The 68895-nt window shown below is 40.9% G+C and overlaps 8 protein-coding genes across 18 annotated transcripts in view; 6 read left to right on the forward strand and 2 right to left on the reverse strand.

Annotated features, from left to right (window-relative positions):
• Positions 1 to 3200: 3200 nt before the first annotated feature.
• Positions 3201 to 11371, forward strand: tbc1d24 (TBC1 domain family, member 24). Of its 2 annotated transcripts, none has more exons than XM_034107676.2 (7): positions 3201 to 3282; positions 5217 to 6326; positions 6890 to 7048; positions 7382 to 7445; positions 7888 to 7983; positions 10168 to 10414; positions 11199 to 11371. In XM_034107676.2, exons 2-7 carry the CDS (start codon positions 5341 to 5343, stop codon positions 11351 to 11353), a joined length of 1707 nt encoding a protein of 568 aa, XP_033963567.1. In that variant the 5' UTR covers positions 3201 to 3282; positions 5217 to 5340; the 3' UTR covers positions 11354 to 11371. The 2 variants fall into 2 exon arrangements, with proteins under 2 accessions (XP_033963567.1, XP_071062824.1); XM_071206723.1 differs by lacking the exon at positions 3201 to 3282 and adding an exon at positions 3293 to 3476.
• Positions 11372 to 18292: 6921 nt separating this feature from the next.
• Positions 18293 to 25597, forward strand: atp6v0cb (ATPase H+ transporting V0 subunit cb). Its single transcript, XM_034106868.2, has 3 exons — positions 18293 to 18566; positions 23552 to 23735; positions 24586 to 25597. Exons 1-3 carry the CDS (start codon positions 18494 to 18496, stop codon positions 24788 to 24790), a joined length of 462 nt encoding a protein of 153 aa, XP_033962759.1. The 5' UTR covers positions 18293 to 18493; the 3' UTR covers positions 24791 to 25597.
• A 661-nt stretch (positions 25598 to 26258) lies between these two features.
• nubp2 (nucleotide binding protein 2 (MinD homolog, E. coli)) lies at positions 26259 to 29060 on the reverse strand. Its single transcript, XM_034106867.1, has 7 exons — positions 28958 to 29060; positions 28421 to 28536; positions 27998 to 28196; positions 27723 to 27877; positions 27342 to 27452; positions 27048 to 27117; positions 26259 to 26551 (listed from the first exon to the last, which is right to left on the reverse strand). The coding sequence occupies exons 1-7, from the start codon at positions 28989 to 28991 to the stop codon at positions 26412 to 26414; spliced, it is 825 nt and encodes a 274-aa protein (XP_033962758.1). The 5' UTR covers positions 28992 to 29060; the 3' UTR covers positions 26259 to 26411.
• On the forward strand, positions 28545 to 35109 carry spsb3b (splA/ryanodine receptor domain and SOCS box containing 3b). 2 transcript variants are annotated; one of them, XM_034106865.2, is made up of 7 exons: positions 28545 to 28653; positions 31795 to 31930; positions 32414 to 32594; positions 33561 to 33748; positions 33883 to 33985; positions 34253 to 34378; positions 34491 to 35109. In XM_034106865.2, exons 2-7 carry the CDS (start codon positions 31802 to 31804, stop codon positions 35021 to 35023), a joined length of 1260 nt encoding a protein of 419 aa, XP_033962756.1. In that variant the 5' UTR covers positions 28545 to 28653; positions 31795 to 31801; the 3' UTR covers positions 35024 to 35109. The 2 variants fall into 2 exon arrangements, with proteins under 2 accessions (XP_033962756.1, XP_033962755.1); XM_034106864.2 differs by lacking the exon at positions 28545 to 28653 and adding an exon at positions 29300 to 29439.
• Positions 35110 to 35149: 40 nt separating this feature from the next.
• On the reverse strand, positions 35150 to 39322 carry eme2 (essential meiotic structure-specific endonuclease subunit 2). Of its 3 annotated transcripts, none has more exons than XM_034107757.2 (8): positions 38778 to 39322; positions 38011 to 38123; positions 37833 to 37922; positions 37621 to 37745; positions 37395 to 37467; positions 37142 to 37257; positions 36886 to 37066; positions 35150 to 36322 (listed from the first exon to the last, which is right to left on the reverse strand). In XM_034107757.2, exons 1-8 carry the CDS (start codon positions 39217 to 39219, stop codon positions 36167 to 36169), a joined length of 1296 nt encoding a protein of 431 aa, XP_033963648.1. In that variant the 5' UTR covers positions 39220 to 39322; the 3' UTR covers positions 35150 to 36166. The 3 variants fall into 3 exon arrangements, with proteins under 3 accessions (XP_033963648.1, XP_033963647.1, XP_033963646.1); XM_034107756.2 differs by having other exon boundaries at positions 37833 to 37919; positions 38002 to 38123; XM_034107755.2 differs by having other exon boundaries at positions 38002 to 38123.
• Positions 39323 to 40979: 1657 nt separating this feature from the next.
• On the forward strand, positions 40980 to 46094 carry mfsd1l (major facilitator superfamily domain containing 1-like). The gene is made up of 13 exons (XM_034108101.2): positions 40980 to 41572; positions 42292 to 42392; positions 42546 to 42655; positions 42747 to 42802; positions 43255 to 43398; positions 43492 to 43650; positions 43750 to 43865; positions 43969 to 44069; positions 44185 to 44296; positions 44379 to 44516; positions 44856 to 44995; positions 45084 to 45195; positions 45305 to 46094. Exons 1-13 carry the CDS (start codon positions 41551 to 41553, stop codon positions 45449 to 45451), a joined length of 1458 nt encoding a protein of 485 aa, XP_033963992.1. The 5' UTR covers positions 40980 to 41550; the 3' UTR covers positions 45452 to 46094.
• Positions 46095 to 49103: 3009 nt separating this feature from the next.
• Positions 49104 to 64426, forward strand: LOC117464969 (actin-binding LIM protein 1-like). Its single transcript, XM_034107772.2, has 21 exons — positions 49104 to 49212; positions 52504 to 52641; positions 53764 to 53947; positions 54038 to 54153; positions 55361 to 55487; positions 55641 to 55734; positions 56690 to 56777; positions 56960 to 57018; positions 57189 to 57245; positions 57802 to 57879; positions 58580 to 58750; positions 59442 to 59471; positions 59570 to 59699; positions 59861 to 59950; positions 60990 to 61037; positions 61379 to 61443; positions 61653 to 61698; positions 61810 to 61817; positions 62149 to 62223; positions 62854 to 62934; positions 63315 to 64426. The coding sequence occupies exons 1-21, from the start codon at positions 49200 to 49202 to the stop codon at positions 63426 to 63428; spliced, it is 1812 nt and encodes a 603-aa protein (XP_033963663.1). The 5' UTR covers positions 49104 to 49199; the 3' UTR covers positions 63429 to 64426.
• A 1200-nt stretch (positions 64427 to 65626) lies between these two features.
• Positions 65627 to 68895, forward strand: part of LOC117464792 (protein outspread) — a 51096-nt gene continuing 47827 nt past the window's right edge. For all 7 annotated transcript variants that reach the window (XM_034107474.1, XM_034107477.1, XM_034107479.1 and 4 more), the window contains exons 1-2: positions 65627 to 66396; positions 68834 to 68895. The exon at positions 68834 to 68895 is cut by the window's right edge and continues 16 nt beyond it. In XM_034107474.1, coding sequence (XP_033963365.1) covers positions 66277 to 66396; positions 68834 to 68895 — 182 coding nt within the window. In that variant the 5' untranslated portion in view covers positions 65627 to 66276. The remainder of the gene's footprint in view (positions 66397 to 68833) is intronic.

Genomic DNA, 68895 nt, shown 5'->3' on the forward strand with positions numbered 1-68895 from the left:
ACACAAAACCGCGTGTGTGTGTATAAACAGGTCGGTGTGCACCACCTAACCTATATGCATGTGTGCACAATTGTGTGTGTGTGTGTGTGTGTGTGTGTGTGTGTGTGTGTGTGTGTGTGTGTGTGTGTGTGTGTGTGTGTGTGTGTGTGTGTGTGTGTGTGTGTGTGTGTGTGTGTGTGTGTGTGTGTGTGTGTGTGAGATACCAGGATGGGTGGAGTTACTGGAGTGATGTCACGCAGCGTGTGTGAGCGGAAAGATTTGATGAGCATAAACCTTTGTAAGCGACCTAAAGGCTTACTGGCTTACACCCATCTGTCTATTTCTCTTTTTCACACACACACACACACACACACACACACACACACACACACACACACACACACACACACACACACACACACACACACACAATTACTTTATGATTGTTATCATAATCATGTGACATGCTTGTTATTTTCATTCCAACACACTTTATGGCCTGAAGAGTCAGTTGGCTGTTTAGAGTGGTTGATGGTAGCTATGGGGAGAGGCTCTTCAACGTAACACAATAATTAAAATGAAGAATACTGTGCAATATTGTGAGATATGTTTGTGTTACTGTAGGTTGGGAAAAAGCTTCAATCTAAATTATGCTAAATCTTTGGCTCAAGCTGATAGATTATCAAATCAAGTTTTATTCATATAGCAGATTTTTAAAACGATTTTTGGTCGAGCCAAAGTGCTGTACATACAGTAAAAATACTTTACAATAAGGACACTTTACAACAAATACAACAGCACAGTTTGTACAGAATATCAGTATGAGAAAATGACACCCTCTGTCCTTAGACCCTCACATCGTACAAGGAAAAACTTCCAGAGAAAAACCCACAGTTTAAAGGGGAACATGGGAGAAACCTCAGGGAGAGCAACAGAGGAGGGATCCCTCTCCCAGGACGGACAGACGTGCAATAGATGCCGTGTATAAATCGAACAGATAATACATTTTACAGCATATAGACCGAATGTTAGGAAATGCATGTGTCTGTAATAATCAGGGAAGTAGTATGGTGAGAGTCTGGCAGGACCGCAGAGGCAGGTTCAGCCACCACTCGAAGTCCAGGACTCAATCCAGTACTCAGGATAGAGGATCCAGGACACAGGACCACAGCAACAGAATCAGCCTCGACTCATGATCCCGGCGTAGATATAGACACAAAAAAAACAGAAATTTGGGGGAGGCTGGGTTTATCGGAACGTGAGAGTACACAGGTACAGACAGACAGAAGGAAGAAGCAAGGCGTCCCCCGACAGTCCGAGCCTATAGCAGCTAAACTAATGTGTCTACGACGTACATGCATTCCCTTAGGATAGGTTGAGGGATAAGGGGTTGCAAGTACGAATTAAGGGACAGAGGTGGAGAGAAGAAGTAAGGGACAGAGGTGGATAGGCACAACGTATCTACGTGCATGCGCTCCCTTAGGATAGGTTGAGGGGAAAGGGTAGTAGGTAAGAAGAAGGGAACAGAGGTGGAGAGGCACAACGTATCTACGTACATGCACTCCCTTAGGATAGGTTGAGGGAAAAGGGTAGTAGGTAAGAAGAAGGGAACAGAGGTGGAGAGGCACAATGTATCTATGCACTCCCTTAGGATAGGTTGAGGGAAAAGGGTAGCAAGTAAGAAGTAAGAAACAGAGGTGGAGAGGCACACGCAGGGAACAAGGTCCCCACTGGAACCTTAATTGGAATTGGTGAGAGGTAAGGAGGTACGCTGTGGCTACGGTCATAACACTCCCCGGCCAGAATAGGCCTCTCTGTTACCCTCTAATAGAACCTCGAGAGGTCAGAGAGGGGAAAGGTTTTGGATAAAGAGAAAATAGAATGAATAGATTAGAAGAGTAGAGAGTATGAGAAGTAGAGAGAGAATAGATTTAGAAGAATGAGAAGTAGTAATAACCTTAGTTTTAAATATAAGATCCAAGCTTTTAGGATTTAAGTGAAAGAGCAAGAACCAACATGTAGGTGAAGAGGCACAGCGTGTCTACGTCAATGCACTCTTATTAGATATATAAGCTTTATCAAAAGAAGGTTTTAAGTGTAATCTTAAAAACGGATAGGCTGTCTGCCGCCCGAACACAAACTAGAAGCTGATTCCACAAAAGTGGAGCTTGATAAGAAAAGGCTAGAAGGCCAGAGAGAAGAAGTGAGTTTTAAGTGTTGATTTAAAAACCCCTAGGGTCTGGGCCGACCTCACATGGAGGGGCAGAGTGTTCCAGAGCCTAGGGCCAGCTGCTGCAAATGCTCGGTGCCCTCGGCACGATCACATGTCTCTCACACACTAGCATATAAAACACAACATTTGTATCACTTTTGCAGTAGGCCTACTAACGAGAATATGAAAAACATCAGCCGTGTTTAAGAGGCACTGGACTAGGCCGATAAACATTTTACCCTGACTTGTTGTGGAAGGCAACAGTGGCTCTACAATTTAATCACCGGTAATAAGTGTCATGTGTTGGGCGGTTGTGTTTTGACGGTTGCTTTGAGTGCGAGACAAAGGATGCGTTTGTTGGCCTTGCTAGGGTACTTCCTGTCCTCTCCCAGTGAGACAGAGCATGCAAGTAAACAAGAAAAATCAGTTACTGGGATCTGCCATGCAACCTCATTCTCACAGCACTGTAAGATAACTCCTCGAGATAAACAATAAAAGGACCAGACTGTAAAATGTGACGTTATCATACTCTTGGTGGTTTGATTATCTTGTGGCATTCCTATAATAGCCTACTCACTAAAAGCATAGTACTGTAAAATGTGTTATAATTCTTCTACTTACGGGGCTAACTAAAGACCCACCTTTTTTATTTGGCTTTGAATTTATTTGTATTTGTTCTTGTTTTATTCAGTCCTGTGTTTGACTTCTGTTGATATGAAGTGTTTGATTGACACACATTTTAGTGTTGCTCTGATTATAACCTGGGAGGTGTGTTAGTATTGTCCTTTATCATTCTTTAGTGTTGGGGTTTTGAATGATGTTACCTTTTGTGTATGGAAAATTGAACATAATAGTGTTATACTGTGTATTAGACTATACTCTAGTTGTTTATCTTCATTGAAAATCTTAAAATTATAAAACTGTTTTCTTTGAGAAGTTTTTATGAATTAACCAGAGCAGTGGCTGCTATATTTACCCAGCCCACCTGAGCCCCTCTGCAGCAGGACTGTCACCGAGGAGGGAGGCACTGCGCATGCGTGAGGCAACTTAATATGACTACTGCTTCACGTCTCAAGACATCTCACTTCCAGGTAAGGATAAGGACAGTTTACTTGTTGTCAGTGATTTATCATTTATTTACCAGTCGTCGGTCATTTTTGGTTGAAGTTTTATGTATTCCTGTCGCCGGTTCTGTGTTCCAATGCATCGCTTTTCCACAAATTGAAGCTGAAACCTCCCCACATCAACACACTCCAAGACAGCCTGCGGACCAAATTCATTTGTGGTTGGTGACATTCATGCTAGCTGGTGCAGCATCGTTAGCAGACATGTTGTAATGGGCTGTTTGTTATGTCGGTCGATATTTGCATGGCTTCGTGTTGTGTTTTCTGGCTGCTAGTTTGTCTGGTGAAGGTTAGCTGCTTACATGCACTGACAGGAGCAGCTTGCTAACGCTAGCAATGCTAACCACCGGCAAGTGTGAATGAAAAAGGGTGTATCAGATTTGCTCGGGCGGTAATATTAAATGACCCGTATGCACAGGCTGCTATCACGTATGGTGGCTAGCTAAGACTAATGGGTTATTTGACTGAATATACGAAACTTTGCGTGTATTTGCAGCTGTCAATGCAGTGTGTGGAGACAACTGTACACACTGACACTGTAGTGTTACCCACAGCTCAGGGGTAAGGTCTCAGAATATGTAACGTTAGCCATTTATGTGCTAATGTCTTTGAATCTGAACCAAATGAATGAAGACATTGATGGGAAGTCCTTATTCAATGCAAAATGCAAAGATATATGGTAGTTGCCTACTCCATGACATCTTTCATCTATTGCACAGACATCAGTGTGTGTGGATCTTTCTGCTTATGCATTGTGCAAAGGAAGTATGTTTTATTTGTATTTGTCATTCTATGGGTAAGTGACACCTGTTTCAATTATCAGCACTATCATTTTAAGGCTAGCCAAACGATCCTAAAAGAACCGAAGCTTGTTGGTTTGTCATCTACGTAACCTGATGTTAAGTTACTGTAGCTTGAATGCTGCCATGCCTCCCTTTTTGTATGCATAATGGTTTGAGTGTACTTTGCTATTGTTCTTTTAAGGTTACGGTATTCACTTTATTGTCAGAGAAGCCTTTTGCCATTTCAGTTTAAGTTGTTGAGTCTGGTTCAAGTCTGCCTCAGACAAAAATAGATCTTGTGTCAAAGGTAAATTGGCAACATTTAGGTAACACACCCTCACATGATTTTACAACAGCGGTTCTCAGTATACTGCGCTTCAGTGTGTGATCTTTGGACATGAATGTTCATGTTTCTTGTGTGCGTTGCAGGAAAAGATCAGATTATTATATGAGAGTCGATTTAAATTGCACTGACAGTAAACATGTGTAAAAATTCCCAAAGTTTTGATTTCCCCCACCACGATAATTCACAATTACATTTGCTTTAATATCATGCTATGCCTCGCCAATTAAATCTGTCTACGAGCATAACCTCACATCTCGAGCTCTTTGATTGTGTCACATCTTATCCCTAAGATAGTCGTGTTCTGCATTCCGATCAAGCTACGGGGTTTACTTCATTTGTTTTTCGCTTCAGATGGAATGCATGATGTACATGCTTTTTTCCATTGAAGATCTTACCCAGAGCATACATCTGATTTGTTTGTATGTTGTTTTACAGTACAGTTTTTTTTTCTGTGGCCATTTCCCCTTGTAATTGCAACTTGTGGCAAATAACCTCTTAGCAAACTAATATTCATTAGCATCTCTCCTTAGTCTACAGTATACTCTCCTCAACGAATTGATATCACAGACTCGGATGTGGTTAGATATGTAGGAACTCTAGGCTTGAGGGAATTCCCCTGAAACTGGGTTTCAAAGGTATCTAACAAGTTTAGTCTTCACTTCTCATCATGCTTTGGTGCCTCTGACAGAATAACTTGTTTTGCATTTATTAATCATAAAACATTTTGCACGGGATGCCCATTAATCTATTGTTCCCTTCTTTGTCTCTTCCAGTAACCATCATGGGCAGTTGAGAAAAACAGGCCAGTTATCTGCTGTTTGGAGGCCAGAAGGTTAGCAATACTCTGAGCGTCCATCCTCTCTTCACACTCAGGCCGTCCAGCAAGTTTCCAGCACCATGGCTGAGGAAGAATATGGCAGCTTTGTGGACTGGAACCAGATGGGAGATCTGGCCAAGAGCAGCGGGCCCACCAAGGTGGACTGTAAAGACCTGAAGGAGTTCAAAAAGATGGCTCGGCTGGGTTACTGGGCCAAAAACCACAAACTACGGGCTCAAGTCTACGAGCAGCTCATCAAAACGATCCCCTGTCGTACAGTTACCCCAGATGCAGAAGTATATCGAGACATTATGGGAAATGCAGGCACTAAGAAGCCCTCCTCCAACATCCCACTTCCAGAGTTTGTGGATGGAAATGCTCTGCCTCTGTACTGCCTGAAAGCGGAGGCAGTAACCTCAGCACATCAGATTATAAACTGCGTGGCTGGACAGTTTCCAGATATCTCCCACTGCCCGTCTCTACCTGCCATCACTTCCATGCTCCTGCACTTCAGCAAAGATGAAGCTCAGTGTTTTGAGCTCGTCAGCCGCATATTAGCCTGCAACGAGCCCGGCAAACGGCTGCTTGACCAGACTTTCCTGGCCTTTGAGTCCAGCTGCATGACTTTTGGTGACCTGGCCATCAAGTACTGCCCTGCCAGCCACAAACTGATCGTGGCCACAGCCCAGGACGCACTGGAAGTCTACACAGACTGGCAGCGCTGGGTACTGTTTGACCTACCTTTCAGCCACATGGTCAGGGTCCTGGATGTCTACCTAGTGGAGGGCTACAAAGTTCTCTTCCGTATGGCTATAGCACTGCTCAAGTTCTACCGCAAACATAAAGCAGAGGCCCAGGGAGGAGAGGGCAGCCAGCCGCAGGATTCAGGGAAAGTCAGGGCGGACATTCAAGCTTTCATCAAGGGCATCGCCTCAACCGTCACCCCCGAAAAGTTGCTCGAGAAGGCCTTCTCCATCCGCATGTTGAGCCGTAAGGAGATCACCCTGCTGCAGCTCACCAATGAGAAGTCCCTGCAGCAGAAAGGAATCACTGTCAAACAGAAGCGGTATAGTGAATAATCAGGTCATAATCTATCACAGGGATATGTTTTAGTCATTGAGGACAAATGATATAACATTTTTCTTATCAAATGTTCAAAAACTGGCAAGAAGGACGGTCCCGTTAGTTTTCTTCTCTGGCATGCTTTGGTGAATGGTTTCAGTTGCTCCTCCCTTGTCTCACTTTATGTTCTTGTTCCCTTTGTCTTTGGTTTCTGCATTTCTTTACATCCCATCCACCATCTTCTATTTAATCTGCGCTTCACTCCTGTGTTTCCTTCATTGGCTTTTTCACAGTCCTAGGTGGGTTCTCTTCTTTATGCTCCTCTCAAAATCCATCTTTAAATTGTTCAAATAATGCTTATTTACTCTTTAAATAGATGTGTTGTTACAATGGCACCTAAGTTGTCATACACTATGATTAGTAAATACCCCAAAACTCTCAAATAAATCCATATTTACCTTGAATACATCATAATCTGCTTTGACTGACTTTTCTATGAAAGGTTTATGCATCAATACTGTGCAAATAGTTACATTTTCTTTGTGTCTGTTTTCTGGGCGTCTCCAGGCGGAACGTGCAGCTGGCTCTGAACCCCGACACCTTCTCCTCGGAGATCGTCAGCGCCAAGGAGATGCGGGACATCTGGTCGTGGATCCCCGAGCGCTTTGCCCTGTGCCAACCACAGCTGCTCTTCACCACCTCTAACCACGGGTGCAGCCTGAACAGGTACATGGTCCAGGGCTCAACACATCATCAAGCTTTTGACTTCAGATCTAAATGTCCCGCCCTGTTTAGCATTTAGTCTTTGAAATGATGGCGGAAAGTCTAAAAGGGGGATTAAATGTGAACACAGAAGCCAAAAAAGATATGACTCAAAGCAAGAGATACAAAAAAGGTGCAGAGATTTCTGAACAGAACACAATGTCTCTGCAGTAACCAGCAGACCTGCCATTTACTTTAACAGCTACTTTCTTATCTGTACATTCACATATAGTTAAGTAAATACAGTATACCAACCTAAAGGTTCATCCTTAATTAAACTTGCACACTTTCCTCCAGGTTCTACCAGCATTGTGAAGGCTACGAACCCACTCTGCTCCTCATCCGGACCACAGATGGCGATGTAAGGAACACACATACACACACATACACACACACACACACACACACACACACACACACACACACACAGATGTGCATTATAATGATCAAATGGGTACATTTGTAGACATCATGATAACATATTATTATTAGATTTATGTTACCAAAATCCACACTAGCAAAACTTGATATTTCTGTAATTACCTAAACAACAATTAATTTAACTTAATAAAAAGGTCCACATGAGCTTCCTGCATTTTACAATAGAATTCAGTTGTAGTATTTTTCTTTTAATTGGTATCATAGGTCATGACTACATATGTGTCTTATGATTGGATTACAGTCCTACGAACACATGCCAGCAATACAGTATCAGTTTGTAGAAAACAATATTCCACTATTGTGAATTTTGAAGACCAAGAAATGAACCCCAATGTTTCATTCAATTTCTGTTTTTGCCTCAGGTCTGTGGAGCCTTCCTGTCCACAGACTGGCAGGAGCGGAAGAGAGGAGGCAACAAATTGAGCTTCTTTGGGACAGGGGAGTGCTTTGTCTTCAGGGTGAGTTTACTTATAGTATATGTACGTTTGGCTTTCCTTTCAGAAAATGCGTCTTTATTTTAGTATTTAGGTTATCTGAAGAAGCTTTTCTAGTGATCAATTAAGGGGAGCTTTTTCATTTTGAGCAATACCACACTATAGCCACCAGAGGGAACCATCCACTCTGTTTTCACTTGATTTCATTGTCACTTGGCTCGTCAGGCTCCCATTTGGAAAAGCCTGCTTAGGTCACAATTCATTACAGTGGCATTGCCATGTCTGCAGAAACAATCACACACGACCCCCCCCCCCCCGCCCTGCTTTGAGTTATAATAACACCTGGCTACAAATAGCAGAACAGACCGGCTCTCTAACGCCTGCTGTATGAATTATTTACTGGTTATCCGTGTTGATGCACAGCTGTGGACTGTCGAGGCTAGAAAACACCGCCGTCTTGCACACTAATAGTTCAGATCGGAAACTCCTGTAACCGGATACAGTAGTAACTGGTCTGGCTCTCACCTGACACCAGAAGGAAGAAGGGACAATTAGCGACGACCAAATGTCTGTCTGATGATTTTATTTTTTTATTTAAAGGTGGGGTAGGTAAGTTTCAGAAACCGGCTCGAGTGCACTAAAATTTGAAAGTACACAGCCGAAAAGAATCCGCCCCTTCCTTCAGACTTCCTTACAGAGCACCTCCTCCAACACACATGAACGCGCACATGACGTCAGCAGACTGGTGAAAGTGGCCGCCTGTTGCTGGCGAGTCATTGAAGTACTGCTGCAATGCACGCCCAATGACGGCACGCCCATTGACGGCACGCCCAATGAGGGCACGAGATACATTTGTGCGTGCACGAGATGGAAGGCTGACAGACAGGGTGGCAATCCGTTTAGCCGGCCCGGCTAAACGGATTGGTTGTACCTTTTACAGTATTACGGCTTCCACAGATGACATTTTTGCATGGATTTTTTGTCAAAGCACTTCAGATATTCATTGCTATCGGATGTTAAGAGCATTCCATGGAATATAACAAAAAGTGTATCTTGAGCCGGTTTCTGAAACTTACCTACCCCACCTTTAATGCTCAACTCAAACAAGGTGTCTCATTGAGATTGTCAAAGGTGTGTACAGAGATAAATATACAGTTTAAGTTTGCTAGACACACATATCATACATATTTGACACTGGCTTCACATGAAGAAAATAAATTACAAGTGGAATTGCAAATACTTGTGGATATTCTTGAAATGAGGTTTTGTTTAAGCTAATTTGATCGTGGGGAGCATATCATTTGAAACCAGTTCTCCTAGGATCAGTTTAAACATGCAGCACAGCTAAAGTTACAATATCCTGTGACTTGATAGTGTAATTATTTATAGACCAGAGAGCAAAGGTTACAAGGCAGCTACTGTAGAAAAAACATGCAATGCAACTCCCATTTGTTACGTTCCCTCTAGGGGTACGAAGGGAAGTAACAAAGCACAGAAATGACCAGGCACGAGAAAGAAGTGCGGAAACTGATCTTCTGAAGCCAAAAAGGGACGTTTAATTACCAATGATGGACACGCAGAAAACGGGCTCACCAGCCAACTTGCAAAGCAAATTAAGATACAAATGTATCAGGTCCCACACAGAGACATAGACACCATGCAGCAGCCAGAGAAGAAGGGGAGAGCGACTGCAGCTTTTCTCAGGTCCTTTATGGAGGCCCTGATTGGTGATTGGGAGCACCTGGAGGAGAAGCTGCACCTGGAGGGAGAGGCTGCACCTGGAGACAATATAGAGGGAGAGAGAGAAAGACACACACACACACACACCCCCAAACACCAGCACCCACTACGGCACGTAACACCCCCCTCCATAAAACCAAACAAGTGTTTGGCCACAGTTACCAAAACACACATTACATAGTTCACAAGCCTACTATTGAATGTGTGTTTTGGTAACTGTGGCCAAACACTTGTTTGGTTTTATATGTTGGTTGAACGTGTGTAGTTAAGGAAGGAATTAAAGGCATACATGAAGTATCCCTTTCTTTAAGCATTATTATTTTAAAGCTTTCTTTTGTCACCTTTTGCACGTGTGTTGCTGTAAAGAAGGATACATGTATTTCAATGTTAATAAATGCAGTACTACACCAATGAAATGTGTGATGCTCAGGTGAGTAATCAATGATGAATGTCTATCTCTCTTGCTAGATGAAGCCAGAGATGGAGCACTTTGAGTGGGTGGTGATTCGCCACCCTGAGTTGGCGTCCTCCAGCAACACTCAGAGCCAGGAAGAGCCGGCCTCCTCTGAGGGTCAGAACTCTGAGTACAACGGCTTACAGCAGCCAGAGAAACCTGCTGGAGACCTGTCGCCCTTCCTCTCCGCCCGCCACTTCAACCTGACCTCCAAGAACACTTCCATGTTCATGGCCGGCAACTTTGACTCCATCATAGTGGGTGAGTGGAAAATACTGTATGGTATTGGTGTGTATTTAGTCATTCTGGTCCCCTTTTCAAACGTTGCAACATTCAATATTATTAAAAATATATGTATGTTTTGTAATATACAGGTTATATATAGTAGTACAATGTCCACATTTCATTACTTACTTACTTGAACTCCTTGTGTTTATATAATAGGTTTATTACATTCTATTTGAATTTTTATTGGACTTTTTGCTTTAATTGTATACTTTATGTTAATATAAATATCATTATTTTACAAATTTTGTTGAACATTTTGACTTTTAATTATTTTTCTTTTTTTTCAATCTTTTGTATTATTCTAAAATAAAGCAACTATCACAAAACCCAATTTCAAGTTTTCGGATTGTGATTTGTGGTGTGGTGTTTTTTCTCTCCTTGCGGTAGCTGGCCAAAGTTATATGTTTTTCAGCTACCCGATTATTTATTTTTTTCCTTTCTTAAAATGTGGAATCGTATCAAATGTGGTATTTTATTGTCAACCATTCATCATAATGAACACTGCATTTTGATGACAATTTGGCCGTTTCTCAATGTCGAGTATACTGTACCTGCTGCAGAGCCACTATTTCAAGTATACTACTTCATTGAGTCATCGTCATACGGCGCCACTCGATGACGTAGTATACATGAAATAGTGGCTCTGCAGCAGGTATACTCGAGAAACGGCCTTTGTGTGTTTCTGAGTGTTTCTTCAAGTTACATAGACACTTTGGACTTCCAGCTAATAAAACGTTGTGCTCTTGTCTCTGATCAGGCGGGGGGGACGGCAACGCTCTGTACATCGACTCTGAGCTCAACCACGGTCGCGCTGGCCGCTGCGCTACCTTTGACAACCCCCCGCTGTGTGCCGAGAGCTTCCAGGTTGCACTGCTCGAAACGTGGGGCTTCCAGGATGCCATGGCCTCATAGTGCTGTACACACACACACACACACACACACACACACACACACACACACACACACACACACACACACACACACACACACACACACACACACACACACACACACACACACACACACACACACACACACACACACACACACACACACACACACACACACACACACACACACACACACACACGCACGCATGCATATAGATTAGATCCATACAGACACATTCATGTAGACATAATTTAACATTTAAACATTTAGATATAAAATGTCCAGCAAAGTGTTTCGAGGTGGGAAACACAGGTATGCAAACAGATCTACATCCGTCCTGCAAATGCATAATATATGATTAACAATTTTGTATTTATTAATGAAGTTAATCCAGATTTGAAAACAAATGTGAACTTTGTATTTGATTTCTGTTTATTTTTGTATTTACAGATTTTTTTTTTGTATGGTGTGCTCATTATGTTAAAGTGTCTGGTTATACAGTATGAAGGAAGTCAGGATCAAATCTAGATAAGGAAGTTAGTTTTATCCCGTCGGGTGTGGTTCGTTCATGTTCATGAGCTTAACATTACATTTTCTTAATGTAAAGTCAGTGTTTTATGATCTGTGGTTCATTTCAATCTGCCAAATTGTCTGTTTGGCTATCTAAAGTCCTTAAAAAAAAAAAATGTACCAGGCCATTAGATATTAGAAATAATGTGTGAAGTCAAGAGTTGAGTTGGTGAGATGTCTTTAAATGTCAAAAGCAAAGATTTAAATATAGTGTGAGTGGAGTGAGGTCAGCTAAGTTTGAATTAAGTCCTGACGCATTTCCCCCCATTTTACTTTGCTGTAAATATTTGGGAGATCTGCTAATGTGGTAAATGTTTGTGAATCAATGGTTTATTTGAGTGTTTCCATTTTGTACCATATGTCAAAGCTTTCATTTGAGTGAGTGGCAGTTTCTCCTTTGTGTTGTATATGAATATTTGTGTGAATAAGAGAAGATACTCAAGGTGTGTTTTGGTTTACAAGTAACGGAGATCATGCAGTTTGCTAATCAATCTCTAAGTCTTACCCTGCTTCTTCCGTCCTTTCCCTGGTGAAGATAGTAACACAAGAAGTCCAAATGTGTGCCGTGTTGGCAAAGTGTTGTTGGGGTAATTATAAACGCTGTTTTATGTATATGTTCAAACATGTGCTTCAGTGAAATATCAATTGAGTGAATACAAATGTATCTTGTGAAAATACATGAAACATGATTTCAGTACAGTAAGCGACTTGTTCTTTGTTTTGCTGCGTTGTCTTTTTTCCAAATCTATCACATCTCTGTCTCTGCAAAGAGAGGGGGACATTTCTTCAGACTGTCGCAGAAGTGTGTCAGATGCCTTAAGGTCAGCTGACCATAAATCTAAACACACACACACACACACACACACTAATCCTGTTCTAGTATGCCTGTTTATACACATTACTGTTAAATAATTACACAAATAGAAGTCAAAATACTTGCCGTACAATATTTATTGTTTATTTGATGTTTTACTCACATTTTTAATACCAAAGCAAACTGTTACCGATTTTAAAACTTTTTCTTTTTTTTAATGAAACGTATAGCTGCAATATTAAAGTGGTTGGGAAAACATCCTAGTTCAAACTCAATACCTCATTTGACAAAATGGAGAGAAATGACACTGTTGCAAAGGACATTGTAGATGTATAGTTCTGGTTCTAAACCACAAACTGTATGACTCCTAAATCACTCATACACACGTTTTGATGTTTCTATTTTTTCTTTGTCTGCTTTTGTGGAAGCTGACGGTGAACTGCATGACTGGAAAACATTTAGCATAGATGAGTCAGATATACCTACAAATATATCTTTAAAAGCCTTCTCCTTTTGTACTCGGCTATATTTGGAAATGCAGTTCAATTAAGTCCTTGTTAGAATGTAATCACATTACATTACATTGCATTTAGCTGACGCTTTTATCCAAAGCGACTTACAATAAGTACATTCGACCAGGAAGACACAACCTTGAAGAAAACGGAATCATATAAGTACATCAGGTTTCATAGAGCCAAGCATTTCAAGTGCTACTCAACTGGCTATAGATAAGCCAGTCCTTTATTAGTATATAAGTGCTTTGTTAATAGTTCTATCGCTCGAGGTGGAGTCGAAAGAGATGAGTTTTCAGTCTGCGCCGGAAGGTGTGTAAGCTATCTGCTGTCCTGATGTCAATGGGGAACTCATTCCACCATTTTGGAGCCAGGATAGCAAACCCACGTGTTTTTGCTGATGGGAACTTGGGTCCCCCTCGCAGCGAGGGTGCAGCGAGTCGTTTGGCTGATGCAGAGCGTAGAGCACGCGCTGGGGTGTACAGTTTAACCATGTCCTGGATATAGGAAGGGCCAGATCCATTCGCAGCATGGTACGCAAGTACCAGTGTCTTGAAGTGAATTCTAGCAGTTACCGGAAGCCAGTGAAGGGAGCGGAGGAGCGGCGTGGTGTGGGAGAATTTAGGAAGGTTGAAGACCAGACGAGCTGCTGCATTCTGGATGAGCTGCAGAGGTCGGATGGCACATGCAGGTAGACCAGCCAGGAGGGAGTTGCAGTAGTCTAGCCGTGAGGTGACGAGAGCCTGGATCAGAACCTGCGTCGCTTTCTGTGTCAGCTGGGGACGTATCTTCCTGATGTTGTAAAGCGTGTATCTGCAGCAGCGGGTTGTAGCAGCGATGTTTGCAGTGAAGGACAGGTTGTTATCCAGGATCACACCCAGATTCCTTGCAGTCGGGGAAACAACAGAGGTGCCGATGTTGATAGTCAAGAGTGGAACAATCTTTTCCCGGAAGGAAAAGCAGTTCAGTCTTGTCAAGGTTGAGCTTGAGGTGATGAGCAGACATCCACTGAGAGATGTCAGCTAAACAAGCAGAGATGCGTGCGACGACCTGGGTCTCTGAGCGGGGAAAGGACAGAATTAATTGGGTGTCGTCAGCGTAGCAGTGGTATGAAAAACCATGCGGGCTAATGACAGATCCGAGCGAGTTTGTGTACAGGGAGAAGAGGAGCGGACCAAGAACAGAGCCCTGAGGGACCCCTGTAGTTAATTGACAAGGGTCAGACTCGGACCCTCTCCAAGTTACCCTGTAGGTGCGGTCTTTGAGGTATGAGGTGAGGAGGGAAAGTGCAGAGCCTGAAACTCCAAGTTCTTGGAGAGTGTGAAGGAGGATCTGATGGTTCACCGTGTCGAATGCAGCAGACAGGTCCAAAAGGATGATGACAGAGGAGAGGGAGGCTGCTTTGGCAGTGTGCAGTTCCTCAGTGACAGCAAGGAGGGCAGTTTCTGTGGAGTGACCTGCCTTGAAACCAGACTGGTGCGGATCCAGAAGGTTGTTCTGATGGAGATAGCAGGAGAGTTGTTTAAAGACAGCGCGTTCAATTGTTTTGGACAGGAACGGGAGGAGAGAGACAGGCCTGTAGTTTATAACATCAGACGGGTTGAGAGTGGGTTTCTTTAGGAGAGGGTTTACTCTTGCCTCCTTGAGACTGTTTGGAAAGTGACCAGAAGTTAGAGAAGTGTTGATGAAATGGGTGAGAAACGGTAGAATATCAGGAGCGATAGTCTGAAGGAGGTTTGAAGGGATAGGGTCCAGAGGACAGGTGGTAGGGCGGGCAGAGGTAATGAGGGTAAGAACCTCACTTGGAGAGAGAGGGGAAAAGGAGGTCAGTGTGTGGGTGGAAGGAGGGTCTGGTGACCCAGTGGTGAGTAAAGGTGAGTCAGAAAAAGAAGAGCGAATATCATCAACCTTTTTTTCAAAGTGGTTAACAAAGTCGCTTGACAGAAGGGAGGAGGGGGAAGGGGCTTTGGGAGGGTCCAAGAAGGTGGAGAAGATGAAAAATAGTTTTTTGGGATTGGAATAGGAAGATTGGATCTTATCTTGAAAGAAAGTGCTTTTTGCCTGAGAGATCGAAGCAGAGAAAGAGGAGAGGAGAGCCTGATAGGTTAGGAGGTCGTCGCGGTGTTTGGATTTCCACCGTTTCCGCTCTGCTGCCCGAAGGACGGTTCTATTAGCACGCAGTGCGTCATTTAGCCAGGGAGCCGGGGAGAGGGAACGGAGGTTACGGCGGACAGGTGCAGGATGAGAAGAGATTAGTTTGTTTGGAAAGGGGTAGAGAGAATGAAATGAAGAAGTGATCGGATGTGTGGAGCGGGTTTACAGAGAGGTTAGAAGTAGTGCAGTGAGAAAGCAAAGGCGGTTAACAGAGATGTTAGTTCGTCTATCTTCCCTGTCTGGAGGTTGAAGTCTCCGAGAAGTACAGCGGGGGGACCAGTTTCAGGGATGTGTGAGAGGAGATGATCTAATTCCTCCAAGAAGTCCCCCAAGGCGCCTGGTGGACGGTAGAGAACAACAATGGTTAATTGTATAGGATGGGTTACTGTGACAGCATGGAATTCAAAGGTGGAAGGAGTGACGTTAATCCCAAAAGAACTGCCTTAAATGCATTGTTACTATAGACCGTACACATTTAACAACCATATTGTTACATAGTGCCATTTCACTTAACACTTCAGTATGGGAGCATCCCATTTCAATATTGTACATGAAAGCTCGTTTAAAATAAATGCTCAATTCATTTGCAGTGGGTGTGGCACAGCCCTAATGCATCTGCAGAACTGTAGTATTTTTAGTGTTGGTGTAATTCCTTCTTTACAGTAAGTGGCATTGACTCTGTCTTGCCAGAGCCGTTCATTCAGGATTCACACTCAGCTTATCGCACATGCACTTCTATTTTTAGCGGCTCCTTTGGGTGTTGGTCTGGCGCATCTCTTGAAAAACATGCTTTCCAGCTTGAAGGAGTAAGATGCTTAAGTATTTAACCGTACACTGAGATGGGTCTCTCCTCGACCGGCCCCCGCCTCTCAGATGACAAGGGGCTGTGGACGGCAGGGGGGATTAAGAGGTAGTCTAAGGCGGTCCCAGCTAAAGTTGTTTTGATTTACAGACAGAATGTTGTAATGTCGTATTGATAGGGAGGGTGGACTCTGGTGTGTTATTGATTACATGTCACAAGCTGCCTAATATAATAGGCTGTACACCTCTCGTTTGAATAATTACCATTATATTTTAAGTATTATGTAATTTAGGAATACAGATATTTGTCTTTATTGCAGGATTAATACTTATTCCGCAGCATTAGTGTTTTGAAAACACACGGATTGGATTGAGGTTCTATCCCAGTGAAAATGAAAGACAGTTGTGATTTTGGTCACATGCTGAAAACAGGAAATAGGCCAGATGTGAGAATTGCTTAGCTCAGATACTTTCTTTATTTAGATCCTTGGCGAGCACAAGACTCTGTAGAATTATATCCTGGTCTGATCATGTATTAAAGAACAAAAGCCACATATTGATTAAGGTTCTATATCCAGAATCACAGTATAGTGTTGATTAAAATGGTGTTGAATGCTTTATGGTGCATCTTGAATGATATCTTGACTGAATCATGGCCTTGTGAGAATGTCTCACCCTGTTTCCCTTCCTCAAAACAGCATCTCAAAGACCATCCATCAGAATATTCTGTGTTCTTATCACTCTTTTACAACCTATTGATCAGTGCTCCAAGGACAGGAGCACTCACCTAATCTGTATGTCCATCCAACCAAAACAAACAGGAAACAACAGACTGTAAATACATGGGTTATCATATTGCTGCATGTTGTCAAATGAGAGGGTTGCAAATGTCTGCTAAGCATGAATCCCTCAGGCAGGATCATAATCCAACCTCAACAACAGAAAAGCATACATCCTCTTACATCTAAAAGAGTCTGTCCTGGATCAATGATAGCTCAGTCAGTCGAGAAAGAGAGAGTAAAAACCATCTCAATCATTGTGAATTTTTTGTCATTCATCATCCGTGCATCAAAATGATCTTTTCTCATTGCATAACGCCACCTTGCAGATGGTAGCCAAAGTAAGACGTTGTCCGAGTCAAGTATTTGAAAGGAAAGAAGCCTGTGTAGAAATTGCATCACGAGTGAAGGAGCTTTACAGTGATAAAGGGGGAGGGGTCCTTCTCTGGTGCTGACTAGACAAGGCAATGCAGAGGGAGCAGAATGGAGGGATGGATGGAGGAAGAGAAGGAGGAGGATGCATGGGGACGGCACAAGCTCTCTGTGACTCACACATACACACATTTCATATCTCCCATGATGTCCCCCCCCATCCTCTTTCTGGATCCCTGATCCTGCTCTTGCTGGGAGCTACATAGTGAAATGGGAATTCTCGTTTCCCTCCCCCCACCACAAACCTTACACACTGAGCCTCAAATTCTCTCACTCTCACATTGCTGAATATCACAGCTGACTGTAAACCACCCTCAGTTGTATGGTAGAGTCCTGGTGCAAAATGCAGAAAATATGTTTTAACATAATGCAATATTAGGAATTTCAGTTCTTGGAGATGTCACTGTAATCAACTGTGACTCTTGGTGCATGACATTTATTTTACATATAATCTGATTTCTAATATATAAAAGGCATGTACTATAAATTATGTATTTTCTTTGTTTTCCCCCTGATTGATATGATAAATCAAGCATCATTTTTTTCATTAGCCTAACAGTCTCTCCACACCCTCTTGATTTCCCCCATTATTTCATCCTCCTGCTCCTGAAGGGTGAATGCGTAGATATCAAAGGGGAAGCCTGCAGCGGAACAAACCAAAGTGATGCCCGATAGGGGTGACCTTCATAACAAAAGAAAAAGAAACAAAAATATAAAACGCTTTCTTTGTACAAAATAGATCAATTGAAGGTTTAAACCCTTATTTCTTATTTCCTAAAGGCGTTGTGTGACATCATGAACGCAAATAAACGTGTTTGTTTTTGTTGTCCCCCCCCCCACACCCAGTCGATGATAGGTTTTATCCGTACGGCCAAGTCAGGTGATACTTTCCGCCTCGCCATTTTGTGCTGCTGCGCCGGGTATTTATCAGAAGAGTCGTGACTATCTCGTTTACACACTGCTAGTTAGGCTCTCCTGGTACTGTAGTCTGTGTCTCATTTCAAGACTGTGGCCTTCGTTTGGTTCTGCGCATTTTTGAGTCGACATTAATAATAGATTTTGTACATTTAGTTTATTTTTATATACTTAGTGAGTAAGAATGGCGAGCGAAAGTCCCGAATACGCTCCGTTCTTCGCAGTGATGGGAGCCTCTGCGGCTATGGTGTTCAGCGGTAATTATCCTTACATTTTACACTTAAACCTGGTTGTTTGTTACACAATATGCTAACCCATTGTTGCTTTTTGCATCTTACCCAGCTCTGAATTGTCTTCCATGGTGCGTGTCTTGGACGCTTCTTGTTAAAGCCACCCGCTAGCCTTGCTAACGTCGCGATGCTAATCTTGAGCTGTCATTTATTTTAGCCTTAGATAACAGCTAGCTGGGAAAAGCCATTGACTTTGTTTTTTTCTTAACCTGCCAATGTTTTGTTATTGTTAGTTGGTTAATGCTATTATCGCTGCTAGGTTTTCTTCTGCAACAACAGACGGCTAGTTGGCAAGCTAGCTGATGACGAATACATGTTAGCTTTGATGTTAGCATACATCGGTTTTGTACGTTTTAGATTTTTGAACTGATTCAGACAGGACAACATGGTGAATAATACTGAACAAACATGTTAACCATTCGTATTAAAGCCGTGCCTATTCGTTAACAGTCATAATGTATTGAATGTGTTTAAAGGTGAGGTTAAATCCCACCTTTTTGCCACATGCCACACTACTGCATGCAAGGTTTAAGGGTGTTAAAAGCAATAGGGTTTTAGTTTTATAAAATATGATTTAATACAATAAAGTAATATTCGTTAAGCAATAGAGTAACATATTCGGAGTGACGTCGATCTGCGTAAACTGTTCGTCATTCAGTTACAATTTGTCAATTCTGTTGTGTCGCATCTAATTTAGTGCAAATTATTTTAATCTGAAAAACTGCTCTATTGTACAACTCAAATAGCGATTAGAAACATGAATCAGCTGGTTAACTTCCCTATTGCTCACAGGAATGACACAAGGTCACATGATAATCACATGATGATACTTCTGACTTGGAATTGCCATCTGAACATGTGAAAACTTACTAGAAAGTCAAAAGTTAATCATTGAGAATTCAACTTGTTAAAGAAAATAGGACACATTTAAATATAAAAAAGGACGTTTTGACTTTAAATTGTATCGGTGTGTTTGGATAGGAAGTGTTTAGTGACACAAAGTGAACTTTGAATCCGTCTTGTTTTATTGTTGCTCATACCTTTTTTTACATCTTCTGCTTTTTATTTGTTTCTCTTTTAATATAACTCTATAGCTACATAATATGCCAATGGTAAACTGTACCACAGCAGATGCCCTCACGTGACTGGTGGTATTGGTGAAGCGCCAATGGGAAATCAACAATCTGCTAATTGATCATGTTGCAGAGGGCTTGACCTGCTGTAGCTCCAGGCCTTTTGGCAACACTCATTTATGGTGGTAATAGTTTATAGGTTTTCATTAGGGAACATCACCAGAGAATGGCTTCGGTGTAAGGAAATTAGACAATATATATATATACTTTTTCTGCTGGAGTGAAATATTGGATAGTGTTCCCACCTCTTTTTGTGTCATCACAGATTTATTCATCGATATGCCTATTCAATAATCAGTGAAAGCAAAGTTTTTTACAAAAAAAAGCTGATTTAGTAACTGGTGTTTGTAGTGTTAACGTTGGTAGGGAATCACAATTTAATTCTTACCAGCTCTAAAACGAAATGATAACCAGCTCCATGCCAAACCAGCCCTGTCATAACTCAAGTTTAACGTGTAGTGATGGGCAAGGGCAGCCTGGCATTTTTTGCCCCCTGAGGCTGGCTAGCTAGCAGTAGTACTAGTCTGTGGTGGTGAAGGAGTGACAGCTGGGGAATTAGCTAGTAGTGAGGGGATCATTCTGGGACAAAGAAGGATGTAGGCAGGACGGGGACACGCGATCAGTCCGACTTCCCCATTAAGGATCTTAGTGTCTTATGGAGTCATTGATAGAAAATCATAGCGCTGTGATGTTAGTCACTTTAGCGAACACTAGGTGAAGGCCAATGGCTGCAATTAACATCCTAATTTGTCAGTAAGAGATTGATAATGAGGACTAATGTAAGTAAGAAATTCTGTGGATGTCCAAAATCTCACACTTTTTTAAAATGCATGCGATTCATCCTAATTAAATGGAACTGGTTATAATTTGCTGTGACATTTTGGTGTCAGGTGATCAATTCAGTAGCCTAGTGATGGCTTCCTGCTGTCTTTAGGGCTGATGCCTCACTCAGAACAGGTGACAATCACAAGGTGCTGTCATCCATGACAGTACCACCGCTCCCATTATAGCTTTGCTGCAGTTATTCTGTTTCCCCCCACCTCTTTCAGTATTATCTTAGCTTATAGTCCACATGTTTCACTTTCCTCTGACAACAGTTTAAGATGCATGTTTGTTAAAAAATCTTAAAACGGTGTGTTTTACATTTTCAGTGAAAACCTTTTTTCAATTTCCTGTGCAGTTCTTTGTTGGCCAAGTGACACATAATTTGTCGCAGAGTAGGTCTCTGTTATGATTTCAGTTACTTGACCTTTTATATTACATATCCCTATCTCCGTTGAACATTCGCTCTTCAATAGAAGTTATAATTGTATAATTATATATGCTGTAGACATCCCTCAGCCTCTGATGCAATAGATTGGTCGGCAAGTCTAATCATTTCTGCTTGCCTCGTATATTTTTTACACTGTGCTACAGCAAGCACGCAGTTTTCTTAGAAAGTATTTTCCAATATGACCTTCCTGATTTTGCTATGCGTAGTATCTCCCCATTCACTCGCTGTTCAGAGCAGAGCGCTCTGCTGTCTTTTGCGTGGGCACATTGCATGCAAGATCATCCCTAGCTGTGAGGCACCTCCTGCTCTGACATCACAAGACGTCACGAGGCATCCCATACGTGCAATATTCTGCAGGGAGGGAAAAAGCTCTCCACCTAAGCTGAAGGGATTAGGATTAAAACCCAGTGGTTGTGCCTCCACGTCGATGCCGAAGCTGCTTCTGCCACCCAGCAAACCTTTAATCATCGGGACAGAATGGCAGTGTTTGAGGTCTCTACCAACCCTCACCTGTCACACCTCAGTGACGCCAAGCTGACAGAGAAAGAGTGGGGTCGGGGGATAACGTTACAGACGGTAACTGTTACGCTGGTAGTTGATGGTTGAATAACTAAGAGAATCAGCTGTTCAGATGATGGTTTAGGTGTTTTTCGAACATTGTTCTATAGATCTTTTGATATGGCTTATTTAGAAAATGGGATCTTCTATCTTGGTCAACTTTTACATTTGAAATGTGGAGCTTGGCTTGTGTCCTTTGTTTGATGTGATGTGCTATATCATTTGTGATGGCGTTAGTTAGAAAACCTAGTCCACCAGCAAGAGACTTTGGCCAGAAATCCAAATATTTCTTGTGTTTCTCAGACTGTTTGCAACAACAGTGTCCAGTTATAATCAGACAAATCTATATAGACGGCCATGAGTTATTTAACCTTGTATCGACGGCATCATTCTGGTGATGTGTCGAGTCGAGGCAGTGGCCGGCTGCCATGTGCTCATTTGAAGATTGTCAAGCGTCATCTTCCCGTCTGCCTTTCTAAATCCATTTGCCAGAAAGCCTCGCAGCTAGTCTCCGAGTTAACCGAACTATCTCCATGCTTGCTCTACACCGACTTAAGAAAATAAGTTAACAGAGAGCCGGGCACATTACAAGGCTGTCCAAGATTATATCTCCAGAGCCTTTTCACATGTAATCATCATCAGTGTGTTGGCGATGGAAATGGAAAAACCATTACTTTGCCAGGTCCATTATAACAAGGTTGGCACAATAATAAAGCATGTTTGCTTACTTCATGATATAGCATTGCACATTGATGTTTTACCAAGTCACATCATATTTACTGGCAGCCATTTTGACATCTGTTTGCTAATTGCATTCAGTCAACAACTGGCTTTTACATGTTTTGTTGAATCAAGAGAACTCACAGAGGGCAAACGGCATCAATAAAGATTACAAACATGTTTCGCAATAATTACATGGAAATATGTCGAACATAGCTGGTCAGTGCTGTTTATCTTGCTTCTGCTGTGTATGAGGACATGATACGTGTGTGTGTGTGTGTGTGTGTGTGTGTGTCTCTCCTGTGTGACGTGGGAAATCTTGTCCAACCAGCCTGTCTCTGATCCCTGACACTGCCCTGCTCCGACAGGCGTTGTTAGATTCACATTCATTGTCCGTCCATCCTGGCCTTCTGTTGCTTTATTTCTAAGATTTGTTTTTCTAATCCTTATTGAGGCTCTCAGGGTAGAGACTGATGCATGCTGAACAGATTGAAGGCAAATCTGTGATATATGCAAATTCAATTGACTCACTTATCTCACCTGGAAGCTTTTTCATTCTTCTTTGTTTGTATTGGGTGCTTGCGGTTCTATATATTTCTCATTTGATTTGAAAGATTATTGATTTTCTCTTTCCCGCCCCTCCTGCAGTCAGAGCCAGCTGTGACGTAAATGCTTCCTCCTCAGTCACAGGCTGACGTAGATAATTTGCTGATGGAGCTTTTTGTTCTCCCCCCTCCCCGACACAATACAGTGATGTTTGCCAGAGTGTGGACTGGAGACGCCACACAGCAGATGTCAGTGTGTCTCCTGCTGGTTTCCTCTCCTGTACTGATGCTCTCTCTCTGGGGATGCGGCGTCCTGCTTCTCTTATAATGGCAGCAATTCCCTCAGCCTTTTCATTCAGAGAGTGATTTACAACTCTGCAGCAGTCTGTCAGGGTCCATTCCGAAATTACAAGAGCTGAAGCACGAGGAGATGAGACGAAAAGCAGATTTTCAGTTGCATATCTCTGCGACAGCGTTTGGTTATTTCCCGTTTTAAAACAATTGTGAAAATTCCCCTCATGGAGCCATGTTGGATTTTTAAGGGGAACAGAAACTAAAAGATTTTCATAATGCTTATCCATTTCTGATTTCACTTCTGTTTTAATATTCACCTGTTCCTCTGGTTGCTGTCATCCGTACACTAACCTTTAGTCTCTTGCTTTGGAGTGTGTGCGCCATCTTGTTTGTTTAGCTAAAATCATTTCCCCCTCTGTTCCCGTCCAGCCCTGGGAGCAGCCTATGGAACAGCCAAGAGTGGGACAGGCATCGCCGCCATGTCCGTGATGAGGCCGGAGCTCATCATGAAGTCCATCATCCCAGTGGTCATGGCGGGTATCATAGCCATCTACGGCCTGGTAGTGGCGGTGCTGATTGCCAACAACATCTCAGAGAAGGTCACCCTCTACAAGTGAGTGCAGCTGAACAGTCATACTTTGTGTCGTCTACATTTCTCCATTATTTGGGAGATGTCAAAAATACATTTGTTTTTAAGGCAAAATATACTAGGAAGGTCTCATTAAGTCTGTTATAAGGCAATACTGATGTGGCTCTGCTTCTTGTCATAAACAGTCAAATATAACACTGATCCTAACATTTTATTATAGCTCTACATATTCATTCATATTTGATGCATAAAAGCCAAATTGTTGCACCAATAACATTCTTACACAGCCGGGTAGTAAACAAGTGACTACAATTGAAACGGTTCCTCCCAATGCAGCCTTACAACTCTTCACCATGGGGTTATTTAATATAGATTTGATGATATATTTTCATTGAAATCCATAAGCGTGCTATATTTTTGACATTTATCCTTTTCATGATATGGAAAGTAAAATATGGCATGATTTTAAAAAGACAATAACTCCAGCTTAATCCTTTAAATTGTATTTATTTTATAAATATATGAGCAAATCTACAATGAGTTGTCTGTGCTCTCATTTTCATATTTTGGAGAAAGATTGATGTATTTACATTCTTCACAGGCTTTTTTGTTTTGTTTGATCATTTAAAAACTTGCAAGGTCGGAACAGTAAAACAAGAAAAGCCTGTTGGATTCGATTATTTCAGCAGCAGACTCATTCTTTTCTACCTAACGCAAACCTTTAACACCTTATCAACTAAACGGTGTTTTCTGTACTGCCTTTTGCTCCAAGAATGCATATCAGGCACGGAGTCAAAACGTCTTCAATCGCTCCAAGTGTTATCTCAGATCACCAACGCCCCTCATGCTGACAGACTCTTTTCTGTGTGTTCAGGAGTTTCCTCCACCTGGGCGCGGGGCTGAGCGTGGGCCTCAGTGGGCTGGCAGCAGGCTTCGCAATCGGCATCGTGGGCGACGCGGGCGTGAGGGGAACAGCTCAGCAGCCGAGGCTCTTCGTGGGCATGATCCTCATCTTGATTTTCGCAGAGGTCTTGGGTCTCTACGGTCTCATCGTCGCCCTGATCCTCTCCACGAAATAAACAACCCAAACATCTCCACTATAAAGATCTGTCCTTTATGTTGCTGCTGGAGAATAAGTGTAAAACGGGGGGAAAAATTGTAAAAAAGTCTGCCGCTCGAGATGAAAGAAGTGAAGGCGGGGAAAAAATGAATTAAAATGGCTCCATGAATATGGTCTTATCTCAACAATGTGTACAGTTGTCCCAATTTGATAGTCAACTTGTAAATGCGCAATGTAGTGATTCGTCTGTCGTGTGTGAGTGTGTGTGTGTTTCAAAATTGTATGATGAAGATTCCTTTTTTCCCTCCACTTATTTCAGGCCTTGAGGCAAGCCGAGGCAGCTTGTCTGTCTCAAAGAGCTGACCACAGGCCGCACAGCGTCTCCTCCCCACACACCTGGGAGTTGACACAATCTCTGCATTAATCTTGAGGATCTATTTGTAAAGAGAAATGTATATGGACTTACGATTTTTTTTTTTTTCAACTGATTTTATTTATAAGAAATTGTTCATTGAACTGTTTAATGCAGCAAAAGTCTTTAATTCCCCAGGATATATTATACATATATACAGACATATATATATATATATCTACATAGATTTAATGCACTGTGGGTTAATTGTGATAAGTGGTTGGAATTCCTTCTGGATGTATGGATGTAACTCATGGTTTAATAATTAAGATTGCCTTTACTATGTTGCTGTTGGGGTTTTCTGTGTATCTGTATTCTAATCATTACTCAAACGTCAGTGTTTTCCTGTAGTACTGCTGTTTGCATTAAAGGTGTGTGTGCCCCGTGATGGGTCTCACAATGTGTAATTTCCAACGGTCATCTCCATCTTATTCACCTCCCTCATCTGTGGCTGTAACTCCATCTCTTCCACATTCCAGCCATTAAGATCCTGCATGGGTTTCAGTGTTTTGTTGCTGTTGGATATGAAGCGGAAGAGCAGGCTAGTTTCAGAAGATTTAATCCAGATCAAAAATAAAAGAAACTACTTCCTGTTTTATAAAAAAGACTCTAGTTTAAATGACACAAAGACTTGGTGTTTGTAGCATGCGGCAGAACCCTGTGAGATGAGTGTTCAAAGTTTGGCCTAGTTTCACTCGGAGCTGGTCCGATTTGATCTGGGGTTTGTTTTCTGAAGGTGGAACTGCTGCTGACGCATTAACTAAGAGCCAATCTACAATCCTGTATTACCACTGATATTGAAGTTATCCTGATGTCAATCGAATTAAAGAAGATTCCAACTTAGATGTGACTGGCTTCAAACGCATAATGGATGTATATTTTACAGTGACACTTAGACGGGAAGCATGACTTGCACTTTTAGTAGTATCATTATGTTCATGTCTTCCTGTTACACTTGTAAATGTGGTTAACACAACAGCTGTGACTTGACACTGACTCACACAAAGCCTGCTCTGTACATTTGGCAGATACTGACATTAGGTATAAAAGGTTTAAGAAAAGAGTTAAAAGCAGATAATCAGCAAATAGTTTAATATTGTTAAACTGTACAGGACAAAAATGCAACATGGAAATCATCTGAACAATCACTAACATTTATGTATTACAATGTACATTTTACAGAGCCTCTGTTCAAACGTAAACCATTTTGAGCAAACGTAATCTTGGTTCAAGATGTTTGGAGGCTGCTGAGCAGAGTCTGAGCGATGCTGCTGATGGCGCTGAAGGTGGCACTGTCGGGAAACGACTGCATGAAGTCTTTGCCCTCCTCTAGGCTGGTGCTGAGCAGAGGATCCAAGGGCACAGAGCCTGAAATGGGCAAAACATGATGTTGATAACTGATTAACCACACGACGTTATGCCTTAAAAGTATCACTCCCAAGGGATTCAGTAATTCATGATAAATAGTGAGTCAAGTGGATGTTAAGGGATATTCACTAATCAAATACTTCCCTGTGTAAAGCAGCACAGACACAGCTGGCTTGCCACAGGGTGATCTGAATTAGCTGCATCATAACTCAAGACATTGATCTGCATACAAGGCCGATAATCCCTTTAGGGCAACCATTAAATGATCTATTAATTTGACCCAGACCTATTGATGAGTATGCATCAAGCCCTCACTGAGGTATTTTTAAACCTGCTGTGAAAATCTGAGATCCCGATCGACCATTTTCGCAGACATGACAGTGATGTAAAATGCTTTCGAAATCATGAATGGAGGGTGAGGGGGATGTCACAGTGTGGTGCGACACCCTGTGGCTGGAAGCTAGCATTACATTTGATTCAACCCCACTGGACTCACCGAGGAATATTGACCCGGTCAGTTTGGCTAACTCTTCACCTCCACCTTTTGAGAATATGTTGCTGCACTCCTGAAAAGAGAGAATATTTGTTACAAATGACAGAAAAAACGAAATGATTCAAGTATGTCTTGGGAGATCTAAATTGAGTACATATTTAAAACAGGTAATACAGCAATTTATTCCAGAGGTTTTTTCTGTCCTTCATTGTCTGACTTTGATGCACATTGCTGTAACTACAACTTCATTAGGAATTATTGATATTTCATTTCTGAACCGTACAAAGGTTTACTTACTGAGCAGTGTGGACAAACAAACCCGCTCATGTTCTCAATGATGCCCAGGATCCGTACCCCTGTTTTCTTACAGAAGGTGATCTCTCTCCTCACATCTCCTGTAGAAACTGCCTGTAACCAACACATAACAGGAAGAACAATCATCACTGGATATCATAGGGTCTTGTTTATAGTTCAATACATCTTGAACAAAGCAGCTCAACTGGCTCACATAGACAAGTGAGCCACAGTGCCCTTCACGCTACTCTTTAAATTGACTTTTAAACAGACATGTAAAACCATATAAATGTATGTTGTTGCACAGTTACATTTGACAGTGAATTTGCCAGTTTTAGTTGGTCTTCTAACTCCTATTATGGACTGTAAGATCTCTGCAGATACCTGAGGTGTGGTGACCAAAACAGCTCCATCCAATCTGTGTTTTTTAAGGTTGTCCACCACCGCCAAATGCTCGTCAGACGTGCCTGGCGGGGTGTCGATGAGCAGCACATCCAGCTCTCCCCACGCTACATCCGACACAAACTGGCCAATCAAAGCTGTGAGACGGGGCATTCAGAGAAGGAGAGGATATTGGTAGAGGAAGGTGTTAGAACCGTGTTTAAACCATGCCCCACACGTTTTTTCTTGAGACACAGAAGAATAGGAGAATAGTTTACCTGTTTTCTTGGGCCCCCTCCACACCACTGCTTCGTCTGGGTCCTCCAGCAGGAAGCCGATGGACATGAGGGCGAGGCTCTTCTCTGCATCAGTGTAGACCGGCACCCATCCTGAGTCACACTGGTGCACGTCAGTCCGTCCCACATTCAGCATGCGCGGGATACTGGGGCCACAGAGGTCAATATCCAGGATGCCAACCTGATGAACACAGAGTAATATTAGTAAGTCCATTTACTTATGCTTAGTTTTCCCTAAAACGATGTATTGCGCACAGGTATAAACTGATTATTATCACATTGCAATTAAATAATGGGGAGTAACATACTGACTGTTTATTATGTGTTCTTGCATGCATTACAACCACGTGTGCAGTGTTAAATGACACTCTGCTGCACAAACACTCAGCAGGTCTTTGAACTCACCTTGTTGCCAGCATGCCTGAGAGCCAGGGCTAACTCTGTGGTGATGGTGCTCTTTCCCACTCCTCCTTTCCCCGACAGCACCAACACAACATGCCGGACCTGGGACATGCCCCCGTCTCACGTCATGAACGCAGCAGATACATGTAAAGTTAGTACTAAAGTTATGTCGCAGACTCGCAGTTATGAAAGGGAGCACGTTTCATCACCTGAGTTCAGAAGTGCAACGTAACAAGGTGAGAGTTCGATATGCATAACATTAGAAACTATATAATAACTTTTTGTATTACGTTTAGCTTCTCCGAGGATATAGAAGTATTTCGGTAAGCTCTTATTTAGCAGCTGAAAGAGCTGAATCTTTCAAACGTAAGCCTATTTCTAATTAGCTCCCGCTAGCCGGTTAGCTAAGCTATAAATGCGTAACTAATATACAACAGTCGGCAGTTTCTAACAGCTGCCATCAATAAAGAACAATGATACGACCTAAATATAGGAATGTAACCTTCTGATGAACTTTGTTGACGGGTAACTTTGACTTACCATTATTTTGTTCCATGTTTTGGATTTGATGCATGTACCGAATTCAACTACTTCCGTATAACCCCGTGCCACCTAGCCAATCACACAGCCCCGGTTACAGATAAGTCCCGCCCCTTTTCCAACACCACCAATGGGCTGTTGCAGCATGGAGCATTTACTCACACTGCAAGAGCTCTCAATATATGGAATAACGAGTTTTAGTGTTTCTGTCAGCAGAATGTTTAGATGTCGTGATAAAGTGAGAACTATTTGCACTGGATGCGAATATACAGTTAGATAAGAACATGTAAATTAACTCCTCCCTCTTATCCAATAAGTACACGATGAGGGCGTGGAGAAGTAATGTTTACTTTTGGCTTGCTGCGAAGTGGGACAGAGTGTAAACTGCACCTGTCACACTGTAGCATACTGAAGCATACTGAGAAACACACTGGCATTCACATGAGCCACTGCAATACGGTGAATAGGACGACTACTGTAAGGTAAGAATGCTAAAATGTATTCAGGCTGTATTGTGGTTTACTTTGTTTAGTATCTGAGTTCAGATGAAGATACATAACAGCAACACATCAGATGTAGTGGTACAGAATACAACAACAGTTTGTGCATTGATTTAAACATCCAGCAGATGCTATTATCTTGACTTGCAGTGAGAATCTCAATCTGAGATACTCTTGGTGCACTGATTTGGAGTGGATTGCTGTGTCTGAACAGGAAGTATTGGCAGGACATGGACAGTGGTGTGGTTTTCAGTCAATCTGAAACATGCAAACTTGTCCCTGTCCTCAGTCAAACACTTGCCCTGAAAGCTACTGCGGGTTGTCTTCTCTGGAATGTCATTACATGTGCATAAGTAGGGTAAAGCCCAATTAAAGTGAGACTAGCTCCAGACTAACTAATCTAAATTAATGGCAGTTATCTCCTGCACCTGCTTCCAAAGCAGTCACCAGCTGCTGTGTTCAGTGGTGGCATGAACCGCAACATGCTATCAGGTTTGGCTACTGCGTTTAGTTAAAAAAAACAAAAACACTCTTGGTGTAAATGTTATCATGGTATAGAAAAAAATACTTTTTAATACAATAAAAACGAGCACCTATAAAAGAGGATACATTAAAATGTGGGTAATGTAAACAAGGATACTACTCAGAAAAACCACAACACTGCAATTGAGGCAATTACATTTATGATTACTGGGTATAAAAACATTTCGTTTTTTTTTTTTTACAAACATATCAGTCATTGTTGTTTGGGGTTCAATACATCTGGAAACATGAACCGGTAAAGTTATAAGTTATGACTCAAAAAGCCATGTGCCATACCTATCTTCGTGAATACACACTGGAGAGAGGCAGAATAATGTTTTTGTCATTGGAATTGAATCAGTTTTCGATGTTAGTTCTGTCGCACGCTGGATCAAATTTTGGGTTTCCTCAAAAGTGGAGGTTATGCTGCATTTTAATTTGTCTTCTTCTATCCGTAAATATAAGTCAGTTCCAAATGTAATGCTATTAGCTTTGCATCTACACTTCTCTAATATGGTTAATTGAAGTGCTGCATCATTTTGTAAAAGTGCTGCATCATTTTGTAAAAGTGGCAATACTACTGTAGCATCCGTGAAAACACAAGGATATTACAATCTGTGATCACTGATTTATGACTGGTACACATTGTAGTCCCAATGTTCAGGTGACCTATCTGCAGAGAAAGGGAGCTGTGTGCTGCTACAGTGGCAAACCAGAGGGCTTGGTTTAAATGTTAAACAAGTGCGTGGAAACACTTCTTGCGGCCAACTGCGGCATATGGGCTGGATAGAAATAGGTGAGCTGTAGCGCACCAGTCAGTACGGGACCAGACTGGTTTCCTTTTCTAAATATTATGCAGACACCGACTGTAAGGAGAGTAAAGGTTAAACTGCTGAACTGAGGGAATCTGAGAGAGGACGTTTGATCTTTCAAATGTAGGTGTCCCACTAGTTTGTGAAACATTGTAAGAAAGATTATTGAAATATAAGAGAAAAACACATTCCACCAATTTATGAGTAATACCACAGCAGCTTAAACATGTAAAAGAATTGAACTAATGTTTTCATCTCTTTGGTCCCTTATGTTGCGGTCAAACTCATATTCAGCATATTCAAAGATGAATTATCTAATATAATAGATGGCTATCAAAATTAATCATCAAATATTTGAATAATTGATCAAAGGGTTTGACAGATATATTTTTTTAAAGAAAAGCAAACATTTTCTGATTCCTGCTTTTTAACGTGAATTTGTTCTGGTTTCTTTAAGACAGTCAACTTTATATGTATGAGTTGTGGACAAATCAAGACATCTGAGGATGTCGTCTTACGCTTTGAGAAACACCGATTAACACATCTTTACCATATTCTGAATTTGTATGTACCAAAAAACGTAGTGTTTAGTAGAGGAAATCATTAACACACTAGTCAACAACAACAATTATTCTTGGTTGAAGATTTCATCTATAAGCTGTTATTCCACGAATGCGCTATTCAGTCCGAAATAGGGAGTCATGTCTGTCTTTGTTCTTCAAACACAGCCTGTACTCTACATGTGTCAAGACAATGTTTGAACTCAAAAAACAAATACACCCCTGTTTGCTATCCTGGCTCCAAAATGGTGGAACGAGCTCCCAATTGATATCAGGACATCAGAGAGTCTGCATTCATGGTTGAATGCACTTATTGTAAGTTGCTTTGGATACAAGTGTCAGCTAAAAGAAGTGTAATGTATTTGGAAAGGAACCAGGAGTTCAGCACGGTCCATAGCTTACTGTACACATGGCAGCTGATTGAGGAGTTGTTCGATCCACAGAGCTGCCATGCTGAGAAGAGGCAGGAGCGGACGGGCTCGCCATTCAGCCTGGAGTGAAACACGGAAAGACACGGATGCCATGGCAGTGATCCAGACGTCAGACAGAGGGGGGTTGGAAGGCCAGGTGACCACACAGGTGAGACATTAGGGAATATAGAGTGTAACAAAAAGAAAGTGGATCAAAGTGTGGGCTGAAAAGATTGCATTTTTAAAGGTGTTGGAGATCAAATCTATGTATATTACTGAATAGAGAGAGACGCTTTCCAGGGGATATTAAATATATAGTTTGGTGTGACTTTATGACCGATACCATTTCAGCCTGAGGGCCAGTAGTTTTCCACTTGGACTGTCCCCTCTCTGAAAGGGCTGTGTGTAAGACAGTCAGCTCTTCAAAGGCAAGGAAAGCAAGTTTAGTATTTTTGGAAGGGGGTCTCGTTTTACTTACAGGCACACATGACTTGTGTAACCAATAGGAACAGCTTTTAGGGAAAATACTTTTCAGTCTTTCAAACATGCTTCTCATTTCGCTCTTCATAGAGATCTAATTCCTTCTCCCGCTACCAAGCCCTGGACCATGGCCATGTGTTCAGACTTACAAGATGCCGTTTGTCTCAATCAGATCAGCAACATGGAGCTTGAAGTGGATTACCTGGAGAGTGCTCAGGCCATGTCTGAGGTGGTGGCCTTGCCCGGTACTGAACCGGTGACCGGGGAGTCTTTCTGCCAGTGTGACCGACAGGAAGAGCTCAGCCTGGGCCTCAGCGTCAGCGCTGACTGCCTCTGTGGGGAGGAGGATCAGGGTGAGCAAAGCACAGTACTAAACTGATGAACAAAGCAGAGTATACTGTTTATGAGAGTAGTGATGAATCTGGGCAGATATGGCTTTTCTCACTAAGTATAACATACAAATACTATTATTCGCTTTTTGTGATTATTTCACTAGATGTTCCTACTTCACAGCTGACTGGAAAGTCAAAAAAAGACAGAACACTAGTGGAATATAAAGAAACGGTTATAAATGACTTTAACTATTTAACTATTTGATACCAATGCATGATAGACGATATGAATGTAATACAATCCATTTGAATCCATGATAATAGTTTTAGCAGTAAATTGCTGTGGAATAAACTACTAAATAAATAGAAACATTTAGTATAAAATAGAATACAATTTTAAAACAAAATAGGTATTAAAGGTGGGGTAGGTAAGTTTGAGAAACCGGCTCGAGATACACTTTTTGTTATATTCCATGGAATGCTCTTAACATCCCGATAGCAATGAATATCTGAAGTGCTTTGACAAAAAATCCATAACAAAAATTCATCTGTGGAAGCCGTGGTGCTGTAAAAAGCACGACCAATCATTTTAGCCGGCCCGGCTAAAATAACTGGATGGCCTACCTGCCTGTCAGCCTTCCATCTGTGCACAAACTGATCTCGTGCCCTCATTGGTCATGTGCGCGTTCCTGTGTGTTGGAGGAGGGGCTCTGTAAGGAAGTGGCAGATTTTTTCCGGGGGGTGTATTTTCAAATTCTCGCAATCTCAAGCTGGTTTCTCCAAAATTACCTACCCCGCCTTTAAATAAAAGCACAATGAAATAGAATTTTTTGTTAAACTTTTAAAAAGTATTGAATAAAACAACAATGAAATAGAATACAATTTTACAACTTAAATGAAATAAGTGAATAAATTATGTAAGAAAAAAGTTCAAATCTTAATCATCCAGCTAATATATATTATATATATACATGTTTTTGTTCCCAGGTTTTGACTGGGAGTGGGACGAGCGCTTCAACTCATCCGGAGCCTTCCTCAGCTGTGACAACAGGAAGGTGAGCTTTCACACAGACTACAGCTGCGGCACAGCGGCTATCCGCGGCACCAAGGAGCTCGCAGAGGGACAACACTTCTGGGAAGTGAAGATGACCTCTCCCATCTATGGAACTGATATGGTGGGTAGCAAACATTTTACAAATTCTGGAAGTCATATGATAAGTGGCCTGGAGATGCTCTCTTCACATCTTCTAGTGAAGAGATGGAACTAGTCAACCTGTTTGATTCGGTTTTGATCATTTTGTCTGTGTAGATGGTGGGCATTGGGACTTCAGAGGTGAACCTGGAGAAGTTCAAATTCAGCTTTGGCAGCCTGCTGGGAAATGATGAAGATAGCTGGGGGCTCTCCTACACAGGTGAGAGGGTTAATACAGGAAAGCTCTGTGCTTTCACTTGAGTATTTTTAAGTGTTCCAGATTGGACCCTTGTTGTTACCGGTTGTTACATACGAGTTGTGACATTTGAGTAGTGAGCATTTCCACCAAAGAGACGTTCCCACTTTGAACTTCCCCTAGGATTTAAGTCAATGCTTTTAAAATAATGGTATTATAAGCAATTCTGAGAACTTGTTACACCACAGAGAATACAAATTAAATACTATTTACTATCACAATTGTTTGAAGGTTTCCTCCAGCACAAAGGGGACAAAGTGAGGTTCTCCTCTCGGTTTGGCCAGGGCTCCATCATAGGAGTGCACCTCGACACCTGGCATGGCACCCTGACTTTCTACAAGAACCGGCACTGCATAGGTGAGAGTTTCTCTCTAATTCAATCAGTGAGCGCCATAATACCCAGGAACATTTCAATGTAGCTATGACTGCCTTGTTTTTCACCCTGATATGTTCTTCTTCTCTTTTACAGGTGTTGCTTCCACAAGGCTGCAGAACAAGAAGTTCTACCCCATGGTTTGCTCCACGGCAGCTAAAAGCAGTATGAAGGTGATCCGTGCCTGCTACACCCCCACCTCCCTGCAGTACCTTTGCTGCACCCGGCTCCGCCAAATATTGCCCAACTGCCCGGACGTCCTCGGTGCTGTGGATCTGCCCCCCGGCCTCCACTCCCAGCTCCACCTGCAGCTCGGCTGGGTCTTCACGCTCAGCAGCAGCCCCGAAGCCTCGGAGCAGAACGAGGACTTGTTTGATGATTTCCAAGAAGAAATTAGTCTGCCTTCCAGCCCCATCCCGAGCCCAGTCTCCACCCTGAGTGCCTGCCCCTCCCCCAGCCCCTGCACCAGCCACTTCCTCGACACGGTCCCCTACCAGTGCTCCTGTCCAACATCACCTCAAACTCAGCCATGCACTTGCCACTGCCCTCCCACTCCTCCCAGCAGCGAATACGACAGCTGCTGCTCTGAACCTGAGGATTACCAAAGCAAAAGATGCCGCTGGACATGACCCCGGTGTTTGGCGAACAGCTATTCTACGACTGCCATCGACATCTCCTGTTGGAAATTATAAGTGCAACCTCATCTTTGAGCCAATATTTGTACTTTTTGAGGGGATTTGTACGTCTCTTTATTAAGAGTATGTGACATTCAACACCAATTCAGCTACTGAATCAACAACTTTGTGAATGTGAGAAGTGGAGATTTGATAGTGACATATGGGTCATTCAATTGCATTTTAGCCAATGTTTTAATAATAATACCTGGATTAATAATAAGTATATTCTGAATAATAATCATTAATAATACACATTTATAATAATAATAATCTTAAATTACTTTATGGAAGGTCCAATGTTTTACCATCTGACTAGGAATAATGTGAAAGTGTACACTTGTTGTTCCCTGGGGAATACTCCGGGGAAACGGCTTTTTGATACTGTGGAAATGACTTTTTGTAAATGTGTTTTGTATCAGCATTTTGATTGAATATCAACGGTGGATGTGTTTTTTGCTTTACAAGAGAATTTGCTTTTCTATTTACAGTTTGTTTATTAACTTTCTTACTCACGACTGTGGCTGCGAGGGAGTGCGGTCGTCTTTCAACCAGAAGGTTGTGGGTTCGATCCCAGCCCATACAGTCACATGTCGATGTATCCTTGGGCAAGATACTTAACCCTCAGTTGCTCCCGATGGCATGGCCATGTTAGTTCCTAGAGTAACATACACTGCTCTGTATGGATGGGTGAACGACATGTTGTATGTAAAGTGCTTTGAGGGGTCTTAAAGACTGGATAAAGCGCTATATAAGTACAGTCCATTACTCAAGAAATTATTTAAAATTATAACAAATGAAGTTTGGTTGCCACAATTTTTTATAAGCCATTTCACACAAACAAAACATATCATGTAGTATAATGTCCCTTTGACATTACATCTTGCATGTAAATAGAATAATATTTACACATGATTTTCTTCCATATTTTACGAAACATAATACTGCTTAAATCTGTTGAAGTATAAATAATAAGGGGCACATGATATCTAAGGCATATCTTTAGCTTGTAAACATCAACATGAACACATTAGCAGCCAAGTGGTGACAACGTGAAATCAGAGCCGGATTTAATCCTCGCTAACGTTTTCAAGTAGATCAGTCCAGGACCAGCTGGGGGTTCTGGGCTGTGAGGCAACGGTAAACTCTGGCCGATATCTCTGGGCCGATACGTCTCTCTTTACCTCCGCTCTTCACCAAGAGACCAGCCAGCAGACTCTTTCTGTCCTCCTCTGAATCCAAGCTCTGGTACGCCTAAAAAACAACAGAGAATGTACATGTTTGTATTTGTAATTTCCTGAACTCAATTTTAGTATAAAATATATACGCAACTTGTGGGGTATAATCTAAGTCTCATTTATCCAGTCATCCTCTCAGCACATTTAGCTAAAATCCTTGCTATTTAAAATACTTGGGCCACACGGAGTAAGACTGTACGTTTTAAATGCTATGTGTTTGGAACAAAGTGAGCAAATAACTGGATACATGAGTCTTGGATTAGGCTGTACAACTTTTGTGAGAGGTTTGCAAACGGAGGTTTTGATATAGTTTTGCTGTCGTTAACAGCAGACCGTATTTACTTCAAATCATCAAGATTTGTCTCTGTTTTTGAATTCTTTGTTGATAATTACACTTACAAATAATGGTTTTGTGGATGAAGTATTGGTTTAAAGTCTATGATCTTATTGCATTCATTAACTTAAATCGGTTCAAAACCTACCAGTGAATGCTAAAAGTATATTGTCAAAGCAATAGAACGCTGGCAGCAGTGTCCTCTATGCACTGAGCTCTACAGCACCACCCTGAGGCCGCTGTACCTGCAGCAGCAGCTGAGGAGACGGGTAGGCAGCGATCACAGTGGAGGCCATGGTGGGGCTGACTCTGTTCAGCTGCTGGACCTGCCTGCTCCACACCTGGATCAGCCCCGAGCCGTCCCTCTCCACCCGGACCCCGCTGGCCCAGGAACCGTCCACACAGAAGGGCAGCTCCGTCAGCAGTCTGGAAAGACATGGAAAGACATCAGGGGAATGTTCCTTCTCTTTTATTATGGAAATGACTCGAGTGTCTGCCTACTTGAAAGGGCGTTTTGATAAGGCCTTAGTGACGGCACACACATGGTTGGTGACTTCCTGCCAGCCATCAAGGAAGACCAGAGAGATATTCTTGCAGAGTTGCAGGTACACGAGAACCTGGAGAAAAATAACAGCAGTATTGAGTGTGCAGTGTGCAAATCAGTTATATGTACATTTTTGCTGTTTTTTACCTTCTAAACTATACAAAAAGAACATGCAAGATTGACTTATCATCAGATTTAAAGTAAATTGACCTCCTCCACGTCCAAGTTCTCCATCCCCAGTTTGGATTGTAGAGTATCATCCAGTAAAGGGACTGCATCAGCCCTATTGGTAAGCAAACCAACAATTAAAGTCACAATGTGGGCATGAAAGCCAACACAGAATAGTGTATTATCTCATCAGAGAGTAATACAATTAGCATATAAGAAAGTCAATGATTGTGTCTGTCTATAAGAGGTCCTATTGACGTACACTTACCTGTAATCCTGCTGAGGGTCTGTCACTAAGAGGGTGACCACCTTTTTGGCGTCCCTGTTGAGACACTCCAAAATTGGAGAGAGGAAAGACCCCGCCTCTGTCTGCTCCTCGTTACTGTCAAGCATCTGCCGTGACAACAAAAATAATATAGAGGAGGGTCAGCATGTATGTTGCCATCAAAGTTAAATATTTCAACTTCAAAGGTTGCTCACTTTCTTCACAGAGACCACCGTGTCCATGAAGTCTGTCAGACCCAGCACCAGAACCACTTGCTCCTCCTCCAGTAAGCTGTCTTCTCCCTGCTATAGACAGAGCAGTAATGATCACACTGCAGAAAGCAGAGATTGTAAGAATATTTAAGTACAGAGAGAGGGGGGTAACCTGAGGTACATCTCTCGTCCAGGTGATGCTGTGTGGGAGCTGATGGCTCTCAATGCTGAACCTCCAATCAAAGGTAGCCAGGGTGTCCAGCAAGATGTCTGAGCCACCGTCTTGCAGAAGAGCTGGAATAAAGCACACACACGGTTATAGGTATATCAGCATTTTAGCCTGTTCTCTTTGTGAAAATAATAACATGGTCCAATGCTTGGTTCTTGTTGGCTTCCACCTTAATGCTTGTAGGTTGTAAATACATATTATTATTATTATTATTATTATTATTATATTAATTAGCCAGTACTAGATTACTAAGAGTACCCACAGGCCACAGATCACAGAAGTAGATGATAAAGAGCTAAACTGAGAACAACAAAATGCACAATATTTGATAATGGAACTTATTAAAAGAAAACAAATAAAGAAATGGCACTAAATGAAGCCTAAATAAAGCACATTTTTCCTTAATACATTTATTTTTAAATTAAAGACAGACTGCACTTTTATATTTATTGAAACAAACAAACATTTCAGCATAATAAAATACCTTTATATTGCAATATGTATGTGGTATTTGGACTGACTTTCAGAAAAAAAGTTTAGTAATAATTGTAATCATAATATCATTATTTGTTTATATAAGTATTGCTATAGGCCTATATGTATTTTGAAGCATCAATTATAAAAAAGTTATCAAACTGTCTTCACTGTCTTCACAGCAGTCCCAATATAATCGACGGAAAAAATGAATTCCCACAGCACCTGAAGGCAGCACGGTGTACCTGGATCTATGCGCACTGTCAGACTCTTGAGGCAGTTTTCGGGCCGGAGACTCTTCAGGTTCTCGGCCGTCTCTCTCCTCCTCTGCTGCTCCTGCTTCCTCTCCTCCTTCTCCTGGGTCCTGGCTGTCCTCACCCTCTCCCTCTCCTCCCTCCTCTCCCTGGCTGCCTCTCTGTCCGCCTCCACCTCCTCTTTGTTGCGGCGTTTTCTTGCAGGACTCGGGGTTGCATGTTGTCGTGGAGGAGACAAAGCTGAAGTCTGACGGGGCTCTGTTTGTATGGGTGAAGATTGGACGGTGTTGCATTTGTTGTATGGAGCCTCATCTTCTTCGCTCACTGTTATTGTTTGACTTCTCTCATCGAGGTGTGAATCATGTTTTTTCTCAGCGTCGCTGTCCTCGGAGTCAGATACTTCCCATGTTTTAGCTCTGCGCAACACAGACATTTCGCATGTTTAAAACATAATCAAAAATTTCCTAAACTCCTTGAACGCATTATTTAACCCCTTTCAGCGAGTCTAAACTCGACGGTGTGCGCTGAGGGACAAAAGAGAGAAAACGCGCTTCGTATATTCGAGTTTTTATGAATAAATAATTGGGGAAAGTGTTTTGTCTTTGGTCGAAAACAACGAAAGACAGGAGAGGCACTAGCTGTCTATGGTTGATACATTTAACGTTATTCGTTTGATTGGATTCAATCTCAGAACCCAAAGATAAAACACTGAGTGAATGATCGGGATGACAGTTGTATAGCACAGTTGGCTATTATTTGGCTAAAATATGTATTTAATATATATAACCTGAATATATAATGGATGCAGTTGTTGTTTTATAATATATATATATATATATATACACAAATCACAAGCAAATTCAGACTACAGTTGTAGCCAATAGTAGTTCATTTGATGCTTGAGGTTTATAATTTGTATTCCATTAAGGTTGATGATTGGAACAATTGGACATTTTAATTAGGGAGGTCGAAAGAGGGATTTTGTTTTACAAAGAAAAATACTGAATTGATGTTATTTGTGCATCCAAAATAATTTGATAAAGTACATAGAAATCAGAAATTGTGTTCAAGAAAGTGAAACATTACAATCAGGAAAAACATTTTTTGGACAATTCACTCAATATCGAATTAAAAGTGGGAGAGCTGTGCAGTCTGACTAGTAATGTTTGTGGGCAAAAACGTGCAACATTTACAAAGGGATATGCAAAGTTCACAGTACTTTAGGAGGGAGCATTGTATGTTAAAGAGGGGGCTGGCTCTGATAGGGAAACACCCTAATGTGTGGAGGAGATTTATCTCATCCTGTGCAAGAATGACATAGGCCCTTTCTCATTTCATCAAATCCCCCTCCTCGACTCCTCGACTCCTCGGTCCTCCGGTAGTGACCCGGAAATGAATTTCAGCGCGCCATGTTGAAGGACATCTCATTTCTCTAAATGCACTTCGAGGACCGAGGATCGAGCGTCGAGGAGGCTCTCTGGAGGAGCTATAACCGAGGATACACTGATGGGTCCTCCACAGTCCTCCACGGCTGCTTCGTGGATGCATTTCCGGCAACAGAGATGTTTCAAAGAGTCGTGACGCACGGCCGGACTTATCTCAGCCAATGACAGCTCTGCATGCATCCCCTGGATATTATTTTATTAACTGCTTTCATCGCGACGCGATGTTTACAGTGAGAACAGCTGTGAGGTCAGTGCAGAAAGCAGAGCAGTGTGTATAATATATATCACTCAGTAGAACAGGCCTACTCTTTTTGCTTTAGTTTAGTAGATATCTACAAACAAAGAGAATTTTTCTAAAACCATGTAGTGCTTCACAATTAAATACACCACGGCTGTAGCCTGTTTTAGGAGCTGTATATGCGTGTGTGTGGTGTAAGTGTGTGTGGTACAGTGTGTGCGTCGATGCAGCAGACAGACAGACAGGTGTCAGTTGGTTTGGTGTCCTCTGCTTACTTTTAATACTTTTAAATACAACTTTTGGCCCGTAATTTATTTTCCACATTGTAGCGACCAGAGAGGGGGGGGGGGGTATATCCAGTCTCTGATAGTGTTACGTTATTATGAGAGTGCTCTGCTTGATTCTGAAATTGTATATATTTATATAAATATATACATATATGTGTGTGTGTGTCCGCATCTGTAGCCATTATTGTCTCATTACACCGCACTGTGAATGAATCAAAGTAAATATATAAGTCGTCATGAACACATCTGTCCATCAGACAGAGGGCTGCTGCCTCCTGTCATCATTAATGGACGTCTCTTTAAAATGACCACTCAGAGGAGAGGAGTTCTCATTTCTCTAACCGCCTGCTGCTTCCCCTCCTCTCTCCTCGGTTCCCCTCCTCGGCTCCTCCGCTCGCATCTCCTGTGGGTGGGACTAAGTATCGAGGATAGGAGTCGAGGAGGGGAGTCGAGGAGGGGAGTTCGAGAAATGAGAAAGGGCCATATTCTCTTCAGAGGAGGTTGAGCAGAGCCCTGGAAGTAACTGGAGAAATTGTTTTTACTCTTTGAACATTACAAAACCTGGAAAACTGGACTACAAATAAGAAAACTGACCTAATATCTGCAAAGTTGTGGACTACATTTTGGACTTTAGGAGAACTAACAGTAACGTTAGAGGTCGCCATTACAGCGTCTAGTCTGCTGAATTCCACGAAGAAGAGTTTTAAAGCTTGCTGACCAGCTGCTCATGTAAACAAGACTGAAGAATGTGATTTGGAAGTTTTATTTTATAACCTTTTCCCTTTTTGCTCACCATGGCGCAGCCGGCGGAGAAAGGTACGTCTACTCTGTCTATAGTTTTACTTTCCAAAGAATAGCCACATTCAGCATAACCCAGTGACCAGACTTCTGTCGTAACCCTCCCTAATGAAAATCTGGGCCACTGGAACAACAACTCAGCACTTTCTGCTAAAACTCATGTGATTCAACTGCCAAAACCGTAAGGTCAGCAATCACGTTGTGCTTCCTCATGGGCATACTACAGACAATTTGAAGCTAATTCAAGCTAATGCTGCAGTTGTTTTACACAGTTTGTTTTCTCAGTGAAGTAAACACCAAATCCCCATTGGGCTGAGTTAAAGGAAATGTACAATACCAGATTTTTCCTAAAGCCCCCTTCCACTAAATACACTTCTTATTGTTGCTTCACTTGAATGTGTGTCCTTCACTATACATAATTAATATATTCTTAAGCTACCTGGGGGATTCCCCTTTTTCTGTGCGAAATACGTGAACTAGTTATTATTCGAAGCAGAATACTTTTTAAATATGTCTGGAGGGTAGCTTTAATCATTTTCAAAAGCACTGTTTTCAAAAAACACAATTAATAAGAGATGTATTGAAGCTTGGTTGAAATATATTTTGTATATTAATTTCAGGTGGGATTAAAAAAAGAAGAAGTAGTAAACTAGGATGTTGCATTTGCGTTCATTGCAATTGAAGTTTGACTCTTACGTTAAAATAAACAATAATACATTATTGTTATTTCTTTACAGCGTATTACCGCTTTTTGGTGCTGTTTTTCAACTGTCTGCTGACATTTGGCTCCTACTTCTGCTTCGACATCCCCAGTGTTTTACAGGATCAGTTCCAGGGGGTAAGCAATAGGTCTAAAAGATATAATCAGTATTAAAGGATGATTTCCCCAAATTAACTCAACAGGATCATTGTAGTACTAATGACGAAGTCTGTCCTTCGTTTGTGGCTAGTATGATTATAACTAAATCACTGGCTTCCACTCATCTGACAGAACCTGACATGTTCCAATGCGACGGTGATCAACGGCACAGTGGACTGTGTGGAGGGACTGGGGATGAACCCTCAGCAGTACAATCTTCTTTACGCCATCTACGCTTGGACGTAAGTTCACGTGCACATTGACCCTACTGTATTACACTGCTGAGTGGCTTATCAGAAAACTACAATGGATTATTTTGTCTCCTATCAACAGGAATGCAGTCGTTGTGATCATGGCCGGCTTCCTGATTGACAAACTAGGAAACCGCTGTAAGTCAACTGTAGGAGCCATTGTATGGGTGTTGTTGGTGTGTCAGTTTACTTTATTTATATTTATACTGCAATATTATTTTGGACACTTGGTGGCGGGGGTTAGCTGCACTGGGTGTATAAAAAGGGTCATAGGTGACGAGGACACAGGAGGAAAGAGCATACCGATTCCACCAGCCCGGCAGATGCTCACCACAACCATTCAACTGTATAATTAAACCTCAACGCTAAATAAACATCATTATAAACTGCACCAAAGGACCGGAAATCCTTTTGTGTCTGCGTCTGGATCACTCTCCAGCCCTCCTGTGAAGTAATGGCAAAAGGATATAGGACATTGGAACATTACAATTGCCATTACATCAACAAATATCTGCTAAATCTATAACTGATAATGATATACCTTTATGGTAACACACGGTGAATTCATTCCCTTTTCGTCCTCTCTGCAGTTGGAGTATTTCTGTTCTCCTTCCTGTGTGTTTTGGGCTCTTCACTGTTTGCATTGGGTTCCCACTTCAAGGGAACCCCCTATCTGCTGCCACTGATGCTCACAGGCCGACTGCTGTTTGGATCAGGAAATGGATCTCTGACCAGTAAAGCCAATTTCCTAAAGTCACAATCATACTCTCTCTGGATTTCAACTCAGAGGACTGTTCCTATTAAACTGCTCTTCTTGTCTTCATCAGTTGTTCAGAACCGCATCACAGCGTTCTGGTTCAGAGGGAAGGAGCTGGCCCTGGCGTTCGGTCTGACGCTGGCTTTCTCTCGCCTCGGCTCAGTCCTGAACTTCTTCCTCACACAGAAGTTTGAGGAACAATATGGCATGCAGTGGACACTCTGGGGTGGTATGTACTAAGAAAACAAGGGGATAGAAACACCATGTTTATGACCTGAGTGAATAATAACACGGTGCTTAAGTAAGAGTATTTTCTCATGCTTTCTAGGTACACTCCTGTGTGTGCTGAGCTTTGTTTCCGCCATCCTTGTCAGCGCCCTGGATAAGATAGGAATGAAGCAGCTGGGACTTGATGGCGCCATCCAAGAGGAGTCCCGCAAAGTGGTACGAACAATATATTTTAACAAAAAAACGTGCTTTCCACACCAAGTACACATTTTGAATGTTCATTAACTCCTAAGTAATGTGTGTTTCTGTGTATGTGTAGAGGATTCAGGATGTGAAGCTCCTGTCTCTAAGATATTGGCTGCTGGTTCTCACCATCATGTTCTTCTATAACGGCATCTTCCCGTTCATTGCAGATGCCAGGTAGAGATGTCAACACAAACACACACACACGCATGTTTCTCAGATTTAATATGGGTTTTGAATGCCAGTATGCTGTAAACTAATTTAACAAACAGCTGTTTTTCTACCTGTCCAGTAAATTCATTCAGGATAAGTACGATGGCTACAGTCAGAAGGAGGCAGCTTATATCGCCGGCGCTGTTTATGACAGCGCACTGGTCCTCTCAGCCAGCGTGGGCATCCTCATAGTAAGTATCTGTAACCTTAGCCTGGTACAAGTCTGTCATAAAAAGCAACATAAAACAAGAGGCTCTTGTGTTTTTCTTCCAGGATTGTGTGGGTCTGCGGGGCATTTTTGCTCTGGCCTGTGCCATCTTCACGCTGCCTGTGTTCGGACTGCTGGCCTTCACCTTTGTCCCTCCTCTGGTCTCCACCATATGGCTCGGAGTCACCTACTCATTCGCTGCTGTGAGTTTACCTCAAAAGAAATTATTGCAAATTATAGTGGCGGCCAGTTTATGTTAGTAATTGATTGTCTTCTCAAAGCTTAATCTTCTCAAAGCAGAGATTTTTATGTGAAAAACATTTTGTTTCTCAGGTTTTGTTTAATTTTTGAGCACGCATGACCATATCAAATCCCGAAAAAAAAAAAAATGTATCGGGAGCCACTGGTTTAAACAATGGACTTTCCTCAACTTAAGGACAAAACAGAAAAGAACAAAACAGTAATAAGAAAGGACTAAGCTAACAACAAAACCTAGAAATAAATCCAACAAAAATTAAATGACAATCTGTGCTGTTTTCCAGGCCAGCATGTGGCCGTCGATCCCCCTCGTGGTGCCTCAGGCGACTCTGGGAACAGCCATGGGTCTGGCCACCTCCGTACAGATGGTCGGGATCGGTGTATCCAATCTGGTCGTTGGGCATATTTTGGGCTCCAAGTCGAGGTAGGAATTACTTGAGATCAGGAACATATTGGTAGACCACTTCATTGTCCTTTCTGCATTTTAACTTGGCTGCTCTTTTCCTTTCCAGTGAAACTAAAATACCTCTGTGGCGCTGGCAGAGGATGATGATCTTCATGTTGGCCAACACCATCGGCTGCATCGTCACCTCAGTGGTGCTCAACGTTGTCGACCGCAGACAGGTCAGACACACAGCCTGTTCATCGGTCTCTATTTGTACTGTGTGTGTATATTGTCAGCCATCTTCACCACAGGATACAATGTGCTCAGTGAATATTTGTTTACCTGCAGGGCGGGACCCTGAACAAGACAACCAAGAAGTCGCAGCAGGCGGAGGAGGAGTCGGACAGAGAGCCCCTCACCCAGGGAGAGGAGGAGCAAGGAGAGGAGGAGGAAGAGGGAAGCGAGGCGGTTAGATCTCCTTCTATCCACTCTTAAATTTGAACATTTCTCTTTTTTATATGCGTTTTTAAAATGTACCACTTTTAATATTGGTTTTATTGCACAATCATATTTCTTCTCCACACTGTGTCGTGTAACAGTGGATGACAAACAAATGAAACCTTGTTTTTACAGTATTATTTACAACCAAATAGTATCAATACATTTTATTAAATGTTAACTAGCTATTGCGGATTTTTCAGTTATACAGTCAAACAATAGCTATCAACTGTAAAACCATAAGTGAAAATGTCAACGTTACCGAGATCACTAAATAATTTTTATTTCAATTTACCATGCATGTCAATATGTAACTTTTAGTTTTTTTATGACTTTCTGATGGGAAATTGAAATATGTGTACCTACCTCCTCTCTGTAATTGTATAGTTATAGATTTTACCTTGTCCTTAAAAGAAGGGAGTTTGATTTATTACACTACCAAAACAGCAAAAGGGCTGTTCAATTTTTTTAAAAGCCAAATGGGGTTCACAGAGAGTGCCTCCCTGCTCCTGCTGCTGATGTGCTTCTGCTGGTGACTCTCTGCGCGTGGCTACCCCTGGGCATCCTGAGGTATGCGCGGGGTCGGTGAAATCTGTGTTACATGTCTAATAACAAATTAAATTAAAAAAAGTGTAATTGGCTTGGTACCATGTGCAGCTTCCCTAAGGCTTTTTAAGGAGTTCCAGCTAATTGTTTTGCTTTCTGGAAACAACTTAAGTTTTTTGGTTCACTTTCATAGCTTTGTTTTTATTTTAAAAGTTAAAAAAAAAAAAATGGTAATACCTGTTTAGCCCTAAAAGACAGACAGAGTTAGAACATCATGGGGCTCTTCCCTTTTAGCTCTTATCTTGCAATATCGTCTTGACCAGCATTGTAACTTCACATTACGGTCAGTAGGTGGAGCTGTTTTCATATATCTGTTTGTTATGGAAAGACTAAAGCTCATGGAGTAGCAAAGTTAACCGAATTGATAATATTTGGTTTATCAGTAACCTTTTTGTGAGCCAGGTTGGTTATTTGGGGGAGAGCTAGTCAAGTTACCAATGCTTCACATCACATCCCTCATCCTGTCAACAACTGCAAGAATGTAGGCTGTTTTAAAATAGCTAAAGGCAAATATCCAAAAGTTAATATCATTTTAAACGTACAGTACACTAATTGTCCTTTATTTTGTATGTCTATTCGGATTCATTGCTGTATCATTTATGGTGATGTTAATCGCTACTTTAGTCATTTTAACACTAGCATTTATCCGGTAGCCTGTATAGCTATAGTTAGGGTATTCGAGTATATTTACACAAAGAGGCTTCGGTTAGAGCTTGTGCGCCTGAGTTTTATTATTCAAATTTGATTAAATGCAGATTAGACTGCCTAAACTGATCCAGACTGCCCTGTCTGCTCTTCAATCATGTTGTGCTCTGCAAATACTTCAGTACTCTAAAGTTCAACGTTCAGGGTTCATAATAATAATAATGTGTTACATTTTTTATTAGAGCGCTTTTACAGGTGCTCAAATCGCTTTACAAGTACACATTACACATATTAGACATGTAAGAGTCATTGCTGCGGACATTACCCACAACGGCCTGACGCAGTGGCGGCCGAGGCGGGATTCGAACCGGAGTTCACCAACGCCCCTTGATCTGATGACCAACGCTCTAAAACCGCCAGCAAATTCATCACCTCCTGTCCTGACCCTGTTCCAGGTTCAACGTGGTAAGCGTCCTAAAGACTGCACTCCAGTAGATTACCGAGGAGGAAAACAAAACAATGGAATGCTTGCAGACGCAGGGTAATGAAATGTACCTGAAAATTAATATTTGTGTCCAGCTGGTCCTTGTATTCAGTCATAATTCGACCAAGGATCAGACAGAACACTCCGATTTATAAAGAAATAATAAAGGTTTACATAACTGAATGATCTGACACAGTTTATAATCTTTTTAGAATTGTGCCCCAATTACCAGATTATTAGAAGGATGCATCTGAAAGGTCACCGGAATTTTATTTATCTGTCCTTGAGCTCACATCCCGTGTTTACCACGGAGATAAACTCTAAAAATACACCTCACTTAATCTGCTTAGTGTGTGGCAGGCCTGCGTCTTTGCCTGCCTGATGGATAACTTACACACACACACACACACGCTGAGTCAGTCTCAGAGTCTTAGAGAGCCTGACTTTAAACAAGGGGCTTTAGCATCCTGAGACCTGCTTTATGGTTTCTCACCTGGTGTCACTCTGCAGTCTGATCTGTTCGGACGACAGCCTCGACGACAGCAGCATGTCGTTGTCGGGCATCCTCAACCTCCGCAGCCTGGGCCGGATCTGCGGATCCAGCAATGATATGGTAGTTCTGGACAGGGTCAAGAGGAAGAACTCCGTCAGGCGCATGTCAATCATTGAAGATGGTGAACTTGCAGAGGTCCTTTACCTTATTCCTAAACAGTCCATGATGGAGCAGCTGCCCTTCATCAACCCCGACGACTACATCCTGTGTGAGAAATTGTTTAGTTCTGCAGATATGGCAGGTATTGAATTGTGTACTTCCCTATGTAGTAAAGTTGATAAGTTGTTGTTTTATTGACTTGTCATTACAGTATATCATTTGGCCATTGTTTGTTATGGATCATTGATTTACATCAGAAAAGGCTAAATGATGATTAGATTGAACATCTTCTGTCTTTTCTTATTACTTAAATGCATTTATGTTGTTAACAGAAGTCAAGTTATTATGAACCCTAATGTTGCTCACAGGTTGTATTATTTTTGCTGCTAACAGGCTTATACAGTATACCATCATTCGTCCTTTGATATGATATTATATTGAAGGTTTTTGGTCTACAAAATTGACATGTGAGTTTCACATGTTAACATGTTTTTTCAGCCCTTTGACATTGTCTGCTCCGTGTACATAAACAAACATTCATTTTGTTTGCGTCCAAAACACCATCTGCCTCTGTTAAATTAAAAGTACAGAATGTATTTTTGAAACAACATTTGATCTTTTTCATATAACTAGCATTTTTAGTTGCATGTATCGTCAATATTGTACCTAATTTGGTTGATGAAATCACTACGTAGATTAAAGAAGCCTGTGTGGAAAGAAGGCAACTCAAATATTCACAAAATAATGTCTACGAATATCATCAGCTTGTATTGTAATCACAGAATCACATTTTCTGCAGTGAGCATTTTTCAAACATTCGGCTGCTTTAAAAAAAAAAAAACGTTCCTTTGTTTGTATTCTTCTCTGGTGCTGTAGCCAGGAGAAAATAAGCTAATAGTGTGAATGCACACAGAGAATGAAAAAGAGATTTAGACTAGAGCCTGGATTTGAAATGTTTCTGATACAAAAAAGAAAAAAAATGCAAACATTTCACTCCAAGTTGGACATTGTACAGCCCTGTAATTTATCAAATAGGAACATTTTAACTGCAGACTTCAATCTCTTTTTTTTTGTTCTACGTGGAAGGTAACAGAACACTTGAAGTTATTTTAAAGAATTGATAATGTTTCCAGGATTGAATGACTAGCACGCACGCACGCACGCACGCACACACACACACACACACACACACACACACACACACAGACACACACACACACACACACACACACACACACACACACACAGTCCTGCCCTCTGTGTTTTGGACCACCCCCTTCACCAGCAGTCCTGTTAGTTCCTCTCCTCACTCTGATCCGCTGCAGTGAGCTCCCACTGACGAGCAGAAACCAACTGTCATGAAAGAGAAAGGTAGACATTTGTATGTGTGTGTGTGTGTTTGTGGATGTGTGTGTGTTGAAGAAGGTGAAAAAAGGGAGTGTGACAGCTTGGGTTTTCTGTTTGTCTTGTCCTACTTGTCACTGGTTTAAAACTTGTCATTAAGCATTTTGGTCATATCAAACAGTCTTGCAGCTAAGTAATTACATTTGTCTCCAAGAAAGTTAACAATGTCAATGGGACACATTACTTTGCTAACTTAATTACTTCACAAATGTGATTGTTTTGAGTTGACTATTGTGATCTTGCTTGAGGTGGCATTTAATTGTGTTAAAGGTCAAAACGAAAATTGCTTATGACTTTTCTTGGATGGTTTTTGTTATCAATGTTTTAACCAATCCTGATGTTTGGCTGTGTAAAAGCTTTAATACTGTTGTTGCCAAGTGGGGAAAAGTGCAAGCATAGCTATCGTAGAGCATCATGGTGGGTTACCCAGCATGCGATTTTTAGAATGACCTCTGAATTGAGCCTTGTTTTCCTTTTGATTTCCATATTATTTCATTAATCATTAAGTGACCACAGTACTTTTTCTCAATGCTATTACTCAAAGACATTTTGTTTGCAATACAAAAGTATGTGTATAACCTACAGTGTACTGTATTAGGCTTAGCTAGTATTTTTGGTACTTTGTACTTTACGTAGAATGAGAATGAGGTATATTTAAACATCTAAAAAGATTCTGAAAATAGAAACTCCCTACCTCCTTGCACACCGATGTAGATTTTCATCGCTGGAGATAGTGGATTGAGTGATTAGCCGTCGTTCTCAGGTTTCTCTCCATTTGCTGTCTTTCTAAATCTACCATTTGCTAATACTTGACACCATATCAGCTTCACATTCTGGAAGAGATCAAGAAAGAGCGGACGTCATTTTGGACTCCTAAAATATTTCTAAATGAAGAAAGAGTAAAAACTAAAAGCAGACAAAGGATATACTTTATATATAGGATAATACCCCACAGATACTGTATATCATTCTGTTACATAAGCGCAATACAATGTGTTCTACTGGCAGAAAAACAACTACATTTCTAATCAGTAGGAGTATTTCCTGTTGTTGTGTAGGCATCACAGCTCTGTCATTAACAAATATCTGAGGTGTAATCGCACAAAGGCTGGTTTGGATGAATTTTCAGTCATTGTTAGGGTGCCATGGCCAAAAGAACGGGTCGCATTCCCAATGGGATTATGCCAAGTTTGCAGATAGGTCCTCTACTTTTTAGTTTAATGAAAAGACACAGTATGTTTTGTATCCTTTGTTGACTTCATATATCACAAGTCTTCTTTGAAGCTGAAGGTCAAGTTGTTTACATATTTATTCATTTATTATTTATTAGATTTAACAGGAGATTATAGCAATTTACAGTGGGCTTTTATTAATTATGGGAAGCATGGTCTCTTAATCTAGTTTGTTACTTCATTCTTGTTACCATAGGGACAAATCTCTCTGTCATGGGGCCACATACCGATGGTGCTTGACTCAATTGTCTTCATATTGAGTTGGGAACAAATTCTAGCTGTAGGCTGTGTAAGGACATATTTCTGGTGTAGTCGAAAGAATGTCAGAGTTAGTGCAGATTAACTAAAAAATAAACTTGTTATGATTTATGTGGAAAAACTATATATGTAAAAAGAGAAGACGAAGCTCATGTGTCTGTTTATGTAGCTGGGTGTCCACACAGCGCTCTCACCGTGCCACATTCTTTCCCCTCTCTCCTCTGCTAATCACATTCAATACCTCTCAAGTGGAGCTGTGATTAGATTGTACAGGCATTCACTGCTTCTGCCGCCTTATAGACATGAAAAAGACAAAAGCAGAAGGAATGAGATTCTTGCAAAAGTAAGAGACTACGTTTGGCACACAAGCTCCTCATAAAGCTAATGTTGTTGGGAGAAGTAATGGCTTTTAACTGAACTCCTGTCTATATTTTAAAGCACTCTAGTTTAGTACTCTGTGTAGCTCTGGGCCAAAGCAAACCTATGGTGGCCCTGAAGTGCAAGACACCACAGCATTTCACAAAACTCAACAGCATTTCACAAGACGCCACAGCATTTCACAAAACTCAACAGCATTTCACAAGACGCCACAGCATTTCACAAAACTCAACAGCATTTCACAAAACTCAACAGCATTTCACAAAACGCCACAGCATTTCACAAAACGCCGCAGCATTTCACAAAACGCTACAGCGTTTCAGAAAACGCTACAGCATTTCAGAAAACGCTGCAGCATTTCACAAAACGCTACAGCATATCACAAAACGCTACAGCGTTTCAGAAAACACTACAGCATTTCAGAAAACGCTACAGCATTTCACAAAACGCTGCAGCATTTCACAAAACGCTACAGCATATCACAAAACGCTACAGCGTTTCAGAAAACACCACAGCATTTCACAAAACTCAACAGCATTTCACAAAACGCTGCAGCATTTCACAAAACGCTCCAGCATTTCACAAAACTCAACAGCATTTCACAAAACGCCACATAATTTCACAAAACGCCACATAATTTCACAAAACGCCACATAATTTCACAAAACGCCACATAATTTCACAAAACGCAACAGCATTTCAGAAAACACCACAGCATTTCACAAAACGCTATAGCATTTCAGAAAACACCACGGCATTTCACAAAACGCAACAGCATTTCACAAAACGCCACAGAATTTCACAAAACGCCGCAGCATTTCACAAAACGCTACAGCATTTCAGGAAACACTATAGCATTTCAGAAAACACCACGGCAAAACCAATGACATTCCCTTTAGCTTATACGCTAGACTTTTTGTCAATTCCAATAATAAATGTTATCATGCTAACACACTAAGTTTACAGTATTCATTTTTAACACAGTGAACATTTTTCTGCTCAACAGCAGAATGTTGGTATTGACATTGCGAGCATGCTAACATGCTGATGCTAATATTAAGTGTTAGCTCAAGTAAGATACTTGCCAATATAGGCCTACATTAGCCTAAAAGCGCTGCTAGCATGCCTGTCGATTCTTGCAGCCTGTTTTTTTCCCTACATTTTAAAACCACTCTGCTAAATGACAAGAACATTTCACTTTCTTTGTATTACAAAACAATAAACTTGACTGTATACTTTCGGTTTTAAAGGAGGATGACATAAATTAGTACTTTAAAAACAATAGGCTATTTTGCATTTTCAGGGACTGTAAAATGAGATGTTAAGCTTTCTGATAGGTAACAATGATAATGCATTTCTCATGTTTCATGAATTCCACCCTCTTTTTTAGGGCTAGCTGCTCAGGATGACCCGGGCTCTCTGGGGGGGAAGCGGATCATCCCGTGCTTCAGGTGTGGGGATTCATGCAAGGGACAGGTGCTGCGAGTCCAGAACAACCACTTCCACATAAACTGCTTTACCTGCAAGGGTGAGTAGCCTACCATCAATAAGTGCACTATTTGACGTCCTGCAATCACAGATTAGGAATATAGTAATTTGAGCCTTTAGCATTAAAACCTTTTATTTTCAGAAGGTTAGTTTTCAATTGAGTTGAATTTGCATGTAATTTTTTAGACAGCTTATTCGTGCCATCAAATTCAATTTCATGAGAACCTCCTGGGTTGTCAGACTCAGATTCATTAAAGTTACTTTGTTTTGTGGAAAACATATTTTCTCATCAGGCTATTGTCCCCATTAATTAAACCTGACAAGCTTCTCGTGTTGTTGCCCTTTCATCCCATGTGACGGTGTTTAGAGCACAGAGGAAACAAAGAGACTTTTAGAACAGAGAGTCCTGCAGTAGTGTACAGTGAGAAGACCTGGGCACCGGTCTAGGGCTCAGTGGGCTTCATCATGTGTATTCATGTGTGTATTATGCAGATACAAAATTGTATTTAAAAATAAAACGAAAAACAAAACATGTAAGTTGTAAATGCATAGCTACAGGACAGGAATAGAGCTGTGCAGTAATGCCCTTGGCATTCCTAAGGTGGCAGGTTCAGAGGCACAGTTTCGTATATGGGTTGCGTGGTATCAAATGTCTCCAAACAAAGCACGGAGGAAACACTGCCTCACTGTCAATAACATGCCAAACACATGAACACTTTAAAAACTCTGGCAGAATCATTATATAAATAAACATTGATTGATTGATTAGGTCGGACAGCCTAAATTACATCTTTCATGGATTACATAGTTGCTGTGTACTTACAACTATGAAAACGTGCATTTAATTTAATACAATTCCCAAAGCTCTTCTTTTTTTAAGAATTAAACACAACAAAATTAAACAGTCAAAAGTCAACCTGAGCAAACCAATACATATAGGAAAACAAATCATGAAGGAGTTCTGTCTTTTATAAAAGACAAACAAGTTCAAACATATGTGGTTTAGTCTTATCTAGCAGTATTAGCTGACCAAGTAGTCTGTCGGAGAGGGACAATGCATTTTTCACATTAATCCATTGATCCAAAGATAATTAAAAGAAAAATGAAAGTAGCTTTAATGTTTTCTGTTGTCACCTGTCTCTCCCTGTATGTCTGTGTGCAGTGTGTGGCTGTGACCTGGCCCAGAGTGGCTTCTTCGTGAAGAACAGTGACTACTACTGCCCGCTGGACTTCCAGAGGATTCACGGCACGCTCTGCAACAACTGTGGGGAGTTTGTGGAGGGACAGGTGGTCACAGTATTGGGGAAGACCTATCACCCAGCCTGCTTTGTGTGCACCGGTTGCAAGTAATTAAGAAAAAGGAATCATGGGAGTTTGGATGCAGAACAATTATTTTTCTTGTGGGGTAAACACTTGTCTCTTTCTCTGTTTCCTAGACAGCTATTTCCTGCTGGGGACTGCGTCACCTTCAGTGGAAAGGACTGCCTCTGTCAGCGCTGTATGCGACCCGTGTCTCCAGTTCTTAGTGCTAAAGACGTCAGCTCTTCAAATAGTAAGTGAACTTTTGAACTATTGATTCTCTGAGCATTAATTGCATGTGATCCAGTGTTGACATCAAACATATTGATTAACGAAGCTTTAAAACAGACCCGAGACTCTGATCCCATGTGGACATAATCAGACAGAGGATTATGTATTTAACAATGGTCCGCCGTGGCCATAACATTGAGTTTACATTACCTTAAAAATCCCCACAATCCCCCTGGGATCCTGCAAGGTGAATGACTCACTTGACTTTATCTAGCTGACAACTATATAGGGCAGAGATCAATAGGATTCAGACTCTTAATACCTCTGGATTAAGTAGCTCTCTCTTAAATACTTTAAATAAAGGGGTTTATTAAAACAAATCTAAAGGAAACAACATAGACACTCAAATTGTATTCATGTATATCCAGAAATCATATCAAAGAACTGAGTTGTTTCATAATGTTCCCCCAGATCAAGTAGACTCAGTCCATTAAGTTCAATGTGTACATTTAATTCAATTTAAACAAAACGCATGAGCCTATTTAGGTGTCAAGCGTTAAAAGGATAGTTGGGATTTTTTAAAGTGGGATTATATGAGACTCTTATTCCCAGTAAGTGTATTACCTAAGGAAGCTCAGGAATGTACTGCGGTGGATGGAGGCATCAGAAAACATATGCTAGCGACCTAAAAAGATCTATATCAATAAGAGGGTCTGCTGTAATTAATTATACTTACATTCACACTGCTTTACCTTGCTTTCAGACACATTTTTGACAGGTGACTGAAGCTGTCATCTATGGTCTTTTCAAAGCTATAGTAGACTACTTATATGCCATAGGGATAATGGGAGTTGCTAGTCTGCTGATGCCTCGATCGGTTAGTTTGTTTTTCTTATTGTGTGACTTTGGTGATTCTGAACCATCCTATATAACACCAAAAGAACACCGGAACAACAGCAACCCCTGTACAATGACTGGTTCCTGCCATGGAGTCTGGTTGCTTTGAAGGGATCCTAGATTACAGTTACCTGGGGCATGCTAACCACCATCTAGGAAATACCCTCATAAATCACAATCGGTTTTATTACCAAGTAGGTTTACACATACGAGGAATTTGCTTTGGTAACATTTAATAAATACCCTCCTCTATGGTATTGCCCCAACTATGTATAATCATTCGTCATCCATCCCTTGGACTCTTACTGGATATGTCCTGTATGTGTTTTCAGACTGCTCTGGCTGTGGCAGATCCATCAAGAACGGCCAGGCTCTGTTAGCGCTGGGGGGGCAGTGGCACCTCGGCTGCTTCAAGTGTAAAGCCTGCAGGAAGGTGCTGAGCGGAGAATATATCAGCAAGTAAATACAAATCTGTCATTTAAAAATATTTTCTCAATGAAGTTTATTTTTTCTAACAAAATATGGTTGGAATTAGAAAATATGTTAGCAAAATGTATAATTTAGACACATTAAAGAATATATGATTTTAATGTCAAGCGTCTTTTCTTTCAGAGATGGCGTTGCCTATTGTGTGAGGGACTACCAGATTCAGTTTGGGGTACAATGTGACGCGTGTCAGAGGTTTATCACAGGAAAAGTCCTAGAGGTGAGACAGCTTTATTGTTTCAGTTTTTCTCCTGGTTGCATGATTAACATAACATTGGCATTTTTTGCAAAACACTGACTTTTTTTTACTTATTCTTATTTTTATTATGACATCTTATCTTGAGTGTATTTGTTTGTTGGCCCCTTCTACTCAATACATGTTTTATCCAACCTATTTTGCTTATAAATTGTTTCTGAACTGTTCAATGTGGAACAAATATATCAGAAAAATTATTAGAAAACTATTTGTATATCTTCATCTTGATTTGAGAAGATATTTTAAAGTACATTCAGAAGATTAAGAATTAGGGTGTTGTATGTTAATTGTTGGTCTATGTCAGGGGTGTCAAACTCAAGGCCCGGGGGCCACATTCGGCCCGCGACTTCATTTTATGTGGCCCCACAAGAGCTTGCAAAGAATATAATATGTTTATTATACGGTTACATGCTACAGAAGCACGTTTCCCATAAACTACATGTCCCACAATGCATCTCAAATATGACTTTTTTCTCAGAATTTGCCTTTTTTTCTTCAAAATATGCATTTTTTCATAGAATTCATTTTTCTCAGAATTAGATTTTTATTTCAAAATGTCACTTCTATTTCTTTTTTCTCCAGAATTTGGCTTTTCTTTTTAAATCATTTTGGGACATACGCACTGAAAAGACTTGCAATTATTTGCCCTAGACTTCTGCTTTCAGACGTAGTCAATCATGAAGTTATTACCCTATCCGATGATAATCCAATGCAGAGGCAATGATGTAATATAATACATTATTTTATATATATGATATATTTTATATATGTATTTTTATATAGTCTTAAAGTTACAACCGGCCCTTTGAGTGCAACCATAATGCTGATGTGGCCCGCGATGAAATTGAGTTTGACACCCCTGGTCTATGTGATAATGTCTAAGTCTGAAGCTTTTGCCTTCCTCATCATCAACCTACAGGCAGGGGAGAAACATTATCACCCCAGCTGTGCAAGATGCAGTCGATGTGACAAAATGTTCAGAGAAGGCGAAGAAATGTTTCTGCACGGTCAGTGTGAGAAATACCTGATGTGGGTGTGCATGTTTTTATTGTGAGAATGGGGATTTAAGCCTGTGATGGATACATATATTAAAAAAGGTTGTCTAATGCAGTCTTGATTTTCAGTGTCTAACTGTGAATTTATTTTGAAATACTGTATTTGTTTTGCCTTTATGTCCCTGCCTTCACAGGATCAACTGTTTGGCATCCACACTGCAGAAGCAACAGCAGAACAGATGACAGTTACATGGTAAAACCACCTTAACTTAACACGTCTACAGTGAAACATGTTATATAACTCATATCAAAAATATCTCCGAATACTGGATAATACCCAGCAGGTGTAATTGCTGTTAAAAGGAGGAAGCGAGTGTGATATCTTTCCACGTCGCTGTCCTCACATTTTCTCTTCCTTCCCAGGTCAGCAGACCAAAAACACCTTGTCTTGATTTCTTTTTCCCCCATCAAAAAATGAAGGTTAATATCGTGAGCAGACCTGCCGTTTGCAGCGATGCTTTTCTCGAGTGAGCAGGCTGTAGTCTCACGCTTTGAGATGAACTGCACTCGCTTGTTTCACTTGCATCACTTTGCTCACCAGGCTTCAAGTGTGCTAGTTCAAGGCAGCAAAAATATGACTTCTTAAAAGTTACATTTTTGCCTACTATTATTAGTAAATTCAGCCTATAAATGTGTAGCAGCTGTAAAGTATAACACTGGTCCAATATTTATTACATTTCATACAAAACATTTTAAAACCATGTTAGCTGTAGAATGGTGCATGCTTGGCTATTTTATTTCCTGCTAAATATACACCAATATGTGATTATGTAATATGCAAAAGAAAATCCTGTCTGATAATGTTAGCCACAAATAAAGGTGTTTTATTATTAAGCATATTACAATTTGGAGCATTGCACATAAACTGCATGATGCCAGGCCCACTGCTTCTAGTTGAGATCTAAGGACCAAGTTGTGTGACGAGAAATTGCCTGAGCATCCTATGAGTGAAACTAACAGCGATTTTTTTTTTTAGCCCACTAGATCCTCGTCAGAAAGCTCCAGTTCCCGGCCGGGCTCCTGCACCCCGGGGAGTCCTGGACGAACCATCTGTGTAAGTTCTGGTGACGACATCTGCTTTACACAATTCACGTGGCTTGATTTGACATTTGATTTATCATTTATTTGTACAGGCGAGTCGTGTGGATAAGGTGTCTCTCTTGCAAGGTCTTTCTTCATGTCAATGAAGACAAACATTTTAGGAAAATAGCCAATGTGGAAAAAAGAATATTTAAGCATAGTTTTTCAGCTTTACCTTGACTGATCGGAAAGAGTTTTAATGCCAGAGGAAAACAAATTGATTTCAATTGTGGTTGACAAAAAATCAAAAGGAATTTAGAATCTATTTGAATTCAATGGCAATTCTGAATTTGCTTACAAAACAACTTGTTGCTTTTGGTATCCTTTAGTTTCCTCCATCCAGTTTATTATGTTCCATAGACTGTAATTACTTTGTGAGGAATAAACTTTCCCCCTATCAAAACATGATATGGGCCAGAAACAACCTACCTTACTTAGATTTAAAAGACAGAGAAATAGCGTGTAAAACAAAAGAGCTCCTAGTCACAGATTACCGTGTTAATCTGTCTAGCTCATGTGCCAAAAACAGTTTTGGTGGGATTAAAGTTTCATTCCTCGAAGTCTTGTAATAAGCCACCTCTGACCTTTCACCTGACGTAACCCATGCTGTCTGCTCCTTCCTTGTCCTTCCTTCCCCTCACCCCGTCCTCTCTCCTCCCTCTTCCTGGTCCCAGGCAAAAGTAGATAATGAGATCATTGATTACCGAGATTTAGCAGCCATTCCCAGAGTCAAGGCTATATATGAAATAGAGCATCCTGATATGATGTCTTATGAACATGTGAACGACAACTCCTCTGCTTTGGACTACAAAGGCAACAGACAGGACAGGCAAAGCTGTGCAGAGGTAACGTCACGTTTTCACCGGCCAGATGTTTGTGTCTCATTGTTTTGGTGTTGGTTTCTTGGTTTCTTGGTTTCATGTGGAAACCTAAGAATTCAAACCTTTGGTATTTTTTCTTATTCCTGATTTGATCATTTTACTGATGACTTCCTCTTATAAAACATTTGAAAGAGACCCTATTATGCTTTTTAGGGTTTTCCCTTTTCTGTAATGTGTTTTTTTATGCCTGAAATGGACTCCTTTGTTTACTTCTGTAACATAGTGACATCATGTAACACTTGCGCTTCTATTGGCTAGCACTCCAACACATTGTACGTGATAGGCTAAGAGGCGGGACATCTCTAAGTGGTTGACCAATCACAACAGAGCCGGCTAGCTAACCAATCAGAGCAGACTGGGCTCTGGTTTCAGACAGAGGGTGAAAAGAGGTGCTGCAGCACAGGCAGTATGAGAACCAGAAAGAGCTTTTTACAGTAAAACATGAAAACATGAAAACATGCCACAAAATACAAATTATGAAATGGGAAAAGGAACATAATATAGGGCCCCTTTAAAAGATGCATGTTGGTTAGGGTATATTTGTTATATACTGTATATGCTATGTTTTTTTCCTTTTTCATATCAGACTTGTTAGATATACAAGGCTTTTATCTAAAGTGTCTAATGTGTATGTTTATTTCTGGTTTTGATTTAGTCACCAGGAAGCCTATCTGTAAACACAGAGGTGAATATTTGTTTCAATAAGAGCAGACGTATTTAACACACAAAATAATGTCGATTTGTTGTGCATTCACACTAGTTTTGTGTCCATCTTCTTTCAAGGAGAGTTTTGAAATCAGAAAGTCCATGCCAACATCTGCCAGCCAGGGATCGTTCGGGGTTCAGTCACTGCACAATCGTCACAGCTACACTCCAACTCTGTCGAGATCACCGCAGCACTTCCACCGGCCAGGTGAGGAAAACACGCACAAATAAAATGATCTGAATCTTCTTATCACCTTTTCACAGATATTAGCCCACCTCTGCTCACGTATTCTTTTGTTTTACCACCTTCCCTTATCTGCTCTGCTTCCACAACTCCTCCTTCCGCTGCTTTCGTGGAATAACACGCAGGATTGATGCTTTCTTCCTCTTTATTATCTGGCAACAATGACACATGCCCCACTCCCCCTTTATGTCACAACTTTCTCCCTCACACTAAAGGTAAGAACCCCTGCTCTTCTGCCACCTTCCCTTCCCCCCTCCTGGTATTGCCTCACCTTTTTGCTTTATTTTATATTTCCTATCAAACACTTGTATTTAATACCTAACCCACCATTTTATGTTCTAAAGGGACTATGGTACGTTTGATAAAACGATCATTTAAGACGACAAAAGTTCTAAAAACAAGGTTCAAAGATGGATTTATTTTAGGACGGATGGCACAGAGATGTGATGTATTTTATTGTTAGGAAGGCTGAGCCATCTAGTGGTCGCCCACTGATCATCCCTTTTTTCCTAATTTGCATATTTGACTTTACCCTACTTATACTTATATATAAATATACTGTTCTGCCACCTCTCTAACTTCTTCCCCTGAAAGAAAGAATCCTTTCAAATCTACATCAAAGTAGGTATTTATAAAACTGGTTTGATTGATTAAATAAGTAAATATTCCTGTGCCTGTTACCGACATCACTCACACATTCCTGTAAAGCCGTGCCTATTTATAGAAGTGCTGTGAAGCCTGTTTTATCATGTGTGAGTGGATGAAATATGACAAGCTCTGACCGCTAATCGCTGGCATGTGTTTTTTGTGGGAGATGAAAATCCCTCACAAACTACACGGCCTTGATTTTGTATAAGGATCGGTGTATTGTCTTTATATTCAATAATAAGAAACATTAGATCCTTAAAATATTCTCGTTGATGTCTTCTGAATCTGTACAATAACATGAAATTACATTTATGAAACATCTACAAAGAGGTTTTTGTTTGAAAATGTAAATGTCATTATTGCTTAAGCTTTTGGCAGTTCTGGCCCGCTTGTTATGTTGTAAAAGTCATTAAAATGATTGTAGATATACATTATGCTAATTCTGGTTGCAGTCCTTTTCATAGAATGTCCTCCAAACTACAAGTAGTTACATATACACACCATACTACAGCAGGTTCTTACTTCCAATGTTAATTTATTTGTGTTCTACTGTGTGATATTTAACAACGAATCATCTGCTAACGTTGCATTTTCTTCTATCAGCAGACGAAGGCTTTAATATGTACAGACGAAAGCCAATTTATAAACAGCAAGGTATGACATGACCCTTTTGATCTTTTTGTCCTTTTTCAAAGTCAGTTAAAATGCTGCTTGAATCTTTTAAAGCCTCTGATTATTATCTTTGTGGTGTTTCATTTCACAACATAGAGGTATTTTAATCGCCTGGATAATACCTTATTATATAATTTAGTTGTAAATCTAAAAATAGAGCAGTACTGAGAAGTGTGTTTTACAGATCAATTAGCAAAAGGCTAAAAACAGAACCAGGGGAAGTATATCTGAATTAGTAAATCGGATCTTATTTGCACAAAGAGCCGAGTCTGGTTCTAAGTCGTCTCATGAGGAGCTAATCTGTCTGTTTCACTTTCACATAGAGCCAAATTCCTCCACATCGCAAACAGCCTCTTTGCCTGGATATGGTCGCAATGGCCTCAATCCGGTAAGAGCAACATCACTGATACGTAATCCGTCTGTTTCAACTATTGCGTAAGGCTACTGGGTGACCTTTTGATTCTGTAGGTGGAATTGGTAGCCCTAGCAACACATTATAAAAACTAAACGAGGTTTGTCCAATTTATAGCAGTTCACTAAAATGAATGAATGATTGTTGTTTCCTCTGTCTGCCCCCTGTCGGTTCTGCTAATACAGCCACGGTCAGCTGATTACTCACATTACAGCAGTGACAGATTTAAAGGTAAGTATTTAGACATCTTTATTTTTATCATGGACTTCACTATAATTATTTTTGGAATATTAATTCGTGTTGCTTTTTCTTTGCCTTACCCCCCCCGCCGCCGCCTTCCAGACTTTAAGGTACGTGAAAATACTTTAAATCCCTGCTTTTGCTTTCTTTGCTTTCCTTTTTTGTTTTCTGCATTTCTAAAGGACTGGCCTCACCACAGTCTGCATGAGCATGTTTTATCAAGTCACTCAATTGAATTCAAATCTGTAATTCTATAGCAGTGGCTACAGCTTGCAGAACTCTTCATTAATATGTATATTGCACGTATTACATAACTAACTCTTACCCCACATTTTAAAAATATATCTTACTAGCAGTAATTTGGCCGTTTGGGTTTTATAATTGAAGTGATTAATCCTATCATGACATTTTCCCATTGCACGTGTTTGCTTCATTCTGTAGCTCATCCATGACGGTCAACATCCATTAGCACGAATGGACAGAGGAGTGTCCATGCCTAATTTGTTGGAACTGAAAGCAAGTATTGTTTGTATATTCATGTGTGCTATACAAGAGTTTTCCCTGCAACGATGTATCATGTTCTGCACCTTCAGTAAAAATAATACCTACAGATAACAGAATACATGTTTCAAGGACAACGTCATTATTATTATCCTTCCACTATAATAGCATCACCCTAAAGACTGAGGCACAGTTACTATAGATACTATATGACGGTGGCCTTGAGGGTCAGAACACAAGAACATATACAATACACATTATAATAGAAAACACAACACTATATCTCAGAAAAAAACTATTTTAGGAATTGTTTTTAATCATTTTAGTTAATGGTGGCCATGAGGGTCCAAACACAAACACATTGCCTAAAACACAACAATATTTCAGTAAATGATCTCATTTTTGTGAAAATGTTTTATTTCTGGGATGTTGTTTTAACACTCAGGGGCCACCGTACTATTGAACTATTATGCATGACAACAGTGCAGTGGTTATACAGGAAGCATATTTGCATGGGACGTGATGTTCTAACTCCATCTTGTATCTCAATGGCTGGTAGGGAAACCACACAAACGATTGTGTTTAGGTAGCTTCTGCATAGAGTCGACTATGAAAGGATTCTCAACCAGCCTTTGTTTTGTCCAGGTCTACCCGTATGAGCTGCTCTCAGTTGGTAGTCGAGGCCAAGTGAAGCTTCCCAAGGATGTTGACAGAACAAAACTCGAGGTAAAGTAACTTGAGAAGCATTATTATTATTAAAGTGGATAAACATGCTGCTTAGCATTATTTTGTATCTGTATTAAAACACCTTCACTTCACATTTGCCGAAAGGGCAAAATATCTCTTTAATATTCTTAATTGTACCTTATAATAAGTGCCTGGCATGGTGCCTACACACACCATGCCTTTCACCTACATAGATGTTAATACATTCCTCTACAGTCACATCATCTGCTGAAAGATTTTTCTGAAAAACCAGTTGAAGACATTAGTTGTTTCAGTCAAACGTACAGTAGAGTTTTATTTTAGAATAAGAAATGCACCAAACAGATGATCTGTGCAGCGTTTCAACAGTCCATGTTATTCTTAACTGCTTTCCTTTGCAGCGTCACCTATCCCCGGATTCATTCTTTGAGGTCTTTGGCATGGGCTTCCAAGAATTTAACGTGCTTCCACTGTGGAAGCGAAACAACATGAAGAAGCGGGCACATCTCTTCTGAATGCTGCCTGATGCATGCTTTGACTCATTGTTAATATGCAGTATATATTGTGTTCTGAAGACCCCTTCAGTGTATTTCTAAAAACTAGGCACAGTATTGTGTTTCCCAGTTACTTTATGTGGGTTATTGTTTTGAATATTGTTCATATGTATAATACCTCAAATCAAAAATGAACGTGAGAACTCAACTTACTATAAGGCCTTCGCTAATAAATAGCCATTATTATTTTATATTTTCAAAGTCAGCCCCAGCTCATTAGGGAATATGTTTATATTCGACGATACAGTTGTTTACAATCTCCAATTATGATAAACGCAACAGGAATTGTGGCTTTTTTGTGGCAAACATGGGAAGAAGAGACAGGTAATTGTTTCAAAGCAACACTTTTTTCCATGCGGACAACCTAACCTAATCTTAACCTCTAAGATTTTCATTGACTTAACTTTAAACAATGTACAGTTGTTGAGTTCAACTCGATAGCAAATTGCCCATATTTCATTTAGTGTTGATTGTGTATTACGCTGGTTTATGATCAGTGACAACATTTTTAAAGTATGGGTTTGGCATTTTCACTTTTTTCTGAATTTGTATAGACCGAGCAATACATTTAGAAAAAAAGTGGCTAGGGTATTTACAGGCTGTGAAGCTAGCTAAAGTGAACTTGTCCTCATTAAAAGCCTTTGTAGATCATTATTGTACCCTTTCTGAAAAACATGTCATGATACCTGATGTATACTGAAGAAATATACTGTTTTAGTTCTTTTTATTTATTTACTCACACTTGGTTGTCTCCTGAGTACACAATTGCTTAGCTATAGATTAAAAGAAACCGTTTTGAGTGAGTAAAGGCTTACTGAAATGTGCCTAATCGGACTTTGAACGATTAGGGTAATTTGAAACTTTTTTTTTTATGTTTTCCCCTGACTTTTTACTGTATGTGTTACCTCCCATCACACCACCTCAAGCACCCTCAATAAAGTCTTGCCCTTCTTACTTAAGTTGAGCAAATGAATGTTTCTTTATTGACAGAATGAGGTTGGTGAGGCCATATTTTTGCACATGATTTCAGTTTTTTTTTTTGTTCAGCATCTCCCAGGAGAATCTAACAGTCTGGATCACCAATTTGTAAAAAAAATAAGAGACAGTCAAAATCCGTAATAAGATATCTAGCACGGTAAATTATGATACCATGTATATCACACCACACAATTACGGAGCACTTTACATTTGTATTCATAAAGCTATTTATTTTTTCTATTTCTCTTAATGTTATTCAGTCTTAAACCAACAGATGGTGCCATGGAGCCTGAAATCAAAACACCACTTCATCATTGCTTTGCATGTTAATAATGAACATTTGCCAAGCTTTTTTTTAAAAAGCTTGTATTTTATCATTATATTTGCGAAATTACAAAATCTACCAAAATGTAGTGTTTATACTGTAAAAATGGCTTCAATCATAGTCCCTTCCATAGTAGCGTACTAGAACCATGAGTAACATGAGATAATGAAAGCAGATTAAATCATCATAGGAACTACATTCCTGCTTTTTATCAGTCATTTACTCATCTGTCCTAATCTAATGAGTTAATTAAGCAATGGTTTTAAAGTGCAATTTCAAAGGGAAAAATATTAAGAGTTTAGACAATATTTTATCTAAAGGCTGGTAGGCTATACAACTATGTGTATTTTATGGCTTTAGACTTTTTGAATGCACACATCGCAAGAAAGATCAAATAAACAGTCATTGTTATCATGTTTATTTAAAAAAAGTAAGTAGTAAAGTCTCAATCCATAATGCATACTTTTGATCTGAGGCAACAGTATCCAATGTACAGTATGGAAGTAAAAGAAGGATAAATGTTTTCTCAAATAGTTGTTCTGCTTTTGTAGTTCTGTTGCAAAAAACATGCAAAATACCAGCAAACTAAATATTATTACTCCTGAAAAAGGCAACCTGAATAAATGTATGTCTTTTCAGTGGGGACTGAACAATATTATCTCAGGCTAACCTTGATAACATCACAGTTTCACACAGAAGTTGTTGTTTTTGTTATCATGGGCTCTTTAAAGCCCACCTAGCTTGAGCGAAAGCATTGGAGGACCACGAGGCTTTCTATTGGTCAGTTAATGCACACGCTCGGTTGTGGGCGTTTGTGATTGGTCGACGTTGCTGTCTCTCACCACTCCACTCTCTCCTGAGCACCTCCCCGTCTCTCCACCGACTGGCCCAGGCGAGGATTTTCATCGAAAACATCCACCGCAGACTGCGTACCAGAGCCGGGGGGAAACGGTGCTACGACGAACGGAGAACCGACGCTATGGACCCAACAGCATGACAGCCGACTCCATGGCGTTTTTTAAAGTTGGTGTCTAGAGGCGTTAAAAGGATTCAACAGCAATGAATGCGGTATCACTTGTAAGATAGAGAGGGGCCAAAGTGGACTATCCCTCCCTCGGTAGATGCCTTCCGCCCGATGGAGGCTGACGGGACCTTTGCAGCGAGTTCGAGGCCCGGAGGGTCACCTGAGAAACACCTCGTTGCAGGACGCAATTAAGGACAAGACCGTGCACACCTGTCTGCGCTTTCGAGGACTTACTAGACAAGTTCTTAGTGAGCACAACAACAAAAGTTAGCTGTGGGAGTCGAACCCCCCCTGCACAAGATGACTATCATAGATATCACTTAGCGAGAGGTTACTCACCGCCTCAGGTAACACAGGACAGGTGAACAACGTTACTCTTTAAAACGGACTGCACACTTTTTAAAAGTCACACCAACTCATTTGACTGCGAGAATTCAGCAGGTTTTTTTTAAGTTGTGTTTTTTATTCACCAAGAGTCAACCATGTCACTCAAAGACAATGCTTGTCGGAAATTTCAAGCCAACATTTTCAACAAAAGCAAATGCCAGAACTGCTTCAAGCCCAGAGAATCACATTTGCTGAACGACGAAGACTTAAATCAGGTGAACAAATAACATGTCATACTTGTAATTACTGTCTGTGTAAGCTATATTAATGATGCCGTGAAACCCTGTTTGGATCACTCCGTTTGATGTGCACATTTCAAATGGTTTGTCATGTGTCAATAGACCATGAAGTGCAAAGGTTAGGTTAATTGGACATAATTAGTTTCCAGCCCAAGGGCGCATATTGACCTCAATTCATGCAGATATGGCTCCACACAGCTCCATGCTTTCCACACTCTATCAGCTGCTTCTGTTGACTAGTTTCACTTACAATCATATCTCAGTTGTTGTTTTTATATTTCCCTCTTTAAAGTTCGTATAATGTCCAATCCTATGTGTATTATCCTAATTTCCAATGTCCAATGCTAGTTCAAAAATAATTGGAGACTCCAGTATGAGGCTGACATCCTCTTTGCACAATTAATCCAACATGAAGCTGTTCCAGTAATGCTTCCTATACTGACATGCGTTGTTGACATTGGCAGGTTGTGAAAGTTGGCGTCAGGGAAGTTGAACTCTGTTGGCTTTTATTGTAGTTATTGCCTGTTGGTAAGCTGTTAACGGGACGGATCAAGAGTCCCCATTATCCAGGCAGTTTGTGTGATGACAGCCTGATGCTTCTTAAATTGGCTTCAACACAGCTGGTTGATGACTAACATCAAGCCGCCATTGTACTACATTTCCCGTAATTTCCTCCCTCATGACCAATGGTTCCTCTGTTGTGATGGAATTACTCTCGGGGGTTATTTCTGACCCACTGTCTATCAACTGTATCCTTTGGTGACCGCACCCAGTGAAAGGTTATCATCAACGGTCAGACACTGAAACCCCAGGATGTTTTAGCCAAGTTATTCATCGTTTGTGTTCAGTGTCGATAAGATACTGAAGGCGTGGGCATTTTTCCTTTTCTCTCTTGGGAGGACTTTCCATTGGGGTTGCCGTCAGGTCATGTGAGGGGAGATGGGACACTTGGTCTCAGAGTTTCTACTTTGAAGAAGCTAGTGTCCCAGTATTTGTGTGAATCCCTTTGAACACTTACTGTTCTTTCTCCTTGTCCCATATCTAAGTCTATTCGATGAGCTGCGATTCTTAGGGGTGCAAAGAAATATTGAGTTTTGTGATATATATATACTATATCAATCCCATATTTCTAATAATTGGTCCAAATGCAAATAAGTGAGAAGACAGTGGCCTATTTTGTGGTGTGTTCAAACCCCCATCTGCTAAATGCCAGTGATAGAGGAAGTCCATCCATTTGACTCTTCCACTCTGAGAAACGAAGAGGCGTAAATGGTTGTGTGTTATATATATAAGGACACTTTTTCTAAAATTAGAGTTAAAAAATGCAATACATTCTCTTGCCTACAGTAACACATTGCATCGTTATCCCTGTATTGTGATCTCACCTGGTTTTTAAAACATACACAGCCCTAGCAACTCCTATGCGTCACCTCTATGGTTGTCTTCCACAAGTTGGATGTTGTTTCTCTTTCAAGTCTGCACACACTCTTGACTCACCAAGGTTACAGGTTGAGACTCCCGATTGAAATTTCCTATTAAGTCGTTTTGTTTACAAAGTCATTGAGCTGAGAAATGTGCTGTGCCTCCTACAATCAAAGCGAAAGAGGATTTAATGGTGGATTATACTTGGCTTTACATGCATGGAGTTATGACTGTAATCAAAACCACTGATAGAACGACATGAGGTGCCAGGCGGCTGTAAATGTCAGAGCTTTTCCAAATTGATTTGTAGACTGTTGTTCCACAGACTTGGGCGTGCAGTTGGATTACGTACGGTACTTAATTTGTTAAGCTCTTTAGGTGTAGGTGAGATTTGTGCATACACATATTTAGTGGATTGCCCCTGTAAACAAAACCCCTGCAGTGGTGTTGCAGGGATTTTGCTGGCTTTGCAAACAAATGCTGACTACTACAATGGCGAGTGTTCAAGAACGCACCAGAACAATTTGAGAAAGACGACCAGGCCAACTTGCATTTCTCAGTTTGAATTGCAAATCTGGAGCCACAAAAGCTCTGTTTCTCTCTCCTGTTTCTCCTCCACTGTTTCCCTTGCTAGCTTCTGCCTCTTCGCTGCCCCCTCCACCCACCGGTCCACCCACTTAGAGGATCAGAGGGGAAATCATGTGTGTTAGCCTTTCCTTTCTTTTTTTCCCTTCCCAGGGAAGCATGGCGCTCTGGAATAAAGCCAGCTGGAGAATGTAGCCTGCTTAAGAGAGCTAGTGACTAATACACACCTTCGTTGAACTAAAATCTCTGTGTGTGTGTAATCCTGTCTGATACTGGGCACAATATAAAGCCTCGACTATTATCCTCCAGTTTCAGCAACAAACTGTTCAAATGTGCACAATTAAACAGATAATCAATATGTGAAAGTGGCTATTTTGGTGTTGCTTTAATGTTTTTCTGTCATCAGGCAAAACCTATATATGGAGGATGGTTGCTGCTGGCTCCAGAGGGAACGAATTTTGACAATCC

Source organism: Pseudochaenichthys georgianus, chromosome 19 (assembly GCF_902827115.2).
Source record: "Pseudochaenichthys georgianus chromosome 19, fPseGeo1.2, whole genome shotgun sequence".
Taxonomy (NCBI): Eukaryota; Metazoa; Chordata; class Actinopteri; order Perciformes; family Channichthyidae; genus Pseudochaenichthys; species Pseudochaenichthys georgianus.

Bases quoted from the DNA above. Each gene is read 5' to 3' on its own strand.
- eme2 (XM_034107755.2), bottom strand. From the start codon at position 39,219: ATGTCTGTGTTGCGCAGAGCTAAAACATGGGAAGTATCTGACTCCGAG. The intron at 37,746-37,832 runs GTGAGCAACCTT...TTGTCACGGCAG, and splicing joins CGGTGGTCTCTGTGAAGAAA to ATGCTTGACAGTAACGAGGA. The intron at 37,468-37,620 runs GTAAGTGTACGT...GCTTACCAATAG, and splicing joins GACCCTCAGCAGGATTACAG to GGCTGATGCAGTCCCTTTAC.
- spsb3b (XM_034106864.2), top strand. From the start codon at position 29,300: ATGTTTACTTTTGGCTTGCTGCGAAGTGGGACAGAGTGTAAACTGCAC. The intron at 31,931-32,413 runs GTGAGACATTAG...TGTCTCAATCAG, and splicing joins AAGGCCAGGTGACCACACAG to ATCAGCAACATGGAGCTTGA. The intron at 34,379-34,490 runs GTGAGAGTTTCT...TCTCTTTTACAG, and splicing joins CAAGAACCGGCACTGCATAG to GTGTTGCTTCCACAAGGCTG.
- mfsd1l (XM_034108101.2), top strand. From the start codon at position 41,551: ATGGCGCAGCCGGCGGAGAAAG. The intron at 43,651-43,749 runs GTATGTACTAAG...CATGCTTTCTAG, and splicing joins GCAGTGGACACTCTGGGGTG to GTACACTCCTGTGTGTGCTG. The intron at 44,517-44,855 runs GTGAGTTTACCT...GCTGTTTTCCAG, and splicing joins TCACCTACTCATTCGCTGCT to GCCAGCATGTGGCCGTCGAT.
- atp6v0cb (XM_034106868.2), top strand. From the start codon at position 18,494: ATGGCGAGCGAAAGTCCCGAATACGCTCCGTTCTTCGCAGTGATGGGA. The intron at 18,567-23,551 runs GTAATTATCCTT...GTTCCCGTCCAG, and splicing joins TGCGGCTATGGTGTTCAGCG to CCCTGGGAGCAGCCTATGGA. The intron at 23,736-24,585 runs GTGAGTGCAGCT...CTGTGTGTTCAG, and splicing joins GAGAAGGTCACCCTCTACAA to GAGTTTCCTCCACCTGGGCG.
- nubp2 (XM_034106867.1), bottom strand. From the start codon at position 28,991: ATGCATCAAATCCAAAACATGGAACAAAATAATG. The intron at 27,453-27,722 runs GTATCTGCAGAG...TGTTGGTTACAG, and splicing joins TTTTGGTCACCACACCTCAG to GCAGTTTCTACAGGAGATGT. The intron at 26,552-27,047 runs GTGAGTCCAGTG...TGCCCATTTCAG, and splicing joins GACCGGGTCAATATTCCTCG to GCTCTGTGCCCTTGGATCCT.
- tbc1d24 (XM_034107676.2), top strand. From the start codon at position 5,341: ATGGCTGAGGAAGAATATGGCAGCTTTGTGGACTGGAACCAGATGGGA. The intron at 6,327-6,889 runs GTATAGTGAATA...GGGCGTCTCCAG, and splicing joins ATCACTGTCAAACAGAAGCG to GCGGAACGTGCAGCTGGCTC. The intron at 10,415-11,198 runs GTGAGTGGAAAA...GTCTCTGATCAG, and splicing joins CTTTGACTCCATCATAGTGG to GCGGGGGGGACGGCAACGCT.
- LOC117464969 (XM_034107772.2), top strand. The intron at 53,948-54,037 runs GTAATTAAGAAA...TCTGTTTCCTAG, and splicing joins TTTGTGTGCACCGGTTGCAA to ACAGCTATTTCCTGCTGGGG. The intron at 56,778-56,959 runs GTCAGTGTGAGA...CTGCCTTCACAG, and splicing joins CGAAGAAATGTTTCTGCACG to GATCAACTGTTTGGCATCCA.